This window comes from Athene noctua, chromosome 2 (assembly GCF_965140245.1).
Source record: "Athene noctua chromosome 2, bAthNoc1.hap1.1, whole genome shotgun sequence".
NCBI lineage: Eukaryota > Metazoa > Chordata > Aves > Strigiformes > Strigidae > Athene > Athene noctua.
The window spans coordinates 64042115-64114203 of record NC_134038.1 but is presented as its reverse complement, the minus strand read 5'-3'; the positions used below and the strand labels follow the sequence as shown (position 1 = coordinate 64114203).

At 38.7% G+C, this 72089-nt stretch overlaps 2 protein-coding genes across 2 annotated transcripts; one reads left to right on the top strand and one right to left on the bottom strand.

Moving 5' to 3' along the window:
• Positions 1 to 19811: 19811 nt before the first annotated feature.
• TIMM21 (translocase of inner mitochondrial membrane 21) lies at positions 19812 to 25802 on the bottom strand. Its single transcript, XM_074899308.1, has 6 exons — positions 25338 to 25802; positions 24087 to 24149; positions 23890 to 23987; positions 22491 to 22564; positions 20391 to 20496; positions 19812 to 20298 (listed from the first exon to the last, which is right to left on the bottom strand). The coding sequence occupies exons 1-6, from the start codon at positions 25621 to 25623 to the stop codon at positions 20206 to 20208; spliced, it is 720 nt and encodes a 239-aa protein (XP_074755409.1). The 5' UTR covers positions 25624 to 25802; the 3' UTR covers positions 19812 to 20205.
• Positions 25803 to 29682: 3880 nt separating this feature from the next.
• Positions 29683 to 51772, top strand: FBXO15 (F-box protein 15). The gene is made up of 9 exons (XM_074897775.1): positions 29683 to 29792; positions 31685 to 31789; positions 35969 to 36211; positions 36495 to 36704; positions 38631 to 38760; positions 41075 to 41157; positions 42388 to 42533; positions 47937 to 48061; positions 51411 to 51772. Exons 1-9 carry the CDS (start codon positions 29698 to 29700, stop codon positions 51678 to 51680), a joined length of 1407 nt encoding a protein of 468 aa, XP_074753876.1. The 5' UTR covers positions 29683 to 29697; the 3' UTR covers positions 51681 to 51772.
• Positions 51773 to 72089: the final 20317 nt, after the last annotated feature.

Sequence of the window (72089 nt, the reverse complement as noted above, 5' to 3'; positions counted from 1 at the left end):
GACACTTGCTTTATAGCTGTTCAGCACTTTTATTGCCCTACCATCTGTTCTAAACAGTTAAAGACACTTTTATTCTCAATTTTTCTTCAAGGATGGAGAAGAGGCATCTGTCTCCAAACATTTAAAATCTCCCAGTATACATTTGAGAATTATTTATGCAAAATAACTCAGATACATTTTCAGCAGATTTACAGATGTCTGACAAAAATGTAATTTGCTTGTACCTTTAAATAAAATATTGTTGAAATCTGGCATACATGCCAACATGGAAAACTGCTCATTTTGTGTAAGAAATTCATAAAGTTAGGCTTGAAATTAGTGGAGTTCTTAACCCAAATTCTTATCTTTAAACATGCTCTTAAGTATTTTGCTGAATGAAAACCCTTAAATAACTTCATATTGCAATTTTTGAATCTGTAGTCCAAACAGTGCTAAACCTACAGAACACATTTAACCAAGACTTTCCATCACCAAGTTCTATGTAAACACCAATTAATCCAGTTACCACATTGGGAACTCTGAAGTGGAAAAAGAAACTCATTAAAGGCATCAGAGTGAATTTAATGAGTCTGAGCTGGTCTTAAAACTAAGGAGTTTCTGTTGTTATGCCATGGAAATAAATGCCTCCCTGATCCAAGTGTGTCAAGGGAAGAGGTGATGGATCCCAGTGAGTCCTCACTGCTGTTTGCTGGCAGCCTCCTCCCCAGTATACCTGCAGAGTGCAATCTGTATGAGTTAAGCTGTTTTTACAGGTGACCTAAGACAATTTGGTCATTTTTTTTCAAATTTTTCAATTGCTAGCAGTACATGAAAGTTTGCAAATATTCAGTATGAGCTGTTGCTAAACGCCTTTGGAGAAACATCCTCCTCCATTGCTACAGACCTCTCCTCCAGCCTCTGCTTATCACCTTTTCTATTGTGACAGGAAAAACCTAAGGGCTTGTGGACATGACTGGGTCTAACTGAGACATGGTCCTTGAAGGAGCCACTGATTCCCAGGGTGAGGTGGGATGTACCAGATCTGCCAGCCCCTGCCCCTGTCAGGGATGTGATGGGGCTGCCACAATTACTGAGGATAAAAAGCCAGTGCTCACAACCTACAGGAGGATAAGGAAGAACAAATCCATGTTGGAATAAATTTTTACATAAGGTGTTTTTTTTTTTTTTTAGTGATGGATATTCTTATCTATAGCAGAATCTCACAGCTCTGCTTTAATCAGAAGTCATCTCTTGGGTGCCCAAGCAGAGGTTCCAGGCTCCCCACAGCAGCTGCGTTGGGTCTGCTGAATGGCTTTTGCAGCTGCACAATTATGATTCAGCGGTGAGCTGTTCAGCTGGCTTCACCTTTCCAAGCGTGGATCTTATCAGCACACAGAAAAGTTTCACTCAAGAATAAGTAAGATGTTACCTTTTAAAAATATGGTGAAAAAGTTTTCCAAGAAAGCTATTCCCTGTCGCTTGCCATATATCCTGAAGGAAAGGTTGGGATGTCAGGAGAAAGGCTGTTTGCAAGCCTCTAGGGGATTTCCTGCTTCCCAGAGGGATATCCACATGGATATGACACAGCAGCCAGGGCAGAATGGGATATGGTCACCTGGGTGTGCTGAGGCTTGGGGACCCCAAGGCATTTGAGGGGGCCATGACCCAGGAAGGGCTGTTCAGTCCTGGTTACTGAGGGTTAACCACAGGCAGAGGGCACTAACATTGGTCTGTGGGAAGCAAAGGTAATTATCACTTTTTGGTGTGTTGGCAAAGTTTGCCTGGATCTTCATGGGGATAAAAGGCCACATTTCTGCTGCAGAAGCAAATTCAAAATCTCTACTTCAGATCAGAGGTTGCTAGAGCTGCCAGAAGAGGGTCTTAGTGTTTTAGAGCAGGCAGAGGAGAAATGGAGACATGGTTTTTTTGTTCAGCCTTGACACCAGAAATGGGCAAACTATCTTGGCTGAAGCTTTTGGTGAAGGATTGTTGGGGAAAATTGTCTGATAACAGATGCTCGTTGTGTAAAATTTAATTCTAAGTTGTTAAACAACTGTAAGCAGGACTTTTCTAGCTTTTACAGTTGGCTCTATCGCTTCGTATTCATCAAACAATAATTGTTAAAACTTGTGCCTTCTGTTCTCTCTATGCCCTTTGTTCTGTTCAAATTTCCAACAGGACAGTAATGCCATCAAATTTGAAGTGCAGCAGCTAGAAGATAAAGAGAGCATCTTTAACGGCATGATTTTCATGCAAATAAAATGCTCAGGGAGCTAATTGCAAAGTTCACTTACCTGAAAGAGAGAAAACTGCTTGGCAAACAAATGTTTTCACCAGGCCAGTACATTTGAGGTAGAAATCTATTTCTGCCCGCAATATTTGACTTACCAGTCACTTATGAGGGAAGATGGATTACACAAAAGAAAAGTATTGAAGGGAGTGATCCCATAGCTCCCAATGTGTGGCTTTTCTGCTTCAACCTGGACTTTATTTTCTGCAGGCAGCCCACAGACCCTTATCCAGGCCACTCTTTCATGAGGTCCAGAAGTCCCCAGGTGTTGCTTTCTCCTTTGTGTGTGCAGCCAAGCTATGACCTCTGCCACCACCAGCAATGTTGAGGGTGATGGAGAGGAAGATGGAGAATTACCGCCAGCCCAGGGCAGCTGCCCATTCTCTGGGCTGTGCTTTCCAGGACTGTGGCTTTTGATGAAACAGAGCTGTAAAGGGCTTGCTATCCAGTGTTAACACCTCAAAGATACCTGCTGGCTCATCTACAGTGCAGATGTTTTACAAAGAGAAGTCAGACTGCCAAAATCAATTTAATGAACAGGGATATAACATTATGACTGGAAAATGCCATGATGCTTGAGTCCTCCCTATGGCTTTCCCAGCTGAGCTCCTTGTCCCACACTGTGGCTGATCTGGATCTGAGAGGGGTTTTAGAGATAACATTCGGTGTCTAAGAAGATCTGGAGAGCCAAGGGAAGTACAGACATCTAAAACTAGTTTTCCTACTAAGTAGGAGTTAACCTGTTTACACTGGGCATGTCTGTATGAAAACCAGCAATTTCTGCAAGTGTAAATATATACAGTTGTAAGAACTCTCAGACATAATACATTTTCTGTGCAAACTCCAGGTGGAATTAAAGTCAAATTCAAATTTTAACAGAAGTATCAAAAATATGTACCATGTGACCATGCAGATCCATTTATGCAGATGCCTTTATTGAGTAGCAAGGTCTATGGAAAAGTTTATATGCTACATTAATAAGGACAAGAAAATAATATATATTTGTTTAAAATTGTGCTGTTGTGACATTCTTCAAACAGGTGTTTGCCTTCTCAGGGCCATGCTGGGAATGCAGTCCAAACAAACTAAACTAAATTGAAAAGGCAAGAATTGCATTATACAGTATTATGTGGACACTGTTAGCCAGAATTACAGTATCCTTACTTCAATCTGCTTTAGTTCTCCTTGGAAATTAAGTAAATGAAATTAAGGCAACTTTTAAAAATTCTGAATGAGAATATCCACACAAAAGTGTGAAGAAATTAAACTAATCCACTTAAAGGACTCATTCACATGCATATTCTTGAGGCTGTCTCCAGAAACCATACTTGATTCACATGTGGAGTTCAGGGAAGATTTTAAAGGCTGACACCTACAGCTCATCTCTTCTCATTTATTATCTTCTCTTCTCTCTGTGTTGTTGCCCAGAGTCATCAGACATAAACACGTGTCCTTCCCTTAGCTCACTGCCATAACCAAAACCACTGTCAGTTGCCAGTGAGGTTCTGATTTTGGGAAATTAAGTATGTGATAGATGGGTGGAGACCTAGCAGGGAAAGTGCGATATGCAATGTAATTTTTTAATTAATATGCAATATAATTTTTTTTCTTCCTCCAAAGAGACAAAAATGAGGGGTTGCTTCATATTCACAGTCAGATTATGCTTGAGTAACTGCATAGGCAAAGAAACTAAGACATAAAATGCTTAAGAGGTTTCCCCCATACTAAAAGCATTTTCTAGGTGGACAGTAATTTTACAACTGGAGAGGGAAGCAAAGGCTTAAGGGAGGATGCAGTTTCAGCATCCAACACGGCAGTGAGCAGTTTAGCCACTGGGCTGTCGGGAGAAACAGGGGCAGGATGGTCACAATGTGTCACCCTGAATGTTGTGACCACGTGTTGGGGAGCACCTTCTGTGAGTCTCTGATATAGCACTGAAGTAAAGCACTAAGCCAAGTGAAAATAAACAGAACTTTTTTTTTTTTTTTTTTTTTTTTTTTTTTAATAGGCACCAGTATGTGAGACTTCTGTAAAACAGGCCATGTCATGGAGGGGTATAGGCAGCTTCTGGGTCACAAGATAAGATAACTCAGCCTAGAATAAGGTTTTGCAGAGGGTGACTGTAAGGTAATTTTGTAATTAAGCTTATTCTTGGTTAGCTGATCCTGGACATGCCCCATGCAAGTGAGGACATGCTGGGGAACATGCAGAATGGGAAAACTGAAGAATGCATTAAAAAAAAATAAAATCTACATGCTTTGCTTGAATTTTCTTTGAGGTATGGGCTTGTCTTTGACACTAATGCAGGTCAGTTACCCCTATGTCTGTCACCTTTACTGTTTTTCTTATCATCTCCTTGGATTATGGAAGAAAGTATTTATATTGTAGACTATGAGGCTGACAACTGTCACTATAAATTGTTTGTTTTTCAAGGAATCATTAAAACTCTTTCCTTAATATTTATTATTAAGTGTAGGAAATAAGTTGAAATTGGCACCGAGAATGTTGAGTAGATATACCATGTTTGGATCAGGCACTCACAAGCTCCTTTTTAATACGAAAATACACTACATTCAACATAAACTACATTTTACATTAGAAATTTCTGTTTTCATGACTTGGAAACATAAGCAATGGGCCCTGAAACTGTGGCAGCACAGATCCACAGCTATTGATAGAGCTGCCACAACTGAAGTGCTACAGGGAGCACTAGTCTGCTGTGGGATAGTTTTTAAAAACTGATGAGCTCTAAAAATTGCTGAGGACGGAGAACTCTATCTCGTGATTAAAAATATCTAGTAATTAAACCAGACTGGGAAATAACCGCCCTTCTTTGTACTTTCCCTTTTGCACACAGACTTCAAGCCAAAATATCTGGCAGTGCAAAGCTGTCATTCTTTGGTGTCTAGGAAGGTGGTGCTAAACTACAAATTATGGCAAAACCGAGGGAGCATGCATTCTTTGCAGATAAGGATTTTACTGATGGTAGTTACTGTTTCTTGAAATCAGGAAAGATTGTAGAAGGAATGTTCTAGGGCGTTGAGAAGGAATGTGAATGGGTTTAGGGTAATATTATTTATTGTCTCCTAATAAAGTTCCCAGTTCACTCTTAGGAAAGCTCAATCCTTTCTTGCAGCATCTATTAATTTTGTCATGTAGAAGAATCAAGATCTGCTCTCAACTTTGTGGCTTTTTTCCATGATTGGTGAGAATCTATTACAAAAATTCCTAGAAAGCTTAATTAATATGCATGAACATGAAATAATGTAAAACTTTCAAGTGTTGACTAAAAAGTTGTTAAGTGTTCCCACTTACTTCCACCAACTTTTAAGCAAATGTTCTGTGAGAGCCAGGTATCATATGGTTGGACCTGTTATTTACAGTGAAGAGATATTAATGAATTTTTTCTGTCCTTTTTGCTTGTGAACTACAGATGGGCAGATTATTGCCTTATTGTTCCCTTAGGTTTGTTCTCTCTTACAAATAATTTGCTCATTGCCAAAACACTTGAGTTTGTGGATTGTTCTCCCTGACCGTTTGCTGCGATGTGCTTGTTAGTTTGAGTGCACAGACTGCCGGCATCAGTTCCTCAAGAGGGATTATCTGTGTAATCCTTCTGCGGCCAAAGCAGCTGTAGATCAAGGTCTATGAGATGCACATCTGAGACACAAACATGCAAACTTCTTTTTGCATGTGTTTCACCAAAAGTCAGTCGAGAGAGCAAAATGTCAACCAGTCCAGCTGTTAGACCACTTGCAGTGGAAGATAATATACCTGTGTTCAGCTGGATCTTGTTTCCAGACCTGTTCTTCCTCCTTCCTCCCACCTAGGGCAGCTGTGCTCATAAGGGACTCACACTCACAGGCTCTGTGCCCTGTCCCTACACCTGGAGATGAGGTGCTGTGCTCCAGCCTCGCCTGCCCCTCCCCAGCCAGACCCATCAAGTCAGCCAAAGAAACCTTTCTAAGGAATTAAGCTGTAAAGAGTCAAAAAGAAAACCCTGTAGTACCATGTGATGGTGAGGCTTAAAATGATCTTCCAGATCACATTTTGTAAATTACAGCATTGTCATTACAGTAGGTGGCAGTTCAATGACTTTTAATTGCTGGTAGTCATGCAGCCCCTTATATCATGAGGCGATGTGTGTGCTTGCACTCATGGCATGCGGTGCTATGGCTCCTGTTCACATCAGAAGAAAGCTGCATCCATCGCAGAGAAATGTATTTTATTCTTTATATGCATAAAGAAGTTCATACTGTCCTCAAGTGATAGGTTTCATTCTGTTATGCATAAAACTCTTTGGTTTGCTTTATTTTTTAATCTGAGTTTAAAAGTGAGTTTCTGGTTATTGTTGTATTCTTTTTCAAGTCTGAAGAGCTTTTCACTAAAGCCAGAGATTAACTGCAGTGCAGGGAAGTGGAATGTCCAGGAATACTAGGCTTGGGCTACTGGACACTTTCGCCCTTCATTAATCAGCTCTAATGTTATCAGTTTTCTATGAAACTTCCTGTATAATCATGGATTTCTTGAGGTATGGTCTAAGAGAAAGGTTGATATTGTGATTTTTTTTTTTTTTTTATGTCATGACATATTATGTGATAATTTCTTTACTCATCACTTTAATAGAAGTGATGAGATCTTCCTGGAAAAATGCTTTTGAGTACCTGACTTGAAATGTGATTAAGAAATACTCGAGTTTCTGAAAACCCATCCCTCTGGGTTTCTCAAACTCATTGTTTTGTTCGGAGGGCTCCTGCCTATCTTCCCAGGCTTTCTGTAGCTTCAGTTTGTTACCTGATTATCACAACACTCATTTGGGACAGGTGATGATTACAGCAGAGAGAAAGACAAAAATACTCACTCCAGGCCCACAGAAGGGATAGGTAACAGAATTTAGCTTAGCATCAGTATTTTCTGAGTCCCAGCCTTGCGCTCATTACTGGTTTATGTGATGCAGAAAATATCTGTATCATTACTGACAAGTCCTTATTTCTACTAAGGAAATTATGTCAGTGTGAAAGTGTGCTTCTCATGTAACCCTATGCATTGCAGCAGGGATGTATAGGCAGTTCCAAAAATATTCACTTTATTTCTTGTTTTTAAAATCCCAGTATGATCTGCATGGAGTGACTGCAGAAAGCATGGCCTGAAGAATATGCATGGTACACAGAGGTCTGAAAGACTGGCCTGCAGCTGGCCTCCAGCAAACCACCTATTATTCCCAGGGAAGAGATGAATGACCTTTGAATTAAGAGATGGGAACCTTCCCCAGGGCTTCAAGACTGCATATAATACAGTTTTTAGAAAGCCATCAAATGTCTGCCATTTGAAAAGTGGAGACTCTCATGAGTATGACACCAGCGGGCACAGCAACAAAACCCTTTATAAGTCATCACAGTGACCTCAGCATGGATAGGCATGTGCTGCTTGCTCCTGAACTCTATTGCAAGGTACAACAGTGTAACCACACCAGACTGGGCATATAGCAAAAGTAGTGAATGGTCTTACACTGCAAGGTTGCTCACTGATGGCAGTGTTGCTTGACAATGTTCACAGAAGTGTGTTAAATCTAAAACCACAGACTTCAGTCCGTGGAATACATACTCATTTCCTTGACATTATGATGGTTTCATTTTTTAAAGTACTAGCTTTTCTTTGATCTTATGTGTTTATGTGTTGATACTTATGTTGTGGTGGATAATTATTTTGGAGACGTCATGTAGAAACACTTCACTTAGGGAGCATGGGCCCAGTCCTCCATGAAAAGGAAGTCACTATGTCACATCCTTCATGAGGCTGGTACAGAACAATGGCCAGCCTGTGGGTAAACGGGGCTGACTGTGACATCGGCAGTTGGTTTAGAATTAATACTTTCAACATGAAAAATGTGTTTTTACAAAACTGCAAAGGCCAAATCCATATATACTTTAATTTTGGATTTTATCCCAAAGGCCGACAACCACCAGCAAATGCAGCACTATTTTTCTGGCCTTTACCATTACAATGCAGGATGGAGTAAGGGATTATCAAGGAGAAACTGCCATCATTATTCACTCAGTGCAGGAGAGAAGATTAGAGTTGACTGGCTCTAATCTTAGCACAAGTCACATCCTTCTGCTTATCTGATTTCTTCTTTTTAATTCCCCTTGAAGTATTTGCCACTGTGAGATGTCTGGAGTTTTGTAGATGTCAGTCATTGAAAGTTTGGATGGGGTGCTGGACATCAGTTAAAAAAAGAAGGGGTTGATCCGACCCACCATCCAGAATTCACCACTTGTGAGTTCTGTGTGGCTTACATGGATCACAGTGATCTTGGGAAGATCACTGGAGACCTCCTCTCTGGTATGACTCAGTCAGTAATGGTAGGTGTCTGGTTCTGAATGGCCTCAGAAGCTGTTTTACTTGGATGTTACACGAAAGCTTACTGAGGTGAGGTCAAGAACATACACACATATATAGGTGGGTAGGTAGGTAGATATTTCTATCATGTATACATAATATGCATTATCTAACTTATATGCTCCACATGATGTATTTATACATGTTTTTATGCATATGCACATGTGCATATGTATGTGTTTATGTAGAAACATGCCACATTAAAATGCAAATAGTTGCAGAATGTGGTAGTGGGCTGATTTGGATGACATTGTTCTTTGGGATTAATAGTTTAGTTTTTGATGGGGCAGGGATTAATTTCCGACTTATTTTGGATATAAAACATTGTGTATCATATAGTATATTGATATAATCATGCCTCCAGATTTTCACAGGCATTACATTGAATGTTAAACTGCCACCGTTTCATGTAGACATCATTCAGTAAAATGAAAACGATTTCCCCAAAATAATTTCACTTTATTTACCTTAACATACAGTAAAATATTTGGTCTCTGTAAGATTACTTATCATCCAGATGATGCTGAATTACAGGGTGTAGACATTGATTTCATACCACCTTTTAAGTGAGTCAGCATGATGGAAAAGTTGCAGAAAGCCGCAGGAGAAAAGCCGCCAGCTCTAGAAACCTTGGAAACTGAAGGTATAATATTTCTTCCTCAGCTTTCATTCTGTTAAATTAAATATAGGTAAAGAAGAGAAATGCAGACATGGAAGTTAGACACAATATTTTGAAGGAAAAGGGAAATATATGTAGAGGCTGGCAGGACTCCCAAAAAAGGTGTTAAAAGAGAAATTTGGGGAAAAGAAGTAGGAAGAACACAAAAATTTAGTAAAATAGGACATCTTTCACAAATGTTTTCAGGGAAAAATATTTGTGGCTTATTATGAGGCTTTTATGCTCAAGACAGTTGATAGAAAGCTGCTCTCTGTTTTAAATCTTGAGATCTCAGCTATTTTTCTCCTCTATTTTTAACCTTACCAGTGTCACACAACTGAATACAGTGGCTTTGCATCCCCATAGATGAGGAGAGGGTGCCTAGACCTTGCCAGGTATCATGTTGAAAAACAACTAGTGGCATTCTGCAAATCTATGCTCCACCATTGGGATTTGGCTTTGTGTTATTTAACACAGGGTAATGTATAGCCCTAGACAGCATACAAAATAGCAATTGACTTCCAGCTCTTCTATGGATGTTGTAGTGCTAATGAAGCAAATCAGTTCTTCGGAAATACAGCCACATATTTAGTTTGTGTGTAAAACAGCTGTAATAAGACATTGTTATAGCTGAGATTGTAACGTTGTCAGTGAAAAAAAAGAACTAGTGTTGAAATTGCAAAACAATCCTGTTCCTAATAAAAAGTGAAAATGCACTTGGATAAATGAAGGTTAATAGAGTTAATTGAGGGGAGTAATACAAGAAGGCAACTCATGCTAGAGGACATAACTGTGATTCAGACGAAGGGGAACTGTAATTAAATGGAGGTTGGATAAACATGATTATCCTGCAAAGGTGCACAGTACTGGGAGGTTTTAAGATGTGGAGAAAGGTGCACGTACATGATCTGAAGCTAGAGATGCCACCACAGCCAACCCACATGGGTGCTCCACCACTGCGGCAGGTTGCCTACATCACCAAGTCATGGGGCAATATGGGCAACAATGGCAATAACAGGCAAGAAATTGAGTTAACTTTGAAGTCTATTTTGTCTCTGACTGTAACTGACAAGTGATCTCCCTGTCTTCATCCCAGACTCCAAGATTTCCTGTTCCTACTCTTCCCCATTTTCACTCCCATCTTGCTGTGGGGGAGCAGCCAGGTGGGAGTCTGGGTGCTGGCCAAGGCTGACCTGCTGCAGTATGGCTCTGAGCTGGAGAGAGTGAGGGCATCCCACCCCCAGCCAGAGGGACAGGGGTGAATGAGCTCTCCCCATACCAGTACTTTGGGCGAAAGCCTGTACCAAAGTATATACAGAAATCTTCTATATAGATGGGTAAATATTTGTACTTGCCATGTATGACAACTAAAACTAACATTTTTTATTAGTTTAAAATCCCTGATACTTTCTTTTAGACATACTGTGTCGTCTCCTTTATGTAGATAATAATAAGCTTACTTACCACATTTTTTATGTAACTGGTATTATTTTCTATGTGGATATTTAAAATGAAATGCAGTAGTTTGATACTGAACACTGAGAGACAAACAGAGGCTTTCCAGACTGAACTGCTTTACTGAAGCAGGTACTTGTGCTTATTTCTTTTATTTGTTGAGTTACAGATGACCTATATGAAGTTAAGGGAATCACATGTATTCCTCCTAGGACAACCACAAGACTTCTGAAAAAGCATTTTTCCCCCCCCCCTCTTTTCTTTTCTTTTACTTGCAAGATATTTTTGCTACATTTTCAACTTTTAACTATATATCATCACTAAGAAAATCTACATATACTGAATTTGAATACAGGACTGTATTAATTCACATTCTTCTATCATTTCTACAGATTATTTTACATAACATACAGAATAAAAAAACTCTGAGAATTTACTAAGAAAAAACATCAAATACTTCCGCTTTTCAATTATTTACAGTACAGTTTGGAATCATTGTTTCAAATATTCTTGGTATATTATATTATAATGATATATATACATTCCCAGCTGCCTAAGGAGAATTTTCACCAGAGTTCTATTATTCCCTGTTCTGAGCAAATGATTATCTCTCTGGGGACTAAGCCTCTTATTTTCACCCCCAAAAAAGAAGGGGGGAGATCTTTTCACTTTCAGACATTTTTATTTTTCCAGTGCCAACTGTATTCTACATCTTCAAGCAGATTTCATAAGTGTATATAGAGGCCAGTTATGAGCCCTTACTGTCATCTTTAAACTTGCTCCTTGAAACTTTTTATCCTTTAATTATTTTTTTTTTTTTTAATATTTTTGTTTTCCATATGTATTTCTATCAGCTTACAGGCTGCAATGAGTCCTAAAAGTAGGCTTTGACTCAAAGTGCGCCCCCAGTGTTTTTTGAACCTAATCTTAAACAGGTCAGCTTGCTGATGATTTACACATTGGAATAATCCCATGAGTATTAGGATGGATGGGAACTCTTGTGATAGTGAGATGAGGCTCAGAGCAAAGTGAATTGAAATTGTGAAAACCCCCAGCATATCTTCTTAGTCTTTTTATTTCTGCATTTGGCGTGTGATACAATAATCATCTTATTCACATTTCTGTCTTCTCTGCTTGTTAAGTGTGTTGTTAAAGTTCCTTGTATCAGACATGCATTTATTTGCAACCATTCCCAAGATCATGACTCCACTGCCTAAATTGTTTGTTGAAACTTGATTCCATGCTGGAAATATTTATGTATCAAGGTGTCATGGTTTGAGCTCAGAGGACAACTGAGCACCATGATGCAGTTCACTCATACCTTCCCCCTCAGGACTGGGAACTAGAAGAGAAAGCAAAAAGCTTGGGAACTGAGATAAAGACAGAGAGAGATGATTCACCCATTATGGTCATGGGCAAAACCCAGACTTGTTAGGGGAAGAAAAAGAACACTTTAATTCAAACGCTAACAATGACACTTAACAGACAGAATGGGACAATGAGAAGCATTACCACATCTTAAAAACACTTTCCCCCCACCCCGCTGTTCTTCCTGGTCTTAGTTTTGTTCCTGGTCTCTGCTGTGCAGGGGCCAGGGAATAAGGGTTACAGTCAATCCACTGCTCCTTTCTCCTTGGGGAGGGGGAAGCACTCCTTGTGTTCTCCCTTTCTCCAGCGTGGTTCTCCTCTCATGGGAGACAGTCCTCCACGAACTCTCTCTGGTGTGATTCCTTCCCACAGGATGCAGCTGTTCCCTAGCTTCTTTGGGGTTGGTCACCCCCACATGTTGCAGTCCTCCCAGTAGCGAACTACATCAGTGGGGGTTTCTTCTTCCCACAGAGTCCTGGTCTCCTTTAGGTGCAGCCACCTGCTCCAGCGTGGGGTCCTCCAAAGGCTGCAGGTGGGCATCTGGACAGTGGGGGGCAGCACTGCCATCTCACCACAGGGTACAGGGGGTCTCTGCTCTGATGCACCTCCCTACCTTCTCCTCCTTTCTTCCACTGACCTCAGTGTTCTCATAGATGTCCTCCTTACAACTCCTCCTCATAACTCCCAACCCTCTCCCAGTTTTCCCTTCTTAAATACGTTACCATGGAGGCACAGCCACCGTCTCTCGTCCTCGGCCAGAGGTGGGTCTAACTTGGAAGGTGGGGGAACGTCGAGAAGGTTCTCACAGGAGAACTCACTGCTGTATCCCTCTTCCCCGTATTGTCACAATACAGCAAATATACAATGGATTTAAGACTCAAATAGGGGTGATGTAGATGGCAGAGTAATATTATTATTTCCATATATTATTTTTTCCGCTATTATTCCCAAATATTATTACAAATGCAGATATGGGAAAGTTAAGACCAAGTTGCACACCTACCTCAAACACATTTTGAGTAGTCTGTCACACAATGTTTCTGGAAAAACAGCATTTCAAGGGTGAGTGACATGTTTTCATTTCCTAAAGGACAAGGGAGTTTTGAGCATATATATTTTTATTAATTCTGCAACAATCAAAACTATACTCTGGAAAATGTTCTTAATTTCCATGAAAATGTCTTTGTTTTGACTCTGGCTTCCTGGCAGTGATATTTTTTCCAGAGCTTTAGTAACAATAACATGGCAGTTTTACATCAGAAAGTAACTGGCATATGCTATAATTTTGTGCTTTCCCAGAGAAAAAGAAGAAGGAGCTTTAAAAAGGAAACAGTGAAATGTTTATTGCTTTGCATTTACCGAAAAGTGAAGCTGAACCTTCCAGTTACTTTACTTTCTCCCCAGCCAAGCATCATCCAGCGAGAGGACAGAACACTCTGAGCTGCTTGTCATGCAGAAGGAGCTCTGCATGGCCAGTGAAGCAGGGACAGCATTTTAAGAAACAATCTAAGCTAACAGTTTTCAGAATTACAACAGGGGTGTTCTAAAACATTATGTTTAAACTCACTGAACGCAGCTGTTCTCCTCCAGTGCAAAACTACCACCAGGTAAAGTGGTACTGCAGAAGAGATCAATGTTCTCTAAACCAGATGTCTTGATGGACTAATCTTCACCTAATCTTGATGAAGGTGTTCCCGTACGTTTGCTTGCTTTTAACGGGATTTGAGAAATTTTTTTAAACACGGATCCCAGCCTGGTCCATAGGGACAAACAGAACTTCAGTCTCACAAGGAATATGGAGAGAAATAATTCCCACAAGACATCTATGTTAGCAAGAGCCACTTAACCTTGTTTTTCTGCAGCCAAACTACATGCATATAAAAGTTTAATACCCTTGAAATCTCATGGGGCTTAAATAATCTCACTGGTGATAGGTATCTAGTTAGGAGGAGGATGATAAATCAAGCTATGAAGTTCCTTCTTTTTCCTTCACTGAAGAGATTTTACAAGAAAAAGGATTCCCAAAAGCTTTCCTTCACTGAGATTTGAAAGCATTTGAGCCTTGTATTTATCATTTATCCAAATTAAGAACACTAATATATCTATGCCTAGGTAAAGGTGATTTTTTTTTTCTGCTACATTTATTTTGCCTTCATTTTATCAAGTATATTGTCAGCTTTTCACAAAGCAGGAAAAGTTATATCCTTTAGAGTTGTGTCCCCCTATTTGAGAAACATAAATAGGCTTGTTTAGCTGGCGCGGTGATGCAAGCAGCAAAAAAAAATGAGGAGCACTTTATGGACTGAGGACCCATCCTCGTAAATACTACTTCTAGACACAGACAATATGGAAAGAAGTTTTAATGGAACATGGTGTTTTTCAGAACATTTTGAAAGTAATGATATTTAAGGCTAGCCAGTTTTCTTAAAGAGACACTGGTGAAAATCTCAGTACTATTTGGCTTCGTGAACATTTTGTATGTGTGCCCATCTCTTAGTGTTGCATTTAGCTAGCAGTCTGGCATCAGGGCTTGAAAACAAAGCATACTGATGGAGTACACTTTAGTAATTTCACAGAAAACACAGCTTTAAAGGAACCAAACGTTCTCCTGAAATTACAGAACATTTCTAGAGATCTCAAAACCTCCTCCATTTATGTGGCGTTTTGCCAACAGGAGAGTAATTAGTGCTGCATGGTAAAAAGACCAACGGTGTTACACAATTCATCTGGGGCACAACCCATGTCACTGATTATAAATATGTGAATGTCAGAAGCTAATTACAGTTACTGAGGTCTTTCTCCCTTTTCTCTGTGGGAGTGATGATATTGAGGAAGGTGGCCAAGAGGAAAGGAGACTGTCAGCTATACAGCTGCAAGTATTGTAGCTTCCCTAGTCTGTGAATAACTTTTAGGTCTAACCATGATAGGGTATGTAATGCAACTTTAGCAAAGAGGATGACTGAAGGCACCCTGAAAAGGCTCTGTAACCCTTCCCACTACGGGGAGACTGACTGACTTACTATGTTCCTTGGACTCCAGCAAAATAAGTGGGTTAAGCTTTAATTAGGAAATAGCAATTAATTGTTCCTGGACATAATTATAATTTTACACTTACGATGGCAAGTTTATTTTTTACTTTTTAGAAGAACAATATTATACTGCCTTACCAGTATTCTGCTGTTTAGAAAGCAGGATGATATACAAAAATTATTTCTATATGGTATACTCCTCCACTGCAGCTTCTTTCCAGCCTGTGAGATGTTTTGTTTGTTACCAAATACATGGAGGATGCCACTAGGGCTGTGTATCCTGCTGCTTTGAGCAAGTGTGCTCACTCACCTGCTTTATTGCAACTCCACAGGAGAAAACCGAGTTGTGAAAATGACAACAGCGTATCCCATGTAAGTACAGGATGAGAAACATTTTATTTATAACCCTATCATATTTGGGCTACCCTAATAAAAAATAAGCTTAAAAGTAATCCCCTGACTTGTTTCTCTAGAATTCTTGGATTCAAGTTTCTTGAAGTGCAGTGCATAAACCAGAGGTTTGTATTTTGCTTTTAGACAATCAGAGAGCACCATGGAGAAATCGTGAAGGTCAGTTGCACTGTGGACAACTCCACATCCGTGTCTTTTAAATTACACTCATGTCTCTTCCTTGTTGCCAGTTTTGGTCTGTCTCCATTTTTCTCAGATGGGTCTGGACTGGTTGCCAAAGGGCCAGAGAGAATCATTATGTTGACTCCTGATGCCTGTAATTGTGGCATTTATTTCCAGCTAGGGAGCACGATAGTGAGGACTGACACAAAGGCCAAAGTATGACAAGGGCACTTAGTGCAACAACTATGGTACTGACAGCTTTACAGACAACTTTAAAAGCTTCTGTTCTGATATCTCAAAGGGACCAAACAACCAGGGATCTGATTTTCAAATAGCCAGTTCTTTCACACAGTCCTTGAAGGATATTATATTTCTGTGCATGTTAGAAAGTCCTTACTACTGAAAAAACCTATAAATAAATCTGGTTGCAAATAATCAAATTCTTGGTCTGTCTTCTCAAGCTGAAGCCAAACATACACATTAACACCAATGGCCAGTTCTTGCTGTTTCACCACAAGCCTGATAATAGTTTCATGTACCTGTACCATTGCAAAATCATCATGTGAGGTCATCAACTTTTCCTTCCCAGAAAGTTTCTAGTCCTGACAGTTTCTTTCTTCAGTGCAAACAAGGCTCTAAAATAAGACAAAAGTGAATCTAACAGCTGGACTCTTTGCTGTACCTATACCATTTACTATAAAATAATAGTTTTTATATCTTGCTTTCTCCCACAGTAAAGCCCACTGAAAACAAGTCACAGCTGGATTAATGAGAAAGCAAAGCTGGGATGCAGAGTTACAGGAAAAAACCTAGCTTGTCAGTTTGCAGTGGGGGTTTACAATGGCTTTCACACAGCTTGATATGGTAGAAACTCATAAAGGGTGGGCAAAAATAGTATTACATTTTCTAGTTTAAACTGTGTGTTTTTATATAGTCTTGCTTTGTAAAAGGTGAAGAACGATTACTTTTTTACCAAAGTATAGTATGGGCTTCAGGCTAGTAATCTTACATTATATATTTTATAGTATTTCTGATGTGTTCTGACAGTTCTCCACCTCGCATTCACGACAAAACCTTTGCAGAGATGGTTTTCAGTAACCACCATAGTATAACTCATGCTTATAGCAACTGGACATAAGGGGTGGCAGGTAAACATAGTATGTAATGCTGTCATTACTGCAGCAGGTTGCAATGGAACAATAAAGGCCTCAGATTATTATTTTTTTTTTTTTTTTACTGGGTTATAAATCGATTAGGTTGGTTTGAAAATTTATTCTGAAACAAAAGTTTTGGCAAGTGTAATGCTAAGAATTGGGAAGAGTTGTAAGACAAAAGGTGTTATTGACTCTACTGCTTTCAAGAAAATAACATGAACAACAATGGGAGTCAACTGCTTCCATTATTTCCAGATGGACTTGAATGATGTCAGTAACTGTAGGTAAAAATAAAAGTTTATCAAAGTTACTTCATGGTGATGATATCAAGTACCACAACAATTTCTCATACTTACCATAGGGAGCCATTGACAGCAGGGAGCCCCTGACATGGACTTCCATCACTTTTGACTATGTGTAAAATTGTGAGCTTGTTAGTCTTGACCAGCATACATTGTGGGATGAAAGAAAGCAGACACATTTACAACTCTGATGAAACTAATGGATATGAAATCAATCTCAACTGATGTTCGAAATTTTGTAAAAATCCTTTTGGCTTGCACAGGACAAGTCAATTGTATTGTATATAGTGCAGAAATTCCAGAATGCCTTGCTGTTTAACACAGGCTTAAGGGTTAAGATTTAAGGGCTGATAACTGAACATCAGTGTATGCTTCATGCAGGGATAATTCACTAGTGAACTAAAAAACTCAATACACACAATAGGTAACTGCAGTAAAATTCATTAGTTGGTGTTTAAGAAAGTGTTGTTTTCAGTGTAAGTGTTGTTGTAAGAAACTAAAGCTTGAAATGTTTTGGTTGGTGCTGCTTGACAGATCAGCATGACTGAGTCTGATTATTAATACACAGGGTTATGCTTACTGCCATGTTGCACTAAGGAAGAAACTCAGGTGGGAAATTTGGTCATGAACTCAGCTTTTGAGTTTGTGTAAATCTACATGAATTTGATTCCCAGATTTAGGAGGCAACAGGAGCCTAAGAAAGCCGGTTAATATTCAAGGATCACCTCCTCCAAGCTCAGGATTGATGCATCCTGACAAAGAGGAAGTCAGGCAAAAATGCCAGGCCTGCATGGTTGAACAAGGAGCTCTGGGACAAATGCAAACACAAAAAGGAAGCCTATAGAGGGTCGAAGCAAGGACAGGTAGCCTGGGAGGAATACAGAGAAACTGTCTGAGCAGCCAGGGATCAGGTTAGCAAAGCTAAAGCCCTGACAAAAGTAAATCTGGCCAGGGACAGCAAGGGCAACAAAAAAAGCTTCTATAGGTGTACTGCTGATAAAAGGAAGACTAGGGGAAATGTGGGCCCTCTCCAGAAGGGAACGGAAGACCTGGCTACACAGGCTATGGAGAAGGCTGAGGTCCTCAATGACTTTTTTGCCTCAGTCTTCACTGGCAAGTGCTCCAGCCACCATCCAAGATGCAGAAGGCATCTCACTTATGAAAAGGGATAACATAATCTTTAAAAAGGGGAAAAAAACTGTAGAACTATAGGCCAGTTAGTCTCCCTTCTGTGCCTGGTGAGATGATGGAGAGGATACTCCTGGAAACTATGCTAGGGCACATGAGAAATAAGGAGGTGATTGGTGACAGCCAACATGGCTTCACTAAGGGCAAATGGTGCCTGACAAATCTGGTGGCCTTCTATGATGTGATTACAGAGCTGGTGGATGAGGGAAGAACTGACGTCATCTACACAGACTTGTGCAAATTATTTGAGACTGTCCCATGCAACATGCTTGTCTCTAAATTGGAGAGACATGAAGAATAGACCAGTCAGTGGATAAGGAATTGACTGGATCATCACACTCAAAGAGTTGTGGAGTTGAGACTTGGACGTCTTGATGTCCAAGTAGAGAGCAGTGATGAGTGGTGTTCCTCAGAGATCAGTACTGGGGCCAGTGCTGGTTAACATCTTTGTGGGCGACACAGAGAGTGGGATTGAGTGCACCCTCAGCAAGTTCACCGATGACACCAAGCTGTGTGGTACAGTCGACACACTGGAGGGAAGGGATGTGCCATCCAGAGGGACCTGGACAGGCTGGAGAGGTGGGCCTGTAGAAACCTCATGAAGTTCAACAAGGCCAAGGGCAAGGTCATGCACGTGGGTTAAGGAAATCTCGAGCACAAACACAGGTTTGGCAATGAGTGAATTGAGAGCAGCCCTGCAGAGAAGGACTTGGGGGTATTAGTAGATGGAAAACTGACTGTGAGTCAGCAAGGTGTGCTCACAGTCCAGAAAGCCAGTGGTATCCTGGGCTCCATCAAGAGAAGTGTGGCCACCAGGTAGAGGAAGGGGATTCTTCCCCTCTACTCCACTCTTGTGAGGTCCCACCTGTAGTACTGTGTCCAGCCCTGGGGCCTCCAGTATAAGAAGGACAGGAACGTGGTCAAGCAGATCCAGAAGAGGGCCATGAAGATGATCAGAGGGCTGAAGCACCTTCCTTATGAGGACAGGATGAGAGAGTTAGGGTTGTTCAGCCTGGAGAAGAGAAGGCTCTGGGGACACCTTACAGTGTCCTTTTGGTACCTAAAGGGGGCCTACAGGAAAGCTGGAGACGGACTTTTTTCAACGGCATGTAGTTATAGGGCAACTGCTTTAAACTGCAAGAGGGTAGATTTAGATTAGATATAAGGAAGAAGCTCTTCACGGTGAGGGTGGTGAGCACTGGGAGGTTGCCCAGAGGTTGTGGCTGCCCCCTCCCTGGCAGTGTTCAAGGCCAGGTTGGACGGGGCTTTGATCAACCTGGTCTAGTGGAAGGTGTCCCTGACCATGGCAGGAGGGGTGGAACTAGATGATCTTTAAGGTCCCTTCCAACCCAAACCATTCTATAATGCTATGATCTATGAAGGCATCTAGAATGAAAACAGTGAGTTTGTCTACACTTAAAATACCACTTTGTTTATTGCAGTGCTAGTGGGAAATCCAGGCAAAGGAAGACAAAGAACTCCCCATCCAAACCTAAAATCTTGGAAGACTCAGTTTTTGGGTGTGCAGAAGTATTATCCAGCATTAAGCTGTTTATTATGAGCCATTACTTTCCTATGTCAAAAGTATTTGCCATAAATGATGGCTCTACATTTCAATGGCTTCACTTTAAATCTTGTATCTGTCATTATGAAAGATCTTAATCGAGGCCCTGAAAGGCTACTTTCTGCAACACTACCAAAAAAGCTGCAAGATACAATCGAGAACACCAAACAGTTCCTGTGCAGACTTGCTACACCAATATCATCCAGTACTCAGTGAGATGAGGCAGCAACTTTAATTAATCACTGGCTATCTGTTGTCTTCTATGACAATTGTTCTTCTAGGATACGTGTCAACATCCACGAATATGTAGCGGAACTCAAATTTTCCTCTCTCAGGATTCTGTAAGGAAAACAATTTCAAGCTGTTTATTTCTCTTTGGTAGTTTAAAATCAAGATTAAGCTTGTCAGCTCTATCAAGCAATTGTACATACCTCTTTGACTTCCACATGGACTGTTCCCCGTTTCCCTGGTTCAGAGCCCTCAATATAGAACTTCAAACGCATATGTTTCAGTCCATCCTTTATGTATTCAATGTGACTAAAAACAGCAAAATGAAACAAAAACCCAAACCACCCAGCAAGAATACATATTATATTTGAGTTAAACTTCAAATTTAAACTTTTTTAAAGGAGCTGCTCAACTATTTTGGGAGAAGGTGTATTCCAATGCAACCCTTGTGCTACCACTCTTCCCAAGCTTTACTGTGAGTTTCTAAATTCCAGTGGAGTTAAAAGAACTAATCAGCAGTTAAGGATTAACATATGAATTGCTTAAACGTCCTCACCCCAGTCCTTCCCTCAAAACTCAACAGCAATCCAAGGCTGAAGATTCTGGAATTTCCTTGCATTTATTCTAAAGAATCCCCAGATTCAGAGCCTGATATCTAGAACAGAACACTCACATCACACAGACTGCCACGTTTTTTTTTAGGCACTTAAACTAGTTACCAAAAACACAAAAAGGATGTTTTGTCAGCTTAATTATCAGGTTGCTTAAATCACATCAAACCAAAGTTTACTATATGCTTTACTTGTTTTAGCAATACTTTTGTTCTACTGAAGTTGTGTAACTTTGGCACTGATCAGATCTCCAACCTAAATGCCGATATTCAGATTGGAATTAGGTTACGCTCAAGTATTACAGAAAGGTCATGTCACCTTCAAGGCAATCACTTCCAGAAACGAATGGCCAAACTAGAGTTCTGGTGCCAGTTTATGTTTCCTACTGAAATTACTAACTGCTGCAAACTCTTATTTCCATCAGTCATGCCCAGATACACACTGTGAATTAAATTTCCAATAAATACAGTTTTAGGTGACATGATGGGTTACAGAGAAAAGATGAATGAAGAGCCTTAGTGCAGTAAATTCACATTCAATGTGCTCATCCACAAAAAAAATATCTCCAGGTTTTTGAGACATTTAAGGTCATCCTTAAACTGCAGACACACTCTACAATGTTACAAAGTCTTCAGCTCAAAAGTTTATTTAAAATACTAGACTTTCAAAATGATGAAAATTAAATACTAGGCATGTTGATAGTACATTTACTTATTTATAGTTTGTTTTACAGACAGATGCTTAAAATGTTTATGCATATCCTTTTCATTTAGCAGCTCCACTTTAAACACTTTTTCAGAGTCTGCTGAATAAACTTCCACCAGTAAAAATCACATTCCTCTGGAAATTCTCAATTTCATGGCTCAAGTTGTGTATCTGGGTTTATGCATCCCATCATGTATGAAACCTTCTTGACTAAATTCATGTCAAAGAACCCAATAAAGAGAAAGCCCCTACTGGGTTACAGTGCAGGGAGGATTTAAGTTTTGTAAGAATTAGTTCTGTTCCTTCCCTCAAAAGGAGAATAATAAGCACACTCATGAAAAGGTTTAGGTGAGAGATGTTCTGTTACATACACAGTATAGATGTGGCATCAAGTACCAAAAAGCAATATAACAAATGGGCAGTCAATACTGCTTATCAGCTCAGGACAATATAGTCACTGCAGTGACTACAACCTGTACAGTCAGACACAGCCTAGCTTTAAACAGAGCAATGTGGATTCCTTAAAGTCTGAAAGTTAGTACCTCCTGCTCCTTCTGGTCTGATAAAAACTACTGCTTCAAAAGAAGATAATCTCTCAACAATATTTCAAAGAACAATTTTTCTCTATTTGAGGGTTTCAGACTGTAAACTTCAGTCAGATCCCTGCTCCCCAGATGCATGCCTAGGCCTCTGTACTACTCTCTTCAGACTCACCCTAACTTTTGGAGACGAGCTCTATGTTTACCATGCTGACCACTGCTTCTTTTGAGGCACTCAGAATTGGCATTTTATAGTGTATATGCACTGTATTTAGTAGTATGTGCCACACAAGAGGTACTGCAAAAAAAATGCTTTCATTTGTACTCAAAAGTGACAGGGTACGTCACATACAGTTCATTAATCTAGACCTAACTTGCTATGATGTGACCCAAATGTCTTCGCTGTACAAAAACTAGTGTCTTGTATGGAGCAAACACTAAAGGGCACCTGACAAGCTGTCGTCTTCCTCTTCTTGTTGCCTCCCCATAACCTTTAATAGATTCACCAAAAACACCAATTATCTACAAGAGAAAAGAGGTTTGAGTTATCAGAAAGTATCACATTCAAACAGATATTCCAGTATCAGATGACACCCCTGCTGTGAATGCATTTTCTTCCAGCAGAATGCCCCTTGTGAGTCTGATGTCTCAAGAACTTATGAAAGTGTAAGGAAAATTCTTCTGTATTTCAGTGCTTTTCTTTACAGTCACATATTAAATGTCTAAAATAACTCCTACTAATAACTTCCATTTGTACTGTTCTCTGAGATTATGACATTTTAATCTCCCTTCTTGCTCTGTATTTTACACTTTAATGACATTTTGTATAAAAAGCATGAAATATTTGTTCGTCTCCTCCAAGAGAGTGTTTCAGTTTAAAATGCAAATACACTCCCCTTCACATTACCTAAAAACCACTACTGTTTTAAGAAATTGACTTTCCCCCCCCCCCCCCCCCCCCCCAGATGTATAAAGCCAGACCAAACTAACCTAGTTTTAAACTTAAAGGTGGTTAGAAAGGGAGGGTGATTTTTATTGTATAAGTACTGGAGAAAAGTTTTAATTCTGCAAACCTGTTTCAAAGCAAGTCTTCATTTTTATTCTAGTGACAACTTCTCAATTTCTAGGTTATCCTCAGTGGTATCTATGGCAGCCTTGTTTGAAAGCTCTTCCATGCATTTCTTTCCTAAAGTAGTGGTTTTCAGAATCTAGTTTTAGATTGATTGTTTTGTTTAAATCTAGCTACCTTATGTGATTGTGTGATCACATGACTGTTCTCTGTCTCTTTTCCTGTTAGCCACAGGAATGCTAGCTGTGTTTCAAGCGAAGAATTTAAATTCCTGGATACTTATGCAGTGCTTTGCAGAATGACAGAACTCTAGTGGTGACAACAGAATAACTGTGCTGAGGAAACGCAGCAGGCTAGATCTGCAAAACTTAAGTGGGACCAGTTACCTCCATGACCTGTAGAACTCCTGAAGTACTACATTTAGTAGGCACTCAGGTATGTCTTTCTGTATGGGGACACAAACACATGCTCTGAACGGGCAGACACTATATCTGCATCAGTTGTGCTGTGGTACACTCACTGAACTTTGGCTTTTAGCAGGCTCGTTCACTCGGGCTCAGTGCCTGCATGAACTTGTGCTAATGTAGGCTCCAACCTGGAGCTGACCCACCTCCGGCCAGCTAAAAGCACAGGCAGATCTGCTGGTGTTTGTCTGCTAAGCACCATGTGGATCTTCCTACAGCTCTGCATGTGAGATTTCTTGTGCAAATTTTTGACTCAAAGGATAGACAGGAACTACTGAGAAACATAAACTTATGACTAAGGTTCAAAAACCAACCTCGGGGTGAGATCTGCATTTCTCCAAGGCATCTCCATAGATCTTACTTGGACTAGAAGAAGAGAATAGCTCTTTAAAAATCACATAGAACAAACCACCTGTAACAGAAACAACAACAAATGGAATGAAAACTAATCAAATCAGATGGAATTAATGAAAAGCTTCGTCCAATAAAGATTATAATTTTTAAAAATAACCTGTAACACCAATTCCAGCAAGCACCACAATAAAATAGGTAAAGTCTCTTCCAGCTTCTTTCACTGAAATAGAGAAAAACAACACAGGAGTTAAAATCTTGGATAGTAAGACTTTCTTATATAAATGCTCTTGTATCAGCCTGCAGCTCAACATTTTGGGAGAAGAAAAAATCCCAGTATTCCAGTAACAGCTTCCATAAGGCCTCATCACTAAAAGAAACTGAAACCCTAGACCACCTCTAATATTGTACAAAGCATGTTTATACCTCTGTATTAAGACCCAGAACAGCTCTTATTGCCACTTTTTGTGTGAGAGCTGTTTTTAAAAAAAACTAATGAGGTATTCAGCGCTGCAGTTTTCAAGATCCTGTGTAAACCCACAACCATTGCAATCCTTATGGAGAAAGGGAGAAGAAAAAATAAAAAAGCACAAGCTTATACATTGCACACACTGAAAAAATAACTGGTTTTATGACTTCTCAAATCAACTGAACAATAAAAAGAAAGGATATTAGACCAAAACATGTATTTTATTTATTGAGATAATTAACTGCAGTTTATCTGATTAGGTTTTATCTATTCATTTTGATCTAAAGTATCAGTACACACTCCAAAAACTCATATGAGATTCTCTGTTACAAAATGTTTTTTGAGCACCTGGAGACTACTGATCGTTTTAAGTGACGTGCTTTTCAGTGAAGTACAAGTTACTGAGGAAGCTTTAATACCCATTTCTCGTGCAGTCTTTTAATCAGTTGAGGGTTTTTTTCCCCCCCAACTTTTTTCAAAGCACTCAATTTCTGAGGCCGATTATGTCATAACCACTTTTCATTGAAGTGAGATCAACGAAATGGCAGCCATCTTATAAACAAACTAATGTAACTCCTAGAAACTTTGACAATTTTGCTGGAAGTAAACTGGTTTTAAGCGTATCAAGTTGTGTGTGATAGGTTTTCCTGTTGAAGAGGAAAATGAGAGACGACTACATCTCATCCCTGATGCGTCTTTGACACTAGATCAACAAGTTGTTTGGAAGGAGCCACGTAATTTCTGTTCTGCTTGTGCAACACAATACGAAGCGCATCAACTGCTGCAAACACCACACTGTGAGAAGAAACGGGCATACTGGTTTTCTGAGAACCGTGGGAGGTTTTTAATTCCTGAGTTTTGGGGCTGTAAGATCTCAGTCGCCGCAGTAATTTTCGCCCTCCCTGAGCACCCCCACTGACGAGTGACTCCAGCCCCTCTTACCTTTCCGAGCAGCCGACAGCAGCGTTTCTTCTCTCCGGCCCCCCTGCACGGCCACATGTTTGCTACGATCGCCAGGTTTCTCAGCTCTCAGCCCCCCCGCCTGCGTCCCGATGCTCTGCCGGGCGGCCCGGAGGAGCAAGGCGGGCTGGGGCCGCCACCTCGGGCATGGCCGAGGCGCCGTCCCCGCCGCCGTCCCCAGCAGCGCGCAGCCGTGGGGCGGCAGCAGCCCCCCCCGCAGGCAGGCCTGCACGCGCTGCCCGGCCCGCGCGAGGCCGGCGGGCAGCATGCCGCGGCCCGGCTCCCAGGCGCCTCACGGAGCCGCGGCGGCCCAGCGCAAGGGCACGCTCCTGCCGCTCAGCCACCGACCTCCCGCGGGACCCTGGGGGCTCTAAGGCCGGTGCTTCGGGTCAGGAGCCCCCATCCACTTTCAGCTGCCTCTCGCCATCGCCCCGGCGGAAACCTCGGCGGCGGCGGGGGGGAAGCCAGCAGCAGCGGGCCCTGGGAGCGGTAGTTTGAACGGGCTCCCTCTCGCGCCCGCCGCCAGGAACGGCTCCCACAGGATCACTACAGCGGCCGCCATGCCGAGCGCCGCCGCCGCCCGCCCTCACGGAGCTGGGGCGGCTGGCCGGGGCGCCGTGTGCCTGCGGTCCCGGTCACTCTCTTAAAGCTGTTTTTTAAATATATTGGGTTTTGATCTTGCACGCATAGGCGATAAAAGCGACACAATTGACGTTTCCACGAATGGAGACCAAAACACCCGCGGAGCCCGTGCGCTGCTTTCCCGGACACGGTGCCCCGGCGCGGAGGTGGCCTTGGGGCGAGGTGGGGGAAGCTGCCAGGGGTCCTGCCGGCGGTGCGGGCAGAGGCTCCTGCCGGGAGTCACTGCGCTTCCCCGGCGCATTAACGCTTTCTGCGCGCCCCACACCGCCCTGCCCCGGAACCCGCCGCCGCGGGCTCGGCAACGGGCGACGCTCATCCCCGGGGGCAGCCGGCCCGGCCCCGCCCCGCCCCGCCCCGGCGCTGCTCTCGACGGCTGCTGCGGCGCAGGCTGGGCGCTGCCGGCGAAGGCGGCGTTCCCTCGGGCAGCCATGGAGCGACACGGAGGCGGCGGCATCCGCCTCAGACACCCCCTCTCCCGGGCCGGGCGCCGTCCCGCCCCACGGCCTCATATGGGGGGCGGTGGCGGCGCCTCCTCCTTCCCGCCGCCCGGCGCGAAGCCGCGGGACGCGGCGGCGCTGGCCATGGTGATGAGCCGCGGCAGGGCCTCGCGGTGGCCGTACGGGCGCGGCGCGGCGCTGGCAGCCCGTGCGGCAGCTTCCCCCGCTGCCGCCGAGGTCGGGCCGTCCCGGCCTTTTACTCTCGTTGCTGTCACCGCCGGGCCCAGGTAACGCTCCCTCAGCCCGGCCTGAGGCGAAGCCGCCGGGCAGTGTCGAGTGAGTGGGGAGCATACCAGGGCTCGGCCGCCCCGCAGCTGCCGGCTCGTCCCTCTTCACCGCCTCCGTGGGGGGTGGTTGGTTGTTTTCCCGTAACCCCCATCGCTCCTCTGGGAAACCCCTTCACGGCTCTGGTTTCTAGCTCTAAACTTGCCGCAGCTGGGCCCTGCTCCCCCGCCGCCGTGGTGCTCTCGTCTCCACAGACATTGCCAGGTGTAGGAAAGGCCGAGGTTTAACAGCCTTCTCCCTCGGGGTTCTGGGACTTCAACCTCGGTATGTGCCTCAGCTTAGAGGAGGTAGTGTAATAAGCAGTAGGCTGTCTACAAAGTACTAGTTAGCTTAGTGGTTAATGTGTGTGTGTTCAGGGAAGTTAGGCTTTTGTAACAAAGGGGAAGATTTAATTGTAGAAGGTGTGTTCAGCTTAATTCTTTTAGTAACAGTTTCAGCCTCCAAAAATTTAAAGCACCAATCTTAGAAGCAAAGTTGAGAAAGCAGGTTCTTCTGCTAACCCATTTCTACAGCTTGTGTTTCATTCCCTCTGCTTTTTTAACCTGTAAATGGAATGGATAATACCCACCTTTTAAAAATATTTTGGAATTGTTATCTGGGGAGGAAAAAAAACCGCATTACTGTAACTTCTGTTTATCCCCAAATCTTTATCTGGCATTTGGAGAAGGAGACAGGTTTTGTCTCTACTTACAACCTTCTATACTTGTTGAAATAGGTTTGTTCCCTGACCAGCAAAAAAACAGTAGTTGCATTGCAAGTACTACAGGGTATGAAAGTCAAAATACTGGTACCAAACAGTCCCGCAAGTTGAAAGCTAATAAAATAGCAGTTGAGGTTGGTTGGGTCTCTAAGTAAGAGCATCTCAGTTGTTATTAGAAGTCTTTAGAAGTCTCTAAAGAGGGAGAGTAACAGCCAGTTGTCATGGATATTTTTTTTTTTTTTTAACTTGGGTGAGCAAGATTTGTCAATATGGTATAAAAGCATTTTGTTAATACTAATTTCAAATCTTAGCACACAAGTTACTTAAAGAATAGTTTATGCAATTGATTTGCTGTTTCTTCATACTTCGAGAACATTTTTGTTTTGGAAGATGCAAACATTCATTGCTTCTTTTTTGAAATGAAGCTTAGAAAAGTGGTAGATATGATGTCGAAATTTTTAAGGCATGTAGGCAACATTTCTCTTACTTCAGAAATTCCTTCCTGGGGTGAAGAAGAGAGGGGATGCAAGGAGTGGTTAAAAAGAGAACAAGAAGGACTGAGTACAGGCAATGCAGGTTGTGTTTATAACCAAGTAAAGTGTATTGCAAAATCCAGGATCCAGCTCCTGATCTGAATTATTCCTGTAGTTGGAGTTTGTAGGCATGTCACCGTAGGGTACGCCTAAACTAGGTATATTTGTGCTTTCAGCATAGATAGAGGGCAGAATAACCTGGGATGTGCTGCCCAGAAAGATACAGAAGTGGTAGTTCTGCTGCTGTTGAACATGACTTGTGTCTCTAAATCCCTTTAATGGCTTTTGAAAAATGCAGTTTGTTACAGCCTCATCTCATCTTTTAAGTGTACTTCCTGATAACAATACATGAATAAAACATTTGCTTGATCTTCAGGGTGTATTTGATATACAGTTACTTTTTTTTGTAGTTGTTAATTTTTTTACTCTATCAGAGATTGGAACCCAGGCTGAAATGTGCATGTGTCAGTGTTATGCTTACAACAGTTCCCAGTAAAACTTAAGGTTGTTTTTTTGGTTATTTTGTGGTTTGGTTTTGTTTTGTTTTGTTTTTTAACATAGCACAGTTGAAATGTAGTGCAGAGTTGTTCTTCTTTGAGCATAAACCAATCTTAAATTGAAAATAGTGTGCATTAAATGTATGTGGTACCCAGGAACTTTAAAATCAGTTTTGTTTTTTTTTTCCCCAACATGGATTGGTTGCTTAGAAACCCATAGTTGGATTAACCAGGTGTTGGAAAGTCAGCTGGCAATACAAACCATCACTAGTAGAGTGTCTGGCAAGCTCTGCCTGCTTGGGGGCATCAGTGGGTATGGAGTGGAAAGGTTTGATTAAGGCTGAAACTCCATCTGACTATTTCTGTGTGCTTTAATGGTAGTGTTTGTAATTACAGCTTCTGAAGTTTCTACTATCAGAAAACTTTGAAAAAATGTGTGGCCAGTTGGATTGTAAGAATTTATTTCTGTTAAGTTGCTTTTTCTAGTAAGAGAAAGTAATTTGTGTCCAAATCATTTTGTGTTATTGAGCAATAAAAACATTGATATCCATGTTGCATGGTGAGCTAAAACTTACATGCAGAGTTGCTAGTATTTTAGCAGGGGAAAATCTGAAATGAGACTATAAGTTTGTTTCAAATATGATTCTGTTACATAGTCAAGGGAATTTTCTTTGAGACTTGTCACTTTTTGAAAAAGTTTCAAGGTACTGTTTTATTTGATGTCTTTTAATAGCTTAGCAAAGTTGGATGGCTCAAAAAGGTCTCTGGAGTAATGTTGCAAAACGGAAGATTAATCAGTGAGTTTGACTTACTGCAGGGTGATATCTGGAGCTTGATTTTGGTGGCCACAGTCGTGCAGCTATCTAACATTAATAGATCTCTACTGGATTCAGACTGATTTGGAGGTGCAGCACTATTCCCTCTGACTATTGTGAGAGATTATTCGTAAGAGAGACACCTGTGAGTTTAAATCTGGCATTTTCCCGATGTCATGTATTTTAACTTGGTGGTAATTGTTCAAATTTGTGAACTGATAATAATGAGTTACCATGTGATATATTCCCTGAATCCCATGTCAGTTGAGACGTGGTGTCTAAGTGTGTACAATAAGCATATTTCTCCATTCTGTGATGATGGGACTCCTAACAGCTTTTTCTTTTTAGCAGCAGGTCAAGGAGTTTTGCTGCCATGTCTGGGGAGTGTTCTGAAACTGTAAATGCTGGAATTAAAAGTCTGTATTTGACGCCTTCCATAAAATCAAAACCTAGTTTCTGCATTGAGAGGTGAGTATGTCTTTAGTTAGGAGTAAGACTGCAAACTGTAAGCCAACTTTTGACTGCTTACAGTTATTATGTTCATACCTTGAAGATTTCTATGTCAGATGTTCTGAGTTGGAAAGAAGAGATTTGCTTTCCTGGCCTAATTTGTGATCCTACGTTGACCTAAAGTTTTCAAGCATGGTTTTCCCTCACCTCCTTTCCTGCGTTGATAAGAAGTATGTAGGTTTTCCAAGTCATACAAAACCTTCAGCAGCTCCTTTGCAAATCATGGGCTGTGATGTTCCTTGAGCATAAAAATTGCCCCTGTGTTACTTCAATAAAAGCCAGTTTGGAATTACACTTCTGGTGTTTCTCTTGATGCTTCTTGCTTTGCGTAGAGAGGCTTAGGATGGTGGAGTGGGGCGAGGCAGGAGGAATAAAGTGGCTGCTGAATATTTGCTGCAAGGTAAATGTTTTCCCTCCCTGTTTGACATTGAAAGGACGCTTTCAGTGTAATCATGAGTTGCTTAAAAAAAAAATAATCTATTATGTTTCTACAAAAAACATCTAAGAATATGTTACATGAAAGATTAATTAGTTTTCTTTGTTTTATACATTTTGTAGCTTCCTGTGTAGTCATTTCTGTTTTCTATTGGATGGCCAGCTCAATCCCTTATGCCGTTAGTTTGGTGTGACAGACAAGAGAAAAAAGAAAAAATTCCTTTCTATCAGCTTCCTTCAAAGAAAGAATATTATGGGTGTAAAAACTACTGTTGAGAATTCTAGATCAAGCACATTATTTTAGCTAATTTTTAGCTTTTTAAAGGATCATTTTTTAATTCTCTTTGGAGTAATTGCACTAACTGCTTTAGGCTTAGACTGTGAGTTATTTCATGTAATAACCAAGTTTTGGCACAGTTGCTTCTCTGTTAGTGCAACTAAGATTCTGAGTTCTAATATAAAACTTGGAGTATTGGCATTATTATCATTCTGTGGTTGAAAGCTATATGCTTCTGGGATAAAGTATTATAAATCAGGAAGTGTTGTAAATGACACACTGTTGTAAATTGGCAAGAGACACAGCTGAGCTGTTGACTTTCACAGCAGTGTGTATTTTCAGTGGCGATTTTGATGTTGCCATACTATCATAGTCCAAAAAGAGTATAAAATACATACTTTTAAAAATGCTGTGCAGTCACTGGATGCTACTTGAAAGTTATGGGGTTTCTGTCTGTTAATACAAAAATCATGGTGGCTCATGTCCAGATTTTGTTGTGCTTCTTGTATTTAGGCTGGCACCTGTACTTCAGGCAGCCTTACAGATGCACAGAAACATTCATGTTCTCAAGATGTCACTCAGCTTTTATTCTGAATTTCACATCTTTCTGATGACATAAATGAAAACTATATGAGCACACATGGTTTGATGATTTTTAATGTGGTAGAGCATGATCTCACTGCTTGACTAGGACATTACTGTCCTGATGTATCCTGAGACATGACACCACAGTCAGGAGGGGAGTGAGTATACACAGTTCTGGCAAATGCTGGTGGTTATGGCTAGTCCATGTTAAAATCATGGTACAAGCAGTGAGAAACTGAAGCTGAATGAGGTAGTTTCATGTCAACCTGGGTTAAAGTTAACAAAGTTTAATGAAAATGTAAACCCATAACTTTTCATGTAATTGTGCTGTGCCACTTGAATTCAGGTTTAAGCATTACATTACATCAGAGATACAAATCAGAGCCCAAACTATGCAAATTAACTCTTAGGTGAGTTTTGATTTGTGTATTTACAAGCTGATAGTTTCCATCTCTTTTGTTTTGCTCTAATTTGGAATTAAAATTCTTTGCCATGGTAATTTCTGGCATTTGCAGGTAAGTCTAACAGTATTTCTGTTTTTGTTGTTTTTCAGCATGCCATCAGAAATGTTGATGAAGATACTTTCCTATTTGGATGCTGTGTCCCTGTTGTCTATTGGTTGTGTGAATAAGCGCTTCTATGATCTGGCCAATGATAAGTAAGGAAGAGGGAAGCCCAAGTGCTAATCTTAGTCATGCAGCAGTTGAGTTTACCTGAGTTATGAGTCTTTCTAATTTAGTTTCGCTGATGCCAGAGCAGTGATGCATGTACCTACTGGCAATTACTCTGCTGAAAATGTACTGCATAGCTCACAGTACAATGTGTTGTATGGAATTCTAGCTGTGCAAGCCCTGTTAAGTTTAATGGGAGTTATGAGGTGAAAACTAAATACAGTGTTTTGAGATGTTGCTATTAGCATTTATTTTGCTGTAAAATTTGCATATACTTGTTTGTATCCATGTGCATTTGCACAGGCTTTTTGATTCAGGCAGTCCTTACTGGTGTGTCGCTCGTTGCTTTGTAGAATTGTCATAGCTTTCATAATTTTGAAGTCCTACTTATTTAGCTCTTTCATCAGGTTTTTGCAGAGGGTTTGATTTAGTCCAGTGATTCACTAGTGGATTTTATCTGTTGTTCTTTCTGTCAAATTTTGGTGACTTATAAATGAAAACAAAAGGGGTGAAAAATACTGACACTTTTTTTTTTTTGAAAGCGATTGCTTATACAGAGTTCACAGATTGCTCCTACTGGTATCGTGGTAATTTTATAAAAGGATCAAGAGGAGAGATCCTGAATGGTATGCAATAACTAGGATGCCTGGGTATCCTTTTTTTTTCTAAGATTCTGCTGCATTACTGTTGTTTAAGTGAGAAAATGTCTTCCTCTATAGGAGGTTTCTGCATGTGGTATTCATCCATTTTTCACTTATGCGCCAAAACTTGTACAGTGAATCGGTTAACATTGGCACTGACACCTTTAGAACTGATGAATTTAAAGGCAGATTTATTTTTTGAGGCTGTCAGCAGGTGCACGTAGATAAAAATTGCATAGCTGACACAAATGATATATCTTAATATGCATTTTCTACTTTGGGATAGTAAGGTAGGATAAAATCATTGTGGCTGTTCAAGGGAAGCTGATCTGTCTGTCTCCATCTCAACAATGTCTGTTTCCATTTTCTAATCTTGACAGAGATTACTGTATGTGCACAAATGGGATTCAAGGAAGAGATAGTTTCCCTTATCTAGGAGACTGACTGATTCAGTGGGACCAGGTCACTTCTTCCTGCTGGATTTCCATGGACCTTCCTGAATCTTGTGGTGAATTAACAAAAGTTCTAATGGAGGTTCCTGCATATGTCTGTGACAAATCTGATCTTGGTTTTTAGGGAGAGTGTCTTTTTGAGGATATTTCTGCTGTCCAGGAGATGCAACAGGACCATTAGTCTTTCATTATGATATATCTGTGCTGCTTAATGCAGTGCTTTGTCTTTGGGCTCTTCAAATAACGTCTGCGCTTTATCAGTTCCTTGGCACTGATGTCTTCAATGTAACTCCTGAAGGCAAGGAGATGTTTCTGTCTCCCCTTTCTGCTATTCCAACCTTCCTGTCATGCTGTGTGGGGAGCTCACATAGATGGTCAGTCTGAAAGCCTTTTGATCACCATCAGAAAGTGCTTGTATAAGAGGAAGTGAGAAGCCAGAGCACAGGGGAAGATCTTTTTGCCTTGCCCAGTTTTTTTTCCCTTTGTGGTCAAGTGGTGAGTGAGATGTCTGATTCTGGCATTTGAGTTAGCAGTAAGAAGTTGGCTTGGCTTGTTGTAACAATGTCCAATAAGAGGCCTTGAGATGAATATTGTAAATAATAATTTGAGGTAAAAGTGGCACATATTCTGCTGTAAAAGAGGCAAATTCATGCTTCCCTGTTGGATGTCTTTTTTGTTTGTCTGCCCTGAATTCTTCAGAAGTTAAGGATGAAGGGGCAGTGATATTTCTCTAAACACTTGTGATTCCAAATTCCCTTTTTTTTCTTGTCTGCCTCCCTGCCCTGACTGAATTTTTTAACTTTTTAAAACGATTTCTCATTTGGATGCACAATGCTGTTTTGGGAAAGGAAGAAGCAATATGTAAACTGAGAGTGAGGAGAAGGATGGTAGGTATTGGTGGAAGTCTGTCTTCATTCAGCTTACAGTGCCTGAGACAGTACCTTCAAAATGCAGGAAATGCCCATTACTAAGCCCTGTCTTTCTCAGCATCATGCAGCCAGATGCTGAATATCTCTCCTCATGAAAGAAAGGATGTCTGTCTTGGGAACGGGTTTCTAGTTAATAGGAGAGGGTTATAGGAGGACATCTCACTGGACTTTTTAGACTGAACAAGACCAGTTGGATGATACACAGCTCAGTTTCCCCTGATGGTGTATCAAGGACATTTGTCTTCTGTTTTCATCATCCTTCAATTCTTGGTTGCTTTGGAGATAAATAAGAATTTCCTCCCTCCATCAGTAATGTTTTATACTATCTGGTAACTGGGTTGTCTTTTCTGGTCTCAAAATTCAAGTTTCTTAAACATTTGTTCTATTTATGGGATTGTTCTTTGTATCGTGTCTGTTCCCACCCCCCCAGCCCTGTCCCCCCGGCCAGATTTTCATGAAAGGAAAGTTGGAAGCTCGTTGACTGTGAACCCCCCTTTACCAGTCATAGAAACGTACGGGTCTGTGTGTTTTAAAAACCTTTGACTGAAAAAAATAGCAGTGGGAGATTGTACATATATCTGCAGTACAGCAGGCTGGAAGGATTTTACAAAATTCCTGAGTACGTTTGCATCAATAACAAAGATTCTGGTGCTTGGCATGTGGGGACTTACTCTCAGCAGCTGATGAAGTGAGAGTGGTTTTCATGGGTAGGAGGCAGTGTGGGATGAATTCTAGTCCTTGAATGCTTTAAGGAGGGGAAAAATGTATTACAAAGCACGTTAGTGTAACTTTGCCTGGGGATAAGTGAGGACTGGTAAAGGTAATCTTGCTGATAAATGGTAGAGAATTTCCTTTGAGGATTTGTTTCTGTTGCTATTAATTTTCTTTAGTGCAGTTATGTAGACTGTGTGGCTAGCGCTTTAAAATTAGAAAACTTATTGGAAACCTTTATTCACAGGTTATTGTTTGAATTCTTGTAACTTCTTGTACTCAATATTCTCTGAACTGTCCTAGAGATACTGGGGTGTGGGGATGGAATTGTGACCATGTTTTTCCTAACAGGGAAGAGGTGAACCCGTCTTTTCCATCTTTTTTTTTTTTTTTTTAATTTTATTTTTTTTTAAATGTTTGTTTGATCTCTTCAAAAGGACATCTCTTCTCTGAGCTTTTCAGAAGAGAGTGTGGAAGGGATTGACATGACAGTGGTAACACCACCAAACATAAGCAATTCTAATTGTCCTTCACCACACTTTCAGCTGGATCTGTGTGAGAAAGGGGTCCAGGTTGACTTTGTTGAATAAGAGACATTAAAATACTTTTTCCACTAGCTGATTTTGTGTGAGAAGGATGTATCATTGTTTTGGGGTGGAATTTTCAAAACTGGATCCCATACTTTCAGGAAGACAGACAGGACTTACCTTTTCTTTCTTTCCTTATGATAGCTTTCTCTCAGATAATGTGCTGGTTTGTTTTGTTGGTTTTTAAAAATCTGCTTCAGTGAGTGTCTGTGAACGAAGCAGCAGAATAAGGGGAAGGAAGAAATTTTAAAAACCACATATTCCAGTGTGCTATTGAGAGGCATAAAGCTGTGGAACTTTACCAGTATCTGATGATTCTACTTTCTAGAGCACTAGTCAAGCATTTCTGTATATGTATTTGAGATGCTTATCAACCTTACTGGCAAATTATAAGAATTAACTGAATAACTTTTATTTCCCCCTGTGGTAGAGCAGAAAGTTGTAAGTGGATCTCATTTGATATGTATAATCCAGAACAAGAAATGTGTTCAAAGATTCCGTATTCTTTGAGCTAACCTAGTAAGCCCATGAAAAATGCTGACATCTAGCATCTTTTGATTCCTGAGCCTTCATGTTTCACCAGGGAAACTGACCTCATGTGAGCTGTTGAAAAGTCAAAATGGGGTAACGTGTACAACTGTGCCTTTGCATTTTCTTGTCTGGTACCTAGGAGGCTACAGTTTATGGTGTTCTATAACCTTAGATTGAGATCAAACCCAGTTTGCTAATAATCTAGGACTTTATATTTTTGTGCTAACACAATCAGTGGTAGTTGAGACATGCATATAAGAATAATTAAGCAACTATTTTTGAAATTTATGTGGTTTATTCTATTTTTATTTTCAGTGGAATCTGGCTGAAAATCTATTCCAGGTGTTTTAAACCAAAAAGGACAATTTGGACAATGAAATCTCAACAGAGAGAAACTATTTCCTTGGGCTGTGCTGCTCTATGTGATAGAAAGCCTGGGTACTGGAAGAAAGAATACATCTTCAAACAAATAGCTGCTGTCAAAACTAGAGTAATGCGACTTGTTAAACCTGTAGATCCTTATACAGGTCTTCCATGTAAAAACAAAGAAGCTATAAAGTAAGCAATGTCTTGTCACAGAAGATGTCTACTTGAGAACAATGTACAGAATATTAATAGCTTTAGAAATGCTTGGGGGGATATGGAAATAGAGCTATAAAATGTATATAATAACGAGAAGATATGATGATAGCTTGTAAATGACCCAGGCTGAGAAATACAAGTAGCAGTTAATAGAAATGTAAAAATTTTGTTGGAAGCATAGTTTAAGTTTTGTCACTTTGAGAATTTTTTTTTTTTTTTTGTGAAACACCCTTCTCCTTTCTCAATTCCTAAATAACAGAGCCTCTGGCTTGAGTTGGATAATTGTTCTAAAGGACAAAAATAGAAAGGAACATGTAATGGAGAAGGCAAACCTATCATTTAAGGACACATCTGTTACTGTACTTTGGTATAGTACAGATTTGCCATGCTTAGACATCCTGTCAACCCTAAAACTATATGGAGTTATGCCATTGCTTCCTGACCGAAGTGGAGCTCCCAGCAAGAATGGGTGAGTTTTTACATATGATTTTTGAGGGTCTTTTTGGTGTAACTGGTTGATAATGTGTCTGTGGGAGCTATCTGACCTTGGACTCAAGTTAATTCTTTCTTAGAAAGCCTCTCTATACATTTCTTCCAAAATCTATGTCCTTCTTTTCACTGCTAGAGCTTTAGAGCAAGAAATAGATACAATCCAGCAAGCTATGACATTAATTCATAGGTTAATGTAGCTACTGGCATGCAAGATAAAGACTGATAGATCCTGCCTTAGAAAGCTGAATCTAAGGCATAGGTACAAATGAGCATGAGACAACATGTAAATCTAGGAGGATTTAGTGTGAGACATTTAGGTTGAAACAGTTTATCAGTGTTTATGTGGCTACAATCAGGTAATTATGTTACTAACGTTTTTTTTTCTATCTGATGGGAGTGTTTGTGAATTTAGGGAACTTGTGTTTGGCTGCATGTACAATATAAATACATGCATATAAAAAAAATAGTCACAGCACAATGTGGGATAGCTGTTGTTTTATAACTTAAGGGTGTACAGTATTTTTCTGGCATTATATTCTGAGAAACGATGTTTATTAGTACGTATATGAGATATATATGTATTTGGTTGCTGTCAAGGAGTTTTCCATGTCTGTGTCTTATGTGTCATTTTCGCATATGCAGTATCAGCTACATGCTTCTTACACAAAACGCCTAGCAGTAGAGCTCTGACAAGAGAATTGTTCACCTACAAAAAACATGGTTCCTCAAGTAGAAGAAAAATATTTGCCTAAAAATGAAATAACCAAGAGAAGCCTTTTGTGTAAAGTCAGCTAAACAAGTCTTGCAGACAAATTATGTGGGAAATGTAATTGTTTTACTGAGATGATGATTCATATGTAGAAAATAGTGAAAGAAAGCTTTCAGGCAGTTAGTGTATTTATTTCACAGAATCGTAAGTTGTTAGAGCTTGTGAATATACATGAAGGTAATGATTCCACAAATATCAGAATGTTACTCAATGTTAAGACTATAAGGAGCTAGTGCAGGGACTTTGGGAAAGTCCCTGTCCTTATAACAGCCTGACTGACTTAAAGATGGAAAGGGTAGATGTCCCATTCCTGCCCCAAATCTTACAGTTCAGTGTAATGTGATGAAGTTGTTGGTTGCTCTTTTTTTAGTAGTGTATAGTGGTAAATGTGGACTGTGATACTATTGGGAAACCTAGGAACAATTTTGAATATAATAAGAGCCTAAGTCTGAGAAGATTTTTAGAAAGAATGATTTTTCCATTCTGAATAGGTAACGCAGACTGCTTTCTGCTCTTTTTTTTTATGCATCATTAGCCAGTAAGAACACCTGTGAAGTATGAACTTTAGGTAAAGGGTGTTAGAGAGCTAAATCTCTTTAATTACAGGCAAAATCTAGAAATAATTTTCTAAAAATGGAAAGCTTCTTTTAGTGGAATCTTTTAATCTATTATATGTACAGTTTGATCCTTTCGTTGGAATTTTGCTTCTATGGAGGAGGAGGAATTTTTACCTGCTTTCTGTCTTGCTTCATACTGACAAATGCTCAGTGATTCCACCTAGTACCAACATAGTACTAAAAACAAATACTAAAAACATACCGACATAGTATTAAAAACAAATTATAAAGTAATTCTGTGGCTATTTTGGAATATTGGACAAGCATTTTCTTCTTTAATAGTTTATTAAGCCATCCTATGGTGGCTTTTGTTTCTTTTCTTGTTAGGTGTTAAGATCCGGCTAGTATGCCGTAGTTGTTCAGAAATAAAGTTTGTGGCTGTGCATGCTGAACACATTCAGAACCGTTTTCATCGTGTCCTGTTGTTCAGACTTCAGAGTTAAAAATGAAATTAGGCTAAATTTTTACATTAAGGAGACATAGTCTTGTCCCTATGTTCTGTATGTTCTTTTCAAAGACCTCGTCTACGTTCCTTAATTGCTGAGTATCATCTTGCTAACCTGACTGAAAGTAGTGTCATAGTTGGTGCTGATAAACTTGTCCAGCTCTTCAGTCTGAATCCAGGACTGTTAGTAGGACTTTGGAAGGTAGGATAACATTTTGTTTCAATACTTTATTATGACTTGAACAAACATTCTTTTGTCTTGTAGTTTGGGATTTTGGGTTCGGGTTGTTTGTTTTGAGTTTGGTGCTTTTTTTAAAATTTTTGAAAGATATTGTCTAAACTAACAAGAAGAAAATACAGGTAGGGACAGCTAGTTGATGATTTATTGTGTTCTAAAGAGCTGTCACAGAAGTATCTGCACTTTTCAAAAAAATCCACCTCTAATTAAAGGAACAGTTATGTATCATAGTATATTAGATATTGTACTGATCATATTTCTGTGTTCAACTGTATTTATTTTGCAGTCTTTACATGCCAAAGTCTGATACCCTAAAGACATTTTAAATAGAATGGTTTGAGGAGAGATGTGCTTTTTCTCCTGACTGTCCACATCGCTCAAAGTGATGAATTCCCACAAGGCAAATTTGCTAGTTGTTTCCTTTAATCTACACCACCAGGTAGTCACATCCTGCTCTAGCAGTAGGAATGCTGTAGATTGTGCCCTTTTGGGGATATTCAGTTCTTGATATGGAGTGTTTAAGTTAAGGGGTTAGTCTCCGTGGACTCTGTGTAGAGATGAATGTCTCTAGAGAGCAATGCAGAACATCTGAATTAGATTTCTACCCTCAAGGAGTCTCTGTCTTTGCACTGAATACACGGGGACCTAGGTGCCTGCCTGAAGTTGCATATGGTTACGTGCTGGAAGGTGTTCTGCTGTTGGAGTGAATTCAGAGGTTGCAGCCCTTTCTTCCTTCCCCAGCCATGGTAATGATGTAGACTTGTATTTCTTGGCAGTGGCAAGGAACTTCCTTCAGGAAGCCTGTGAACAGTTGCTCTAAGTTGTGTCTCATTTCCAGCTGGAAACTCTTGCTGCCTCAAACGTGCACAATCACCAGAACTGTTTAAAACCACAGAAGGAATATTTGCTTCACTCTTACGTAAAGGTGTCCATTTCCTAGAAAACTTGAGACTGTCTGACCTGAATGAGCTTATTATGGGTTGTCTCAATCTTCGAAAATCTCCAATAAGTAAACAGACTTTTCTTTTGTATCTTCAGAAGCTTAGTAGATTGGTGTCCCTGTGTTGTTGTCCCTATGGTCTTGCTAGCACATTACCTCTTCCCATGCTTGGAAAGAGAATTCTTTCAGCACCTGGAAATAGTTCAATCATAACTAAGTTCCACAAAGTTGTTAAGCTTCTAGTGCCTCACTCCAGTATATTTTTCCTGCTTACTTTTCTGAACAGCTGTTCTTATTCTCTGTGTGGGCAGAGTACCATTACGCAGTTAACTGTATATGGGTGTCATAATCGTAAATGCCACACATCTTGGGTTTTTACACACAGCTTAGCTGCATAACAGAAATTGTCGATGCTAGTAGTTTTGACAGCCAAGGACAGGTTATGTGGGCCTTCTAGTATTTGGAGAGAGAAAGACTGAGAAACTATGTGATTGATAAATATCTCTTATTATATCGTTTATAGCTGTAATTTTGCACTACAAAAGTACGGGAGTAGCCAAAAAAAAAAAAAAAGTTCTAGTAGGGGACATCATTTGCTGAGGTATGAAAATAGTTGCCCACTTTTCAGGACAGTGGTAGACTGCTGGCAGTGAATAGTTTTGCTATTGACTTAGGTGCTTGAAAACGTAGGACTTAAGAGCTGAAATCGTAGCATTGTGTTTTTTGAAGTAAATAGATACCTCTGACTCTGTTTAGTTCTCACATTGACTGCTGAAGTTTTCTTTGAGCTATATAGGCTTATATAAGCTATGTGTTACCATTTTCTCAGGAGTACATAATCTGGTGAAGGCATCTGGGGTTTTACTTTGAAATTCATTATTTCTACTGAATAGCTCTGTATTCCTCACTGATGTTAGCCCTCTTGGCTAGTAGTTCCTTACATATGAAAATAAGCTTGATGCTTAGGTATTTAGTAGCTGGGAGTGGGGTCTGTTTGAGTCCTTTTAGTTATCTGGTTTAAAGTGGTAAGTAGAAGCCGGAGTAGTACAATTCATTGCTGATGGTAATTTTTGCCCTGGCATAGCTAGTTTCCCTCCTTTTCCCCATAATATAGAAATGCTGTGATCTTTTATCAGAATACATAAATTCTGTACTCTTGTGAAAAGATGGTAGCAGTTATAGGAGTCCAAGTGTTAAAGCAAGCCATTACTAACATTATTACAGTAACTGGCAGAGTAATAAGCAGCAACATTTATCTATGAATTTTAATGTTCAGGAAAACCTTGTGAAAAAAAGTATTTCCAGATGAAAATACGTCTACTTTAATTAACTTTTCAGGAGAAAAATGAAATTGCTTTTGTTATGGTGAGTCTTCATTATCATCAACTTCTTGAGAGAAGCACTTTGGGTTCTGCTACTGTGTAAGTTTTGGTTTCTCCTTTGTGGGTAATAAAGATAATCTTTTGAATAAAGCTTGAGTTTTACAGTTAAAATTGGCTGCTGGTAAGAGGTTTATATTTCGGCAGTAATTAACTATTGTTGTTTAATATAACCAACAGTTACGGTAACTATATACAAAACTGTAGAAGTATTTTCATACTAAAATGTTGCCATTGTTATGCTATTAAAGAGATGATTTGGTCATATAAGTGTACTAGTACTGGCTGTATTGAGAAAGTTAGAAATACGCTGCCCATACTTTCTCCCTTTTCAGAAGCAGTCTTTTTATTCCTGCTTCCTATCTGAAAGACCTAGAAAAGAGGGAGACATTTTAGGAAGCAGGAAAACAGTATTTAGCTGTGTAAGAGAGGAGAAAAAAAATCTAGTAAACTGGTAAGGTTGCTTCATTTATCTTTCAGTCCTGTCGAAAAACAAGATGGATTTCCTATGAAGTGTTTGTGTATCTATGTATATATTGCAGTGTATGATATAATACCTGTTTATACACTGTAAACTTTAAAAAGATGGGAGTTTTTTAGCTTTAAAGGACAATTTGGGGGATTTATTTCCTCCCAGCCCACCCCCTCAGCTTTCTGCTCAGATACTGTTGTATCTACTAGTAGTCTTTCTGTGCCTGCTATAACTTAGGATGACTCTTTTCAAACAGGAGGTAAGACTTGACACCATCTCCCTTACTACCAAATAGGATCGATCCTATGTAGGAGCTGCTCAGTTGCTTCTGGGATTTGTGCTCTTCTTGTCGTTTGTGTGCAGTAGTTTCTCTTTTAGATTAGGTGCAGACAAAATTATTCAATGACTTCTATTTCAGGGAAGTCTGTAGCTAGTTGGTCTTTAGAATGGTAAGCTGATGCTTTTTTTTTTTTTTTTTTGGTGTGTGTAAACAAGTCCATATTTTGGAGTTTAACAGATGTATCTTTTAAAGTTGACTGCCATATTTTCTGCCATGGCTTAGGCTGGACACCTGATTAGAACTATTAGACACTGTATTAGCTTAAAAGAAGTATGATGAACTAGAGAAGCTTGATTTTTCAAAAGCCTTAATAAAGAAGAAAAGTTGTGTCTTCTAATAACGTTTTCCCCCTCTTATAACCTCTCCTAAGATGATAGTTTCAGCACAGGGCTGTTCACGGTATCTCTTTCTGTTAAGTATTTCCCCCTTGCTTAATTTTATTATTCTTATTTTCTTAAAGTCAATATGCCCTTCCACCTAATAAACCTGTATTGGATGATGTTGACCCAGAGTATGGACTGCATGACTACATCCTACATGTTGATATGCATGGTAGAAGCAGCACCTACCTGTGTGGAACGTTCAGGGGCCTCTTCTGCAGAAAAGGTAGAGTTGATAGAACAGTAATGTCTGTTTTTAAAATGATCCCTCCTGTTATGTTTTCCCTCTTATATCCAATATCTCTGTTTTAAGGGGTGAAACTGAAATGGATTTTTAAGAGTAAGCTATCCTTTTGTTTGCTGTGTGATTTCTTTATATCTGCATGGTGTGTTGTGCAGTGTCATAAGCTTGCTCTATATGAAGTCTGCCTACTATTACATTGACACAGTGTCAGGCCTGAGATATAAGTTCTGCAGATTGTCAGGATATTTTTGTTTGGTTCAGTGCTGAGTTAATAATGCGGTGTCACAGCTTTTGGTGCAGGTTGATGTTCCTTCCACTTGTATACTATAAGGGAGAGTGAGTTTGTCCTCGCATGTTTTGGAGACCTATTTCTGTAGAATGCTTCTCAAGTATACTTTAGATGCATTGAGAGATTAAATATTTAAATATATTTGTAGAAGATACTGTGGATTTAAAGATTTATAGCTTTTATTGAGGTCAGTTTAAGGTTGCCTATTCTGACATCCTTTCATTGTGTAATAAACAAATTCAGTGATTGTTTTTAACTGTGCTGCTTCTTTTCAGTTCTTAGCATTTCTTTTAATGAGACATAATTGGCTATCATGTACATCCCAATTTAGTAATTCTACTAGGGTTTTGCAAAATATAGGGGTGATCTCTCTTTTGACTTAACTTGAGCACAATCCTGACTACAGCTACATGTCTGTCTTTCTGTCAGCAGAGACAAATGAAAATGTTAAAATTAAGCAATTAAAATGAAACACTAAATTAATTATTGCTCCCTAGTATTTTTCTGGTAACTAATGAGCCTTTTGTTGATTTCAGAAAATACTGTTTTTGATGAAGTCAGTAGAGGGCACTGTTACCGGGTTTGAGTGCCTTTACAATGTTAGAATAAATTTCTAATTACTTTTTTAAATTTCTATTTGATGAATCCAAGAACTGTCATTTAAAACTGTAGCTTTGTGCACAGTGTGGCGTGTTGTAGGCCTTTGAATTTGAAACATACATGTTTTCAGATTCTTGAAAGCTCCAAGTTTGAAACAAAGGAATACTTATAAGGGTTAAACTTCAGTGAAATTCTATCCATGTAGTAATAGAAATCTCTCCTGAGGTGGTGTTTAATACAGGAGTACTCTCTACACCCTCATCAAAAAATATTCTTCTGTAAATTGGCTAGAGGGTTGGGTTTTTGGTTTTGTGTGTGGGGTTTTTTTAGGTGAATGTCATGTTTTGTTTTCTAAAATTAGAATTTTACCCTAGCAATACATCGGTACAAGAGAAAGCAATATGTGGCCTGCTTTCTTGGTTGGTATCACTTTTTTGCTGCTTAGAAGCTACTTCTGTTAAAGTTGATGTTTATGCAAATTGTAGCAAATGTCCAGGAGCTATAGCTGTGATGCCATCTCACTTTGTTAGTTAGATGTTCTGGTTTATGATCACGAGTGTTTTCTGAACTGTTTTCTGTTTTGTGTCCTTTAGCTGTGTGACAGCCGCTAGATTCTGCTCTCACAGCACATCAACCAGCTGAAGTCATGGTTCTGCAGGCAATAAGCTCATTTGTCATCTAGTCCCTTCTACGTACTTGCACAATAATTCCTTTTGGAAAATGCTTGATTTCCTCCATAATTTCTGTTCAGAAATGATGTAGTGAGGCAGTTTATGGCTGTGTGCTGTCACATATCTTTACGGTAATTTGTTGTTCACTTTGCTCTTTCTGGTAAACATGGTGTTTCAGAATGTGGCCAGCAGTGTAGGTTTGTCCAAGCTGGTTGTATCTGATGTTTTGCGCTTGGTTTTTAGGCTTCATTCTAATGATACTTTTTGTCCTTTTCTCTGAGAGAGCTCTGAAGCATTGAGGTCTCTGACATAGTGAGAAATCCTGCTATTTTTTAAAATTCTTTACCCAATCTAGATCTGAGACACAGATCAGTTGTCAGCTATTATACTGGGGTTTTACTTACTTGCTTCCATTAGAAAGCTGTAGCCACTCCTGGGTTACCAGGGAGTGCCCATTTGTTATTCTGCAGAATAACAGATTTATTTGTTCACGTGTAGTTTTACTTTTTGTCTGCTTTTGTTAGTGATCATCAAGCTGTGCTTCAATTTGCTGCTCTAATTTTAATTATTTCTGCAAAATTCTTAACATTAAATTTAAAAAAGTTTCACCACACTTAAATGAACCAAATAGATGGGGTATATATGGCTTTGGATCTTTTGTCCTGGTATTAATAATACTTGCACTGCAGTAGCTAGCTGTTTTGCACTGTTTTAGCTGTTTTTTTAGCATTTTATTTTATGCTTGCATTTAAACAGAATTGGTAATATGATCTTGTTGACAGACGAATATAGGGTGAATATGCTAAATACTTTCAAACTGAATTGAAAGTATTGGAAAACTTTCCTTGTTTTCAGGAAGCTGTGACAGGCTTTTCATATGTCTCAATAGAAGCCATGAATACTACATTTAGCTTTTTAATAAGCATTCTTGAAATGTATTTACCTAGGTTTTCAACTTTTTAATCAGAGCTTTGTAGCCATGGGGTGGTCTAAGCTTTGGCTTTTCCGTGTTAGTCCTTCTTGGTGTAAGTTGATGTTGTTGTACTTGCGAAATGTAAAGAGGTGATTTTTGTGTGTTTGAAGAACTTCTGTTTGTAAAATAACACATTAGGTATTTGAAATGTTTTGCTTGACCTTGAAGACTGATTTGCAAGTTTAAATGACCATTTCAGTATGGTAAGGCTGGTTGTTGCCACCAGAAGTAGTGTTAAGCACAGCCTTCCCTGTGAAAGTAACAATCAGATTACAGCTTGCAACAGAGTCTTGGTTAGCAAAACAAACTAGCTTTTAGCTAAAATAAGTACCTTCGAACTGTTGGGCTACTTGTTTCTTTCCCCTGGATTTGTCTACATGATATATGTTCTCTATATTGGTATTATTTATTTGGAAATATTTATTCCTTATAACCTATACTGATTAAAGGGTTGCTTTGCTGCTGTGCGTATCTTGCATAAACTCTGCACTGTAGATATTATAAGGGGACAATGAAATGAATTCTAGAACAGTCTGAAGAAAGCCCTGTGCAGTTTGCTTCCTCTGTTTCCTGTGGTATATTTAACATAGCTTGCTTTTCCCTTTAATTTCCTTTTCTCATCTGACTGGGATGAGGAAGAGGAGATTTCAGCACTTTAGCACTTCAACTTCTTGCTAATTTCTAGGCATACTTTTTCTTTCTTCTGGATATGAGGACTGCAGTGAAGCTTTTATATTTAAAAAAAATATAAAGACTTGATTAACCATCTAGCAATGGTTGAATGAACTGCTGGTTCATGTTATTAATACCATGCAGTAACAGTGATGTCCCAGGCTTCATTAATTTATTAGCAGTATGCTTTTTTCAATCTGCTTTTATTCCATTAAAATTTTAATTTGTTTTGAATGAGTGAGAGGAATAGCTGCTTCCATTAAAATCTGAATTGCAGATAATTGAATAGTCCTCTGGAAAAATTTCTTGTTGACTGATTTTGTTTGAAGTCTCTTGTATAAAAGCTTACCTTTAAATGTGGGCTTCCAGTATTCACTTAGTAAAGCTTGACTATTTGTCTAAAATATTTTTATCTTGAATGAAATCTTGTCATTGGATTTGATTTATTGAGGTTTGAAACAGAACTATTTGGATAGGTATCATCATAATAGCCTTTTTTTGCACTTGTAGCTCCATCTTGAAGGTGAATTCTGCTTACATTTTCCTCACTGAGTTCTCTGGGGCTTCACTGCAAGGACAGTGGATATCACTGTCTGGAGTGATGCATTTTTCTTCAACCATACAAAATATTTCCTGGGCATAGTCATCTTGGTGTCAGTGTATTCACACTCCTATTCCAGACAGTGTCTGTACTGACAAACCTGCTGCTTCTGTCTTCTGTCACGTGTTGGGATGCTGCTTCCTCCACAGAGTAAGTATTCTTTGGAATCTCTGTTTGTGAGTGATGTCTTTCCAGCATTGTTTTGTGGCCAGGCATCTCTTGGGAGTTGCTTGGCCTTGCAGTACCAATTCAGAGAAGCTTCTGGCTTCTGTGGTGAACTGTGGACTCTGTTGCTTTGCTTCCAGCTGTCTGCCTTCAGCAGCCACCAGGCAAAAGCTTTTGCTGCTCTTTCACACAGGTTTTAGTTTTTTAACTTAAAGCCAGCCTTTCTGATGTTGCTTCTTCTGTATTCAAGCTCATGCTGCTACTTGGGCTTGATTGAAGGATAACCACAGGCAAAACACTTCCCTCTTTTTTTTCACTTTTGCCACTTGCATCCTAAACCTCTACAGTCCCCTTCAGTTATCATCTTACCATCCAGGACCTGCCACTGGATCCTGACAAGCAGTATTTTCCTGGGAATTCTTTCTCCCCCTTCCTATCTGTTTCCTGCAAGTGCTAGGATACTTAGATACTCTCTTTCAAGAGAGTATCTCTTGTTCAAGGACATTTATTTGAAGGAATGTCCCGTGAAGAAATCTGCTTGTGTCATGGTGTTATGCTTTTTTGTTTTTTTTTCAGTCAGATCTTGTTTGTTATGAAGTACCCCAAATTATAATTAGACAGTTGGACTTCTGGTTAACTTTCCTCCTCCCACAGAAGGGGAAAAAATAACAATTAAAAAAAGTTGAAAAGTTGATCTCTTCTTGGGGGAGAGGAAGACATACCAAAGAAATATGGTTATGTGTAGTAATAAAACTAAGAAAAAATCTTAAAGAAATATTAATAATTCTGTCAATAAATGGAAGTGAGCCTTTGGAAAGCTATGTAAAAAATAAACAAATCTATAATTTCAAGACTTGATTCTCAATCAAGACATGCTGCTTGTCATTTTACATGATGTAATATCCTTTCCAGGTGGACTGATAGTTATCTTTATACCCTGTTGTATAGGGTTAAGCTACCAGACAGAGCAGAGATATTTTTTTAGGGAAAAAAAAAAAAAAAAGGAGGGGGAGGTATCTCATAATTTATTTCATGTGTTCTGTGTTGAGCTTGACTTTTGGGGAGTGGACAGTGATGGAGGCACTGGTGGCATGAAATTGAAATATTGAACATGGAAGTTACTCCTTGCATCCTTGTGTAACTCCTTTAGGTGGCATTCAGGTTTTTATACTCAAATATACCCAGGGGTTTTTTTAGCTGTTGCTTCTACTGTGGATCACAGAATTGAAGCCCTGAACAACAACTTAAATTCTCTATAATGTGCTTGATATCTAGCTGTTTGTGTATGTCAGGGTTCCTTATTGGTGAGTGGAAGGAAACTAGACATGGAGAGAAGCAGAGGGAACATTTACAGTGTATATGGGCTTAGTTTGATTCGTAGTGGCATAATGTTATATATTGTCAATATTTTCAGGTGACATTGCAAATGGATATTTGAGGCTCCCAGTTGTAAGCTTAAAGGATCATACAAAGCACATGCCTCTTCCTGGGACACTTGGCTTATCCTGGGAAACAGATGTGTTTAAAGGCAATGTAAAGGTGAGTCAGAAATACTTTTGGTTTCTGGACATACTTATCTCAAAACAGAATTATGTTTATGCATCCTAAATATGCTAATTAAAAAAAAAAGTTTTAATTGTGGAAGGTGTCTGTAACTGGAAAAAAAAAAAAAAGTTGAAAAAAGTTGATTCAGATATCGTAAAAGTGATGTGAATTTTGAGGATAAAAAGTTTTATCCTTTCTGTCTTAGAGTCTGGATTGCATGATAGACCCATTATGCATGTGTGATGCCTCCAGTGCTTTCCACTCAGCAAAGATGCTGTGACTGACCAGTACTGATTGAAATGCTGTACAAAAAAATGTACCACTGATGTATCTTTTGTGGGTTTTTTTTTGTGTTTTGTTTCTTTTTTTTTTTCAGGCAGTAAGTCTTGAACCCCTGGGGAAATACAAAATACATTGTAGTTCTGCTGTAACCTCTATGTGCAATGAAGGTTAGAAACTGTTGGAGAATGTTAAAATGCCAACAGACACAGGCAGAAATTACAGTCCACATTCATGCTGTCAGCACCTAGCTCTTGAGTAATGTACATGTGTCAGCTGGATTAACTGTTTGTGTTTTAGAGGAATTCTCACTTGTTCTCTTGTATAAACTTTCTAAAAGAATGATTTTAAAGAAAGTTTGAGAGTTGTAGATTTTGCAATAGTGGTCAAGGCACATATTTTTAAAGGTACTTCAGCTGCATGAATATGTCACACATACCAAAAATTCTGATACTTGATTTCAAATTTGAGACTTTGAAAAAAGTAAAAATTAGTAAAACTGTCATTTCTGCTAATCCTGCATAAATGTGCAATGAAATACTGTTTGGTAACAATATTTTGCTCATAGACATTTACGTACTTGTTTTATAGTGTCAGCCAGCTTTCCTATGCAATGAGGAATATGAAATTTATCTTAAAATTATCTTAAAATCTACTAGTATCTGTTGGGAACATCAGCTACAGTTGAGCTTGTATTACTGTTTCATTCAGTCCTCCCTCTAATTGCTAATAGCATTTTTTTTTTCCTTCAAATTCCTTCTTTGCATAGTTTGTTCACTTACATTTTTTTCTCAGTTTGTACTAAAGTTTATTGAGTTGGTTGTTTGCCATCTTTCTTTCATTGCTGTGAATGTTCATTGAGAATTGTGATGCAGAATAGGTGCTTTTTTGAAGCTTCTGAAAAATTTTAGACTTGAATTAGTTTATTTTATTTTTATGTGTAACCCTTTAATTTTGTTAGAATTATTTGCCTGCTTAAAGTTAGTGGGATCTTAGCACTTCATTACAGAATATGCGTCATTTGCTTGAAAAACATATGATAGCAGGTAGGAAATTTTCTGCCTTGTTGGTCAAATAGCAGAAAATTAAGGCTCTGGGGCCACCTCATTGTGGCCTTTCAATATATAAGGGGGGGCTTATGAGCAAGGCTGAGGGAGACTTTTTACCAAGGCTTGTAGTGACACAGGGCAAGAGACAGCGGTTTTAAACGTAAAGAGGGTAGATTTAAATTAGACATTGGTAAGAATTTTTTTTTATTATGCGGTGATGAGGCACTGGAACAGGTTGTCCAGAGAATTTGGGGATGATGCCCCGTCACTGGGAATGTTTGAGGTCAGGTTGGGTGCAGCTTTGAGTAACCTGATCTAGTGGAAGATGTCCTTGTCCACAGCAGGGAGGTTGGACTAGGTGATCCTTAAAGGTCCCTCTCAACCCAGAATGTTCTATGATTCTATATGATTTGCAACTGCTTGGCAGAATTTTTTCTTCCATGAAAATAATCATGAGTACCACATAAAAATTTGGGAAATTAACTGTCAGAGGAAACAGAGCTATGGCTGTAGTCTTTAGTTTAGCTCTGTCCTGTGTGCTTTTACAGCATAAGTTATACTGAATATTTGTTTCTAAACCCTTTATTTTGTGGTGAGAAATTGCACATGTCAGCACATAGCTGTGGGCAGAATTAAATTTGGCTTTTAATATAAATGTCTCAAACTCTTAAAACATGTGAAGGCCAAATCAAATCAGCCACAGCAGCAGAACACACCACTATTTTGAATTTATTTGAGTTTTATTCAACACTCAAAAAAAAAGGCAAGCATTTTTTGGCACTTCTTGGGGTTTTTTTTAATAGAAAATTAATTGTTTAGTTGGAAATACATGGGAAGAAAAAAACCCCAGCACTCCAGGTCGCCCTGCTTCACTTATTGTAATTGGCCTTTGATATGCAAGATATCAGACAAGAAAATAGTAATTCTTTCTTGTTACAAGTAAATCTATGGTTTGTATAAGTCATTAAATGATCACCAGATTTGGTTTGAATTTTGTATTTTCAGCATACTGTAACAAACTTAGGAGAACAGTATGTATGGCATTGCTTCTGATGTTTGTGCCATCTGCTTTGTATTGTTTGAAGTACAGTAACAGTGAAAGAAATGTTGAAGCAGTGGAAGCACAACTATGTAGTACAGTGAAATAAAGCATTCCAAATTAATTTCTTGTCAAGGAATATGTGATGTTGGTTTGTTTATGCTTTTGAAGCATATGGTACTCCTGGAAGTAATGCATACCTGCAGCATAATTAAGATAATCTGATTCACTTAGTGATTCAGAACTCATGAGCATAGGTAGCAGCTGATATTAACAATGATGCACAACCCATTTGCTTTTAAGGCACGTGTGAAAGCATCACTTTGCAATTGCCCAAGAATTGCCATCCTGGCTTTAGCGTTATAAAATTTTGTAATTGTGTAGTGTTGTAAACAATTTATTTTCAAGAATTTTTAAAAGGCAGAACTATTTGGAAGGTAGAAAGCTATTACCTTTTTGGGAACTGAAGCTTTCAGATGTTAAAAAAAGTGCTGTATACCTTTAATTTACAGCTGGCATATGAGGTTAATTGTTGTGTGTGTACACTGCCTTAGGGGTAGTCTCTGAGTATCTTTGCAAACATTGCTGCATTCACACAAGTTAGCACCTGAGTTTAAATTTAGGTTTCTTTCTCATATTGAAAAGACTTATTAGTTACCTTACCATTCAAATAATTATAATTGAGAAACACAGATATTAAAGGCTTAAAAATTGTTGAAGAAATAAGATCTTATTTAGATTGGCAGTAGCAGTTTTTGATGTCTGTAGGTGGCAATTTTGATTTCTGTAGGAAACCTCTAAATAAGTATTTGTTGCTTCACAGTAGTCATTGGAGCACAATCAATTATATTTTGAGTTTTAGGCTTTCATACCAAAAATTGCTCTCTAAACCCTTGATATTTATGCTAAAATCAGGGACAGATCTACTTACTGTGCCATGGTATAGGGAAATAGATTTTTCTGCTTGTGTTTGTAGGATTGCTACGTGATGGATGTTACTCTCTTGGATGAAACTGGAAAGCCCTTCTGGTGTTTCAGCGCCCTGGTCCATATGGAACCATCTTCCAAGGCATCCTGCCTTTATGACTATAGGGGTCCTATCTATACCATAGACTATGCAGATGCAGAGGGTAAAGTCTCTGTTGAGTTGATATGGTTGGAAGAAACCAAGGAGTATATTATAGTCAATTTGGTGCTATATATAAGCACCAAAAAGGTAAATGACTGGTATGGAACAAATTACTGAATTGCATCACTAATTTCCTTTCTTTAAAAAAAAGAAGCAAAAACCATACTAAACTCTTAATCCTTAAAATTGATAGCAATGAGCAAGACTGTTCCTACAAGTTTTTCAGTAACAGTTGCAATCACATAATTTTTTTTTTAATTGGTATTGGATAGATTGAAGAGACTTGTTTATATAATTTTTTTTTTTTTTCCTCTCTGTTGAACATCACGTGGTTAGTCTGTTTCTAGTACTGGATGTATTTAAATTATTTTTAGGAATAGTTTTCTTTTTATATACTTGTTACAATGGTTGATGAATTACTTCTTATGAGAGCCATACTGTGAAGATGCTTACCTTATGTAAACTACACTGTTTTTGAGAACATTGACTTTTATGCCTAGTAGTAAAACAGCATGCATGCTGTTCCCCTCAGATTCATTAGAGGGTTATTGGTAAATAACAGGTTTTGAGAGGTTTTGTTTAAATGCAGAAATACTTTATTTTTCAGAAAACACTTCAATCCTAGTATAGGATTTAAAAGGTAGACAGGAAGTCACAGATCTGAACAATGTGGCAGTTAAGGCATTAGTTAAGAAAATCACATATAATATCTATTAGGAAATGTCTTTAAACTTCTGTTTGCTCTGTTTTCCCATGTTTTAACCTTCTGTTTGAACCTAGATACTTGCCTCATGTATTGGCATATGAATAAATGTCCTAATTATCAGCACAGCTGAACTGGTCTCTGCTCTTATTGTACGTAACATTCAGTTGTTTTGGAAACAATGCATATCTGATACCATTTATATAACAGTAAGTATTCATATAAAAATTGAATGTTTGTGCCTGATCTTTCAGGTTCCTTAAAGTAATTTTAGGACCAAATCTTCTATTCCCTGTATAAAAAAAGAGACATGATATTTGGACTTCCGTGTCCCACTACGTAGTGTGTTACAAACCACAGCAAATTTGTGTAGTTTCACAGTACAGTTAAGAAAAAAGCACGACTATGTTGTTGACTTCTGTGACTACTAATGGTAGTGATTTCCTTAAAAATAATTTCTCTCTTTATTCACTTAAGTACATTAATTGGTTCATGCAAGCAATGTTTATGTGTAAGCACTTGTGCTCTGTACTACAGAGACAGTAAGAGATCTATACTGCAGTGTTAGGGTTGTTGCTTAATGTAACTTTCAAAGATAATAAAATCAAGGCTAATTCAGTTCTAGTTTGACTTGTATAACCTTGCCTAATGAAGAAACAGACACATTTCTGTGTCTAGTGGTTAGCCAGTGTGACAAGTACTATCATCTGCATTCTGTCTCCTTTCTTATAGACTACTGATGGTGACTGGGATCCACTGAAATAATATAACTGGTTGTGATGAATGATGGAACATACACTGAAATTCATAATGTATGAACAAGTGGCCAGTCAGGATTTTCTTTGCCTGAAGTTAGACTAACTCTGTGGTGCCACCTTTGGAAAAGAAATGGTAACAGTCCCAAAGTCCTCTCAGTCCTTGGCCTCACTGCTGAGCCTGTAACCAAAGGTATAAAATTATTCTGGCTGCACTGATCCTTTGAGGTGTGCAAGTATGTTCTCTGACCCATGTTATGGTGGCTCTCAAATAAACAACTGACCACCAAAAATTAAAAAAATATTATTAACACTGTTATCTAGCTCTCCGTAAATTACAGGTTTGCACGTCTGTGAGAGGAGAACAGAACAACTAGGGTTTAATGACAACCCAAAATGCATAACCAAGCATAACTCCTTAGGGTTTAAGGACAACCCAGAACGCAAAACAAAGCACCACTCCCTAGGGTTCAATGACAACCCAAAACACTCTATCACTCACCTAACAAGTGAGGGCACTCGACCTCAAGGACCTGCTCAGGGCAGCGTCCTGACCCAAGTCACCTTCAGGAGTTACTTTGGGTGGCATCCCAACCCAAGGGGACAGTCCTTGACGGCAGCGTGCTGCTCCAGGGGACAAAATCAACATGACTCCCCCAGGAGACTCTATTTATACCCAGGCCAAATCTGATCTGTGGTCAATAGCAGCTCCCATTGGTCAAAGGCCCCAACTACTGTGAAGCCCCGAGAGCAAAAGCAATCAGGAGCTGCTGCACTTCATCAGCCAAGAAGCACTATTTTCATTGGGTGGGTGCACCTGCCACAACCTGCTGTGATGCTGCTGAAGTCAATGGGCACACAGCAGCCATAAATGTTAGGAGTCCTGTCACTGCTCGTTCTAGATTAAATTTTATTGCATTTCCAATGTTGGTTTTCTATTTTAAAAAAGTACTTCCTTTTCTTTAAAAACAATTCCAATTTCAAAAGCATTTGACTGTTTTATACAGTTGAGTGTTTTGTTTTAAAGAAAATTCTGATGTCACCATTGGAAATTAAATGAGAGTATGCTGTCCTTATGCCCAATACTGCAATCTAGTAGCCTGAAAGTTTACTAACTGAATTAATGAGGAAGATGGTAAGTCTTTAGCAGCTCTGTCAACCTAAAAGGTGATACAGGGCATAGCAGAGTTTCCTCAGGCTATTGCTAACTTATTTCTGCTGTTCATAACCAAGGATGTGTATATAGACTGAGCCCAAGCAAATGGTGGTTCTGAGATCTTAAAAAATGGACATAACTGTTACAGAACTGTTTTCACGCATCCTCACTGAAGTAACAGGACCATATTCTTGTTGCAGATATGAAGGCTAAGAATCCATTCTTACCTCTTCAGGTAGGCCTAAGATGGACCTAAATATGCCCTAGTATTATGCCATGTGTACACTGCTTTAATTTCAGCTGACAGTTGCTTTTATCTTGGACAGCTGAAGCAAATTCTGTAGTTACCACCTGTATGATCAAACCTGGTAAGTTGCATGTGGCTTTACTCAGACTTCCATTTCTTCAACTCCCATCTTCTTTTCTTTGTATAAGTGAGGACATACACAGAACCACACAAAGAAAAAGGATGACATCAGGTAACTGCACTGGCCCTTTTCTTGAAAGAAAATGTCATCTGCTCAAAAAAATTACATGTTTTGATAAAATATTTGGCTAATCTGTAAAATCCCTTTTTATATACCTGGTGCAAAAGGCAGTAAGATGAGTTTTGTGTCCCACTCTGTGACTAAAGATTTGTGCTGTATAAATTACAATTGTTAGAACAAAGAGGAAAAATGGAGGCATTAGTTGAAATCTGATCATCAAAATACACAGCTGGCCATGACACTAAGCCTTGCATCATATTTTTCACTTATTGCCTCAGGATTTCTTGAGCTGCTTTTAATTATTTTATTAGTGTTCCATACTGAAGACAGGACAATGTCTTTATTGTAATTACATCATTTATCCAAGTAGTTGGACAATTTCTGTGAGAAAAACTATAAACACTTGTAAGTGGGAAAAAAATTTAAAAGTTAAAGATTTTACTTGTATTTGTGTGCACTTCAGGCACCAACTCATGCAAGTAAAGAGAGTAACCACCACCAACTTCTGATGTGTATGCTTAAGTACTCTGCAACAGATAGAACTGTAATATTTTTTAAAGGGTGATTTACCTAGTAGACAAGCATAAAAACAGTACTTATGTTTATTTTATTGCAAATATAATAGTGCTTATTTAACATAATGAGTTTAAATTGCGTTGAAAAGGAATCAGTATGAAAGAGTGATTTAATGAAAGGACTTTTATGAGATTATTCCAACAGTGGAAGAGTTGTCTTTTTAATAGAACTACATCTACATATAAACCCTGCCATTTGTCATTGTTTTGCTGATGTCTGCTGTGTACCTAAATGCTTCTGTATTCTGTGTTCTTGATTTTCTTTTTCCCTTTTTTTTTTTTTTTTAAAGAGGTACTTATAAATGGAAAATGTCTTCAATGAACAATTCATTAATATTCTCGGGCATTTAATTTGATCTTTCATTGATACAAGCTGCAACTGTGTTGGTTTATATCATCTGAAGAATTGGCTTTCATTTTAACACTGCCACTCTGGAATCATTGTTCTTTACTGCGGTTGGCTTACTTTAATGGGGAACTAATAGCATCTATATATTTCTGAAGTCTGTAATGTAGGCTAGTAATCACAGTATTTTTCTTCAAGCTGGCCTTTCAGATGTTTTGATTTTTCTTCCCATCTTTTTGCAATTGCTATTAGAGAACCAGCTCTGCTTTCATAATGCACAGTTCCAATGTGCTTTAGAGACGTGATTGAATACAGAAAGCAATTGTATGGTGGATAGCCTCATCACAGATTTTATTTTTTATTTTTTCTGCCTGGCCTCTCTCCCCTTATTTAGCAGGCATGTTTTGGTTTGCATTCATCCATTAGATTTTTAGGTATGGTCTTGATTTAATTGAAAATGTTCTCATTGTTATAAACTTGCTTTTTGAGACTTTTTTTTTTTTTTTTTTTAAATTCAGCTACATGGCTATTTAGCAAAAATATATGTTTAGTATAATAAGGATATCATGAGCTGAAATGGATTAATACTGTTTCAGATTAATAATCTAAACAAGTGAGCAAGTTGTTTCTTAAGTATAACTTAATGTGTTACCATCCAGCAACAGTCATGTAGTAGCCTACCTTGTGTTTGCCAGGTGTTCCACCACATTCAAACAATTAGGAGGAGATTTAGGTAAAAGCATTTTCTCTTTTGCCTGTCTGGCATATTGCTACGGCTCAGCTGATAACACAGTGACTCATTAAGTTGTGATAACTAAATCTGAGCTCAAATATAACTGCATTAGAAACCTCATAGATAAAACAGTGTTTCGAGAAATTAAAATGAGAACAAGCTATGGGTTTCGATCTCTACTTATGCGTAGTGGGTTGGGAGAATGTTAATATGAAAAGCTAAATACTGTCATTATTTCCTGTCTCTTGCTTCCACCATAAATCAGAATGGGAAGTGGTAGCAACAAGGGTACCTAGTGAGTTGTGTAGTGGTGAGGAAAGATTTATTGTAGTAAATGTCAAGGCATTGTTTATTCTGTTCTCTCTTCAAATTTTAAACCATTTCGGAGTCTTTCTCATGCTGTGCCTGTTTTTAAATGTCCATGGAAAGGGAGTAAGGCTACTTTGTATCCATGCTAATTCAGTTATAGAAGTGTTTATTATAAAGTTGGAAAGTAGTAAGGCTTTTAAACCTGGAAAGAATAACTCCCATTTTAGTTTTCTTTGGTGTGTTTAAGTTGTTTATCTCCTTTTGAAGAGAGGTGAACCTTTTGAAGGGAAATGCACTTATGAGTCAGATACTGATCATATATTAGTAGGTAGAATTACTTTTGTTGTGCATACAGACCACTTGGAATGCAGGTTTGTATTTTTTTCCCTCCTGAATCAGTCATGCATGAAGTTAAATTCAGCTGTCTTGATGAAATCTTACCCAAAAAATGCAAGGTAGGGAAGAATGTGTAATAGCTAGGTAATGTCCTATTTATACACTGAAATACTATAAATCAGTTTAGGCTGCAGGGATTGGAAAGTATTGAACTATTAAATAAAAACCTACCACCACCAAACCCCTCAAGCTAAGGCAAATACTTAGTTTATCAGCTTAGCTTAGTTCAGTATCATAATTTCTTCTCTACCACAGATAAAGAATACATTTTTACAAACATGCTGGAAAAAAGGTCTTGGTGTTCAGAAAAATCTGGAAATAATAAAGTCAGTATTCTTATTTGTGATTAGCAGTGGTTCTTTGTTCATTGTTATCTCATTTGTTTTATAACACCTTGATGTACCACTTTCCTTTTTTTTTTCTGTTAGAAATGTACAAAGGGAGGTGTCTGTGTATACCTAGTGAAAACATTTAACAAAAACCTTAAAAGAGAGGTAAGGTACTTTGAAACTAAATCATTCTTTTCTAAGTTTGCTACCTGTATGATATGGTAAGTGAAAGAATGTTTCTGAGAAAAAAAATGATAGTAATTATACCACATGTCCACCATGTTTTGTTCTAATTTTTACACATGTATATAAGGATCTTAAAATTTCAATTTTATTAATATTGTAGAGTAGATTTTGTGAAAGTGAGGTATTTGCATGTGAGGAAAGACAGAACTTTCCAATGTTAATGTTATGCTATCCTGAAAAGACATTTAATGAATAAGTAATGGAGTAATACAATTACTAATGTTTTTTTTAATTTATTTCAAGTTTTTCATCTGCTTTTGCGTATTGTAGGACATATGGTGAAGCCTGAACTGGAAATACACTGTCTTTGGGAAGTACTAGAAGTAGTTGACATCTTTTTTTTAATCTCAGCATTTCAGTTTTACAGTTTATATATATTCTTAAAAAATCCTGATGGCACAAATGTACTTGCATGGACAAGCCATTAAGTTGCTAAACATGATCTATGTTTGGCTTTGGGACCAGCAGATTTACATCTGAATCCTACCTCCTGTTGTGTCTTAAGCAGGTGATACTCTGGTGTTAATGCATTTTCTGCTTCGCTTCTCCATCCATGATACCCCGAAGAAATCAGTTATATACATATTTTCAAAGTCCCAAGCCCAATTAAAGATTTGCAACACTTTGCAGAATAAAGATTCATCTGATGTGAAATGATTGGTTCAGCTAATTGGAAATCAGGCATGTGACCAGTCTGAGACTGCTGGAAGTGAAGCCTGGGGTGGGGATAGTATAACAAATCTAGCAAGCTGTGGGATGGGGGCAGTAATGCAGTAGCAGTTACTTTCCCAGAAATAAATTTATATAAACAGACTTTGGTATGTACAAAGCATGAGCAGAAGGCAGTTATTTTGGCCTTCAATTTTCATTGATTTTTCTATTTTTTTAGGAATTTGTGGAACACAAGGATTTTTGCCCAGTTTACTCAGTATTCCTGAAAGATCAAAGCTCAAGTGTTGGACTCCAGTTTTATGCAGCTGGAGACCTCTACATGTGGGTTGGTTTAGGATAATCTTTAGAACTGGAGTGCTAGTTAACCTGTTGTTAGAACTGTATGTGAAAAAGTTTGGATTGTTTGATGCAGCTCTGTTCCATTAAAAGCCAGCCTGCAACATGGGGTTCTTTCTCAAAAACACAAATTCAAAAATGTATCTATTACATTTCTACTTTGCCTCATTCTCATTAGCCAGCAAACAAAACCAGAAAAAACACAGGGACACAAATTTTACTGCTTTTGAGAGACAGAGGCTTTTTTCCTGGCATCTCCCCACAATGACTGTTTGCAAGTATGGTATAATCTCTAATGTACTAGGGGTCCTCCATTTAAGTTACTAAATACCTTATATGTGGAGATTTCATTTACTGTCACAGAACACTCTCTAAGACTCTTTTGCTGTGCCTTCATCCTTCATGTTGCACCTGCAGTAATTTTGTGCAAGTTGCATATAGTAATATTTCAGTGCAATGAGGAAGACGTCTGCAAATTTTTAAAGTCCAAAGAGAGGCCCATCTGCAAGTCAGACTCTGCATCCATAATTGTGTTACATGGGACATTTATTCCAGGTTTTATTAAAATTGAGTTTTGGTTGGTGCTTTAGCTCAGCTCTTTATGTTTATTCCTACTAATTCAGCAGGAAGGATTTCCAGTGTAGATGTCCTTTATAATTTCATAGCTCTATGAGATAGCTATGAAATCTCCTAACAGTGAAATAAATTATCTAGCAGCAAAACTGGGCAGAATTACATTCAGTAAGAGGAAGAAGATTTAAATTTCTGATTTGTGTTGATAGTTTCCCCTTGACTAATTTAAGCAAATGACCTGTTTCCAACTAATACTTGGGTATTAGCATAAAAACAGTCTTGAGTCTTGCTTTTTTTTTTTTTTTTTTTTGCCAGAATTTATATAGAAACTAATTTACAGAGGTCAGCAGACTGCCCCAAATTTATGTCTGCTTGATCCAACTGAAAATAATGCACATCATTTGACTTGTTACAACAGCTACTTGTTCCTCTAAGATTATTCTCTGAAAAAGTAATTTTTTCTCTTTTAGAGATAAGAATAATGGAAGTTGATTTACCCCTTTTGTCCTTCATTAGTAATTTGAGCTGAGCTTTCATTACATTCGTGTTCTCAAAGTGTAGACATACTTACCTAGGTAGAGAGTACATGTATATCTGTTGTTTGAAAACTTATTTATAACTCCAGGTAATCAAAATACATTTTCTAGCCATGAATAATTTGCTTCCTCCTTCAAATCCGCAATTTGAATCTTTTTTCAAGAACTGAGGTTTTTGAATGTTGTTTTTCAAGACCCAGAGATGATTTTAAGATGCTGGATGTCTGTGTCTCTCTTCCTCCCTCCCTGCCCTCCCCCCCCCTTTTTCCTCTCTCTTTTCCTCTTTTTTTCTTCTCTTTTTGTTTTTCTCTAGAGGCCTATGTGACATCATTGCAACAAATTTCAGACAGGGCACTTTCTCATTTTACTCCTTTTATTTATTTTTTTGTTTTTCTAGCCCTATGGAAGCACCCACCACCTTTTACTAACCTTGGTGCACATTTGGCATTCCAGGCAGCTCCTGTGTAGACCAATCTCATTCCTTTTGTTTCCTTTTCTCATTTCAGTGTGATAAAATAACACACACTAACTTGGGCACAAAGTCTTGTTCATTAGAACGGCCCACGACAGTTTACTGTTTTTCGCATGGGCAGCAGTTGGCATCTATGCAGGGTCACTTGCAGTTAAACTTTGATGTTTAATGCTGTTGGGGTGCTGCTTCTCAGGTCATCAAACTAGCTGGTAGTCTGAATGTCCTTGTAATCTGTTTTCATTGAATGATTCTGAATTGCATTTGCTTACCTGCTTTCTTCTTTCCTCTCCTGCTATATGTATTTCTTGTAAAATTATTTGTATGAGGAAGCAAAGAACTTCTTTGCTACTAAAGGGGTATAGGGTAGGCAACAACTGGTAATTTTTAGGCACTTGTTGCTACCAATGTTTCCCATGTAGGAGGCTAAGATCTGGAAGAGCAGCACTGAGTTCGGCTTCTTAGAGGAAAATGAAGGCTTCTCTGCCTTGGCTTCCCCCATGTACCTCTCTCCTGTGAAGATAGTGGAAGACTGTAGTAACAGGATTTCTATCCCAGGTAACTCACTAAGGTGCAAAGAGGCAGGTGAGATAAATGTAAGGCCTTTGAGTCCACAAACTTTCTTGCACCAAGATAGAATAAAACTGCTTGTGAAAGTGCTTGTCATGTGATGCGTCCCAAAAGAGAGATGGAGTTTGGGTGGAAGCAGAAAGTTGAATGTGGATGGCCCATGGAACCCACTGGTTGGTTGTAATCCTGATGGACGGGTGAATTTCTTTTATTTCCAGGGTGTTTCTCAGAATGCAAAGTTTACCCATGAGCAATTTACTGAGCAGTGATTTACTGGAGTTTTGGACTAACCCCTTGGTGACTGACAATACCAGTCTCCTGTGCTATGGACCACTGTTGAGGCTTCAGGAAATGCAGTATAAGGCTGGTACAATAAATGTAGCCAATAAATGGTAGTCTTTGCAGCTCCTCCTTGGAAACTGCAGCAGGAGACTGCAATAAAAAGGTCACTGTATGTAGTGGCACGTACAAGGTTTGCAGCTGAAGGTGGAAAAAAGGCTCTGTACTTCAGGCTTCAACTTCTACCTCTTTTTTTTTTTTTCCTATTGCTTTTGCTTCTTTACCTGATTCTTCTCACACTTCTTTACATTGCATACTGCCTCTGTCTTATCTTAATCCAAGTGGTATCCATAGAGGGGGTCAGGAGGATGTTCCTTATTCATTTATCTGCTGAATATTTGGCAGGTTTGCTTCTGGGAGCTGCTAGAACCTACCTTAGCTTCATCAGTGTCAGGCAAATGGTCTGGCCACATGGTCACTACAGTAGAGCTTGTTTTATCTCTTCCTATAAGTATGGAACTGAATATCTTATAAAGGTGTGGGGCAATTCCTGATGTCCTTGATGAAACAGTAGTTGCCCAGTGGATTGAAGCAACTGAAAGATCCAAAATTCCAGTATAATATAAACTTGTAAACCAGAAAAGTTTATAAAAAATATGTCATACTGGTAGCATCTGCTTACTAGTGGCAGAATTGGACAGGTTATAGAACATGTTTCAGCCATTTGTAAGGAAAATGTGAACTGAAGCATGAATTTAATATGTATTGTAGCTGCAATCTGCTAACAGGGACTTAGTGAACTTTCTAGCTGTCTGTTCTCTAAAGCACATAAATCACAAAGCAGCACTCTTCCCTGCCACTTTCACTAATCCATATTTTCACATTACTCTTCCATAACTTTGTGACAGGCAGCGAGAGAAGTTACACAGGCATGTGAGATTTCTCAGCTAGTAGAATTTTCAGGGTGCAAAACAGGGAGTGGGGGAAAGACAGGGTCCTTTTGTGAAAATGTTTAGCTTAACTTCTGTGGTGGCTTACTGATTCAGTAGAAGAAATTGCATACTAATCATTTAGCCTTAAGAACATTAGCACATGAGGGAGTTTAATGAGTTAGTTTAAACTGAACGGAATTTTGTAATTTGCACTGAAATTGGTTAATCTTACTCATTGGTTTTAAAAAACTCCTGTTGATATTATAGGCAATGTTTTTCCTAGTTTGCATTTTAAGTGAATTTAAGGCTGTGGAAAGTGCTTTCTTTAGGCAGAATATTCTAAGCAGATCAAGAATGGTGCAGCATGAATGGCACCTACGGTTCATCAGCAACTTCACCCTGGGAGTGTCACCTCCGGACATATGCAAGTAGCTCAGCAGTCATGTCCTTTCAGCTCCACTGCCTCTAGAGACACTAAAGATGATGTAGCAAGTTAGCATCATCATCATCCAGAAATTCCATCCTGCAATTGCATAAACTTGTAGTTTCTTTACAATATTCGGTTAACTGTGTGGAGAAATAGATGGAAGCAGTTTATATATATGTGTTACATGCTTTTCAGCTATGTGGCTGCTCTTATCCTGCTTCCTTGAAGTAACTCTAAGATAGCATACTTATCTGATAATGAAAGAAGACTCTGTTGAATTACTTTTACTGGATTTTAACCAGTGACTCGAAGGGTACTTTCTACTACAAAATCTCACTGTGAGTATCTATGCATACATCTAGTTTGGCTGTTTAGGAATAAAGTCACCACCTGTTTCTTTCATAGTCCCAGAGTGATTGAGTGAATATTCAGTGAGAATATTGACAGAAGCATATCTGTGGGGAAGGGGATTGATCCCAGCAGGGTTTATGTGATAAGCATAGTTAAACATGTGAGCATACATTTGAAAAGTCTAAAGTTCTGTGAATACATACTTTCATTTTGTATTCACATTTCCCTCATTGCCTTTATGAGAAGGTGTATTCCTGTGCTCATTGGAAATTTTCTTTCTCTGTCTTTGCAGCATTACATAGGAGGTATTGTTCTTGTGTTGAAGCACCTGTAGTCATGTAATGTAATAGTAAAATGCATCTCCTTGTGATGATTCCTAATCAGGTTACTGTGAGAAAGATAATTTTGTAAGGTCTCTATCAGAAACCCCATTTTTTTTTCTGAGAAGTGAAGGTTGACATTTGGAAATGGATGCTGAAAAGAATTCTAAAAGTAGCAGAACTGCTGGGCCAGTTTTGCTGGGTTATTTGAGCAAAGTGAAGTTCATGTCCTTTCCGTTTTCCTCCTTCCAGCCAATGTATCTAGAAACTGCGGCAGTAAATCTGGGGGTAGTCACACAAATACCCTTTCCAAGGAGCTGCTCTCCCCATGTGGTTACACTGATTAGCAATCTTTAGTTTGTAGGTCAGGATTCATTTGATTATATGTGCTTGTTTATCACTGCCCTAGAGTCACTCATTGAAGAGCTAGTTACTGAGTGTGCAATTCTAGTTTGTACTCATTGTTGACCTCTGGGCTTCTGCACATTTTGTCTTGAATAATATCTTTTCAGTAGCAGTCTAGCTACTGTCTAGTAGTTTCTGTCTTCTCAGTGAATTCTGTTCCAGGCTTCTTGTTTTCATTATGCCCGGGTCAATCCCAGTGTTTCTATATCCTGCTGCATTATTTTCTATAGTATATATGAAGTCACTTTCTTTGGGTGGAAGAGTCAGGATGACACCACTGTAAAATGTGCAAGCGAGGTCAGAGTTGGACTTTGCTGTTAAGGTTTGCATAGAAAATGGGTTATATTTCACTTCCCCTTGGTTAATATGTTTGGTTAAAACATAATTGTTCATCTAAGATGAAGAGAGATTGCCTTGAAATGTTAGTTATGCCAGCAGATCTTTAATCAACACACCGAAAATCAACAGCTTATATAGATTTTAAAACTCTTCACTGCCCATGCTCTGCAAATGACTTACATATTTGTCCTTGTCATCATAACAATGTTTTTGTCTAGTGGTCCATTAGAACTGCTCGATTTTCTGCACGGCATGGATAGGTTTAGAAAATGTTCAGCTTTAATCAAAAATCTCAAAAGAAAAGTTTTAGGGAATAATCCTATATACTGTTTTTATTATAGGGTTTGGAAGATCTCATCATCTATGTTATGCCTTTGGCAGTGCAACCTTTGGCAATGTGGTTACTTAGATTTGTAGATCTGTGTGCACATTCAAAAAATAGTATAGCTATGTTAACACAGTGTTAATGTGTTCATATAGGACTGTGTTGGTACAGTTCTGGAACTGAAAGCATAGTGTTAGCTTGGATAGTCTGAATTCTTCCGCACAGCATGCGATAAAATGTTAAAATATTTTATTTATTTCTTTCTTTCTTTTCTTTTTTTTTTTTTTTTTTAAAGAGCACCCCCAAGGCTGGAAAAAACTAAGCATTCTGAGTTACTAGAAAGTCTTTCTGATTTAAAAAAAAATAAATAATTAAATCTACAGGCTATGTTCCTTCTGGAATTGATGTGCAGCATCTGAAGGCAGCCGAGAGCCAGCATATCACCTATGTGATGAGGTTAACTGAGACACAACTGTAATGTGACACAACTGTACAATTTTTCTTATACCTGATGGCCAAGGGTAGTTCAGCTTGTGTTGAAGCTCAATAATATGGCAAGTGGATGTTGTTTGTGGTAAGTAGATTCACCTTAAGCGGTATGCAATGCCACAGTGACAGCTGAAAGATTATTCTAGTAGGTAGAAAAATACTTTTCTGAGACCAGTAACAAGATTAACGTTGTAACAGCAAACTTCTAATAAGATGGAAAGTGAGGATAATTCATTATAGTGCTACAGAAAATGCTGTGGTTGCTGAACATCTTATAAATTTTATTATTATTAAATTGGGGTAATTGATTGCCTGAAATGCTCCCCAAAGAATGACACATTTGATGTTCTAGTGTTAGAGACTTGTTGTATGCTGTATACTACACTCAATGGAGATGGTTTTAATGAGGCATTTGCGTGATATGATTTGTTTCAAATGTTCTCTGTTGTGTATGTGATAGTAATTTATTTTAGCAGCTGGAAAATGTGCTTGAGTCTGTGGTGTACGCTGATATGTAATTTTCTGTTTTCTTTCATGCTGATGGCATTTAAAGGCTTTGAATTGTTCACAGCAGTGGATGTTGCTTCTATGGAAGGCAGAACAACATTCTTCTCGGAGACTCAGTTGGATCTCTGTAGCGCACTCTACTGGCTTTGGTACGTATTTGAATAAATGAATAGATATGGACAATGCAGGATCATGCAAACTCATAATTACCTGTACTACATGAGACGCTGCAAACAATATTGTCTCAGAACCCAGTTGTCAGACATTGTAGCACGTGGGAATAAAGATAAAACTGCAGCACAAAGCAGACTGCCTTTGGCCAACAGGGAAAAGGTGTATTTGCAGAGAACAAAAAATTGCATCAGAGATAGGGGGATGACTCAATGGAAATATAATAATCTGTCAATTAAAATGACTTCTACAGAGGAGCTAATCGAATGATGTAAGTCTCTTATGCAGTTTTTGTGTATCTTCTTCAGCCTCCTTTGTAGTGTTTTTCCCACCTGGGGAAAACTAGAGAGGGGAAAATGAACTGCCTTCTTATTTTAGACTAATAATATCCCATTTTCGCATTTTGGAAGGCTTTATTTCTGCAAGTAGCTGTGTTTAGTAATGTTTACCGCCAAGAGAATAGTTGGATGCGCTGTTATCTCACACACTGAATACAGGTAACATTTAATTTTGCCCCTTGCCTGCAATCCATCTCTGTTCTGGGACCCATGGGAGGAAAGGATCCCTTTGAAAGGAATGATGAAACTGGAGATGACTGGAAATTATTTTATAAATGCTCAACTGAAGTAAACTCCTAAGTATGTAGTAATGCATGGTTATGGAAAGTGATTGGTTCAAGGCTCTGGTAACTGCAGTGCTTAGATCCAATTTGTATCAAGTGGCCAGACTGTGTTTTAGGCTAACTCTTCCTGCATTACAGTGCTTCTGATGCTGACATTTTCAAGATTTTCTGCTGTTCTGACATAAAATGCTGAGTTACTGTAAATTTTTCAAATGGGTAGCTTTGTAAAGTGTTGTTGGTGGCAGTGGTTACCACTTTTAAAAATTTACCATTTTCTGAAATGTCAAGACAGAATTTTATATTAGAGTTTCATTTAACTGTTTTAAACTCTGCCTTTCTGTTTTTGCAAGGTGCTTTACAGTAAAATGACTAAAATAATTGCTCCCTCAGTCATCCAAAAAAAGAAAGCCATTGTCAAGCAGGTACTTTTTGACATTTTGAAAATCTGTAGCATATAGAGCCATAAAATGTGGGTGGCCAGAATAGAAAAATACTTTGATATAAGTAGATCCACTTAATTAAGGCTTTCAAATAGTTCAGCTGTTAAAAACTGCCCCAGTAAAATGAGTTGATTCTAAGGAGTCTGACTTGGAGGGGAAAAAAGAAAAATCTGTGACATCATCTATGTTTAATACAATGTACATGACATTAATGCAACTAACCTTTTCTTACTGCTTGTATTTATTACCCTCCATTTGCATTGTCAATATTTCTTTCCAATTAAAATAAGTATTTTAGCAAAGGCAGGGAGTGAGGTCTTTGTATTGTGAGAGATTCTCTCAGGGATGAATACCTTGTGAGGTTAGAACCTAATTGCCGGAATGGTACATTGCCAGAGGCAGGAAGCAGATGTATTTTCCTGTTTGTCATTCTCATGTCGTAATAGTTGAGGAGAAAGAATGAACTTGTGGGAATGTTCACTGATAAGAGTTATACATTTCAGTCCATTTTTTAGTGTGAAGCCTTTTAGAATGCAAATGTATTAGAAGTAACTGCAGTGATTAAAGATAATTAGTCACCTTTTCAGGTTGACTTCCATCACTTTCACCTCAGCGTTAATACTTTAGCTGAGGGATGTTTTATACTACATTTCCCAGGAATGCTTATGTAGCTGACAACTGAATATTCTCAAAATTAATTACAACCTGTCATTTTGATGCCAGAGTGATTGTTTATGATTTTCTCATGTAGGAGGATTGATTATGACATTACAAAGTACCTTGTTGTACAAAACTGCATAATAAAGTATAAAACTATGTATTATTTATTATTTCCATCTTGAGGCCTTATTGTTTCATTAACTCTCTGACTTTTCTTTCAGATGTTATTGTTTCAGCAGAATCTGGATTTGCACCAGGACTGTTGCAATTTCAGTTAAGAATTGTGAGCGCTACAGGAAAGCTTTATCATATTTTTGTTCCTTTAGTTTGGTGTGAAATTTCCTGTCCCTTGTTTGGTGGTTCTCCTATCCTTGTTTCCTGGTACCCTTCTCTGTTGTGATTCCAGCACTGAAAGGGGATCTCTTGCCCATTGCTTCATCAGAGGACTGCTTTTTTCTGGTTTCAGACCTTCCTTTCACAGCCACTTTTTCCACTGAACATTTGGAGTAAGTTTTTTTCTCATCTGTGTTCACCCTCCACAATGTCCTCTTTTCCTCAAAATTTTCCATGATCTTATTCAGAATTCAAATGTTTATGAATAACTGCACAAAATTTGACAAAACTGGAATATATCCCAGTTGTGAACACTTCTAGGCTTTCTTTGGGTTAGGCAGTCATGTATTTTGCTCCTGCCCAGCCCTTTATATTTTAGAGCTACTTCCCTTTTTTTGTGTGTGTGTGTTTAAAGGCCTATCTGTGCTTGTGAACTGTCAGATTAAGAACTGTATTTAAGATCTTACATAAGGTACCTCTGATACATCTACTTGTAAGCAGAACAGTATTGTAGATGAGACCAGAGTTTCATTTGTCCTTTTCTTTGTCTGATACTGTTTATAGTAGATGCCTCCATAAGACGCCTTTATAAGTCTAAGGCAAATATATAAGATGCTTTTGGCCAAGCAGTCTTGTAAGTTCCAGTTATTTGTCATATGGATATCTTGAGACAAATGTGTATGTCTCTGTATTTAGTAGTCCAACCTAGATACACTTTTCCCCCACCTTCATGAGTATGTCTTCTCTGTTTTTGACTGCAAACTTTTAGTTTTCATAATGGCTTGGGGCAAGAAGCTCCACAGCTGAATCACACAATATTGAAATGGTATCTCCTTTATTTGTTTTTTGCACTTACCGTCCGCTAGTTTCATTTAATGCCTGTAATTGCTGTGCTGGAGAGAGTGTGTCCATTCTATTTACAATTTTATAGACATCTCTCAGATCCTTCTTCCCTCACCCTGATTAAAATGCTGAAATAGAAAAGATTGTCGCCCTTCCTAATTTGCTGTTCATTACTTCTTTTAATCTGCAGTTATAACACATTTCAAAGTGTCTCCAGTGTGGAGGGCTGCTTGTCCATGTGTTTGCTTTTATTCTTGGTTGCTAATAGAATGTGTTTGATCTCACTTGAAGGATGATTCTGTCATTTATAGAGGAGCTGATGTGAAATCTCACAAATAACGCTTATGTGGGATTTTAAAAAAGCTATACTAAAACCGGGCTCTGCAATGGTAATTGCAACTTTCCTACTGAATTAGGTTCTGTAAACAACAAGGTCCAGTCACAGCTGATACTATAGAAGCTACAGTTGCTTCCTTCAGACCTATTAGATAAGGTTGATTAACAAAGTTGGGACAGGAAACAAACACTATGTGCCCTCAAGGAAATACTAATCTGTACTCAGAAAAATGGAAAGAACTTTGATTTTTAAATGGGAAAAATATCAGACAGTCTTTCTTACAGACTTCCTGTTTTATAAAGTTCTGATCAAAGAAATATAGTGCAGTTGACATTTCAGTATTTATTACTTTGCTTTCAATCTCTCATACTTTATAACAAGAGCATGACAAACATTTTTTCCTCAGTAATTGGAAAGATCCACATTTCTAAATATTGAGAAATGGCAAAATTTTCCAGATCTCTTTGACAAAATTCATAGATAAAATAATTCTGTGAAATGTCTGTATTCTGTTATTTTTTGGTGAGGGCCCATGTTACAAGCAAGAGTTGATTTGAAACTTCTAAGACCTGGAAATACTCTGCATGCCCAGCAATATGCTAGCTGCTTAGACACGCATATGTTTTTCTTCTGTGAACTTGACCAGTTGAGTTTCTGTTGGCTTTGCTGAATTTTTTTCAGAGTAAAAGGAATTAAAAGTGAAGGCATTCTGAGTGACAGTTAACTTGGGTTTGGCAGGATGCTGGAGTAGAGGTCATGGAAATCTACTATTTATATCCTTCGTTAATTCTGAAGTCTCAAAATGCAGATTTGTCACAAGCTCTCATGAGAGCTCAGTCATGGAATTTCTTGGGGAGATATTTTCAAAATTATCAAGGTCGGATTTAAAAAATGAAAGCCAAAATAAGAGCCTACAGAATGTGTGGGTTTTGGATGAAAATTTTGCCTATATTGATCTACTAAGGTTTTTACCATAGGAATATAGTATTAGACTTTTTAAAAGTTAAAAAAAACTTAGAAAAATCCTGGCTGGCTGCAGTGAGCTGTTACTGAACTGCAAAGAAAAGTCTGGACTTAGACTTACAAGCAAGGTGAAGTTTTTTTTGTAGCACAAAATATTTGTCTTGTGAATCTGTTTTAGTATTAGGAAACAGGAGATCAGGCAGTAAGTTGGAAGGCACCTACAGAGAAGCTGGTAATAAAGATTTTAAAACATGCATGGAAAGAATATATATGGGGTGGTTTGTGTGCTGTAGCTGTACTAGTGAATTTCTAATTCCTGTCAAATCCTCACAGTTGGAAGTAGTTTTTGAAAGAAGAAACAATTTCCTGCAGAATATGGGTTTTTTCTTTTAAAAGATTATTTTTTAAAGAGGCAAGGCTGTTTTGAAAGTACAGGAGCATTCAGTTAAGAAAGTGTTTGCTTGAAAAGTAATTGCCATAACTCTGCATGTAGGTACAATTGTCTACCAGAGCTAAATGTAAAATAATCAATTAATGGCCTTGCATATCCTGAATTGTTACCTCCTGCAGCCCTTGTAAAGTACTTGCTGTGATGGCAGCATTTCTGCTGGGTTCAGATCCTCAAGCACTGCTCAAATGTAAGAGAACCATCAGAGTGAGGGGGATATATAATTAGACAAACAGATGTCTCTGAAGTTTGTTTGACAGTATAGTAGGACTTCCTTCAGAGGTGGAAGAGGACTACAGAAATGCCATTTATAAAGTTGTAGGTGAGAATCTGTCAGCTGTGCTCACCGATAAAGCCTGGCTTTGGAACTATAGAACTTGGCTGAAAAACCTTGATTTGGACTGAATTTTAGTCTGAGTCTCACCTGATCGTAGAGCATATAAATACTTATTTTAGAGCCCTGTCCTGGTTTTGGCTGGGATAAAATTAATTTTTCTTCTTAGTAGCTAGAATATTGTTGTGTTTTGGATTCAGTATGGGATTTGAGTTGAATGCTGGTAATACACTGATGTTTTCAGCTGTTGCTAAGAGATCAAGGACTTTCCAGCTCCCCGTGTCCTGCCAGTGTGCAGGTGCACAAGAAGCTGGGAGGGAGCATGGCCAGAGCATTGGACCCAAACTGGCCAATGGAATATTCCATATCACGCAATGTCATGTCAGTATATAAAGGAGGGATGCCCAGGAAGAAGGGGGTTCTCTCTCATGTCTGGGATTGTGGTTTTGGGATCTTGGCTCTTCTGGGATTGCTAGCTGGAAATGGGCTGGGTATCGGTGGGTGGTGAGCAATTGCATTGTGCTTTACCCATTTGTACTTTATAGTATTGTTATTCTTGTTTTATTTTATTTCAATTATTAAACTGTTTTTATCTCAATCTATGAGTCTCCTTACTTTTACCTCTCCAATTCTCCCCCATCTCCCAGGTGGGTGAGGGTGAGCAAGTGGCTGTGTGATGCTTGGCTGCTGGCTGGGTTTAAGCCATGACAAGCCTGTCATGCTTAGAGACTGTAGAAACTTATTTTCTGCCGATCTCTGTCAGACCTGCATAAACTGCATTACTGCTTCTTCTTTTTACTCATTTTCTGTTCAGTTTGTTTTTTTCCATCAGCTTGTGTAAACTTGAACTGAAGAGTCTAGTGTGGGTTTTGTATTTTTTTTAACTAGTTTAAGGTCAAAATCCTTTATCCAGTATCCAGAATTTCTGATCTTATAATTAGTCTTGTTCAAGCATCACAATGTTGTATAATGCAGTACCTATGTACTGTGTGCTAGTATAACTTTTTTATTCAGCTTATACTATAATACTTGTTAAATTATGGGAGCAAACTCTTTGAGCTAACTTATTGTACTGTCTTTTAATATATTTGTGCCATGGTATTTAAGGCACAAGTCTAATGCCTCAGAAGGTGGCAGAAAAAGGCAGAATTTGTATTACTGCACAGCATTTATTCCAGAAAAAGTCATAATTTCTGGTAATAAGAAAATGAAAATAATTCAATGTGAATTTAAAGACATTAGGATGGTGATTATGGGGGGAATTTTTTGATTTTGATCCAAGTCTTTTTCAGCAGGCTGTCTTTGAGAAGTCTTTTTTTCTTTTTTTTTTTTTTTTTTTTTTTCTCCCTCAACAGTGGCTAAAAGCGCAAGCTTTGTGGAGAGCAGAAGGCTAGAGCAAGCCCGTAATGATTATTTGACAGAATATTCTTCCACCTGTTAACTATTTTCACCGTAGGACTTCTAAAGCCGAATTTGGTTTCTATTCATTTAATAGATCATCTTGTTGTCAGAGAAGTGTCTGTGGAGGATCTACTGTCATTGTGCCTTCTGTTGCAGACTTCTTTGAGTCTCGCTGCAGTGCAACCTGGGAGTAGTTGCTCAAGCAATACTTCCCACCACTCTGATTTAAGGGCTTCTCTGAGGAAAAGAGACACCAACCTGATTTCCTCTCATATCTGAAGTCTCTCTTCTAAGTCCTCTGGTATCAGTACATATGCCAATGAATGGATGAAAAAAAGAGATAACAATAAACATGCTCAAAAACATCTTTTCCCTGAATGAACAGTAAAACAATAAATTATGCAGAGT

Excerpts from the sequence above, each read along its gene's own strand:
- FBXO15 (XM_074897775.1), top strand. The coding sequence starts at position 29,698 with ATGTCTGGGGAGTGTTCTGAAACTGTAAATGCTGGAATTAAAAGTCTG. Across the intron at positions 41,158-42,387 it reads ACTTTGGGTTCTGCTACTGT|TCAATATGCCCTTCCACCTA; the intron begins GTAAGTTTTGGT and ends ATTTTCTTAAAG. Across the intron at positions 42,534-47,936 it reads GGGCCTCTTCTGCAGAAAAG|GTGACATTGCAAATGGATAT; the intron begins GTAGAGTTGATA and ends CAATATTTTCAG.
- TIMM21 (XM_074899308.1), bottom strand. The coding sequence starts at position 25,623 with ATGCTGCCCGCCGGCCTCGCGCGGGCCGGGCAGCGCGTGCAGGCCTGC. Across the intron at positions 24,150-25,337 it reads GCTGTCGGCTGCTCGGAAAG|TGAAAGAAGCTGGAAGAGAC; the intron begins GTAAGAGGGGCT and ends TCTCTATTTCAG. Across the intron at positions 23,988-24,086 it reads TGCTGGAATTGGTGTTACAG|GTGGTTTGTTCTATGTGATT; the intron begins GTTATTTTTAAA and ends TTTCTGTTACAG.